Below are 68,923 nucleotides of genomic sequence, written 5' to 3' on the forward strand. Positions count from 1 at the left end.
GTCGAGTCCATCCAACAAGGACGTACGCTCAACTTCATAATCACCAAGATCACTGATGAAGTGCAGAAGGTGAAGATCGAGAGGATAGAGGCTCTCAGAGGTACGTTGTGTGTGTGTGTGTTCAAGTGTTGTTTCCTATTCTTTTTTTGGTGACATCTAATGGAGGGGGTTCGGTGAACCACACTTGAGTGACAAGTAATCTTGCCTGAGACCTGACGATGTGTGTTAGCTCCCCGAGCTAATAGGCTTTGCTCAGTGGTCTAACACTGTCTTAGTACCATTATCATGACCATCTCCCATTGGCCCTCTACAGCAGGGGCATCCAGTTCCTCCTCGGGCTTCCTGCCAACTCAGGACACATCCGGGGCCAATAAAGACCTCTCCAGGACACTGTCATATGAGTCCAACCTGGCATCCACCATGTCGTACCACGGAGAGGGGAGCCCATCCACCTCTGATACCCTAAGTTCCCTCAACCTGCCCGCTGCCCCCAGCCAAGGGAAGGAGGTGTTGTCATCCATGGGAGGTGGTAGCATGGCTGTGTCTTCATCCCAGGTCTCTTCCACACTGCCCAGGCCTGGAGACCCAGGGGCTCCCCCCCTACCGCAGGGAGTGCTGCTACTGCCAGAGGCCTCATCTAACATGAACGCTGGACCACACAGGAGCACGGCGATCAGCGGAGGGGACACCAACTTCCAGCCCCTGAGGTCACGCTCCACCCTCACTTCCATGTCATACAGGGACCTCTCACCTCAGCCCCCACCAAAATCTTACTGAAATATCTCATTTACATAAGTATTCACACACCTGAGTCAATACTTCGTAGAAGCATCTTTGGCAGCGATTATAGCTGTGAGTCTTTCTGGGTAAGTCTCTAAGAGCTTTCCACACCTGGATGGTGCAACATTAGCCCATTATTGTTTTCAGAATTCTTCAAGCTCTGTCAAATTGGTTGTTGATCAGTGCTAGACATACCATTTTCAAGTCTAGCCCTAGCTTTTCAAGTAGATTTAAGTCCAAACTGTAACTCTGCCAGTCAGGAACATTCACTGTCTTCTTGGTAAGCAACTCCAGTGTAGAATTGGCCTTGTGTTTTAGGTTATTGTCCTGGTGAAAGGTGAATACATCTCGCAGTGTCTGGTGGAAAGCAGACTGAACCAGGTTTTACTATAGGATTTTCCTGTGCTTAGCTCCATTCTGTTTATTTTTTAGCCTGAAAAACTCCACAGTCCTTAACAATTACAAGCATACCCATGACATGCAGCCACCACTATGTTTGAAAATATGGAGAGTGGCACTCAGTAATGTGTTGTATTGGATTTGACCCAAACATAACACTTTGTATTCAGGACAAAATGTTAATTGCTTTGCAACTTTGTTTTTGCTGTATTTAGTGCCTTGTTGCAAACAGGATGCATGTTTTGGAATATTTGTATTCTGTACAGGCTTCCTTCTTTTCACTCTGTCAATTAAGTTATTGTGGAGTAACTACAAAGTTGATCCATCCTCAGTTTTCTCCTATCACAGCCATTAAACTCTTGTCACCATTGGCCTCATGGTGAAATCCCTGAGCAGTTTCTTTAATCTCTTTCATCAACTGAGTTTGGAAGTATGCCTGTATCTTTGTAGTGACTGGGTATATTGATACACCATACAAAGTGTAATTAATAACTTCACCATGCTCAAAGGGATATTCAATGTCTGTTTTTTTTTTTACCCATCTATCAATAGGTGGCCTTCTTTGCGAGGCTTTGGAAAACCTCCCTGGTGTTTGTGGTTTACATTTTTAAATTTTAGTAATTTAACAGAAGCTCTTAGCCAGAGCGACTTGACTTACAGTAGTTTGTGCATACATTTTTGTAACAAAGGGGTTGAATACTTATTGACTCAAAACATTTCATATTTTCAATTTTAATACATTTTTAAACATTTCAAAAACACTTTGACATTATGGGGTATTGTGTGTATGCCAGTGACAAAAAAATCTAAATGTAATCCATTTTAAATGCAGGCTGTAACACAACAAAATGTGGAAAAAGTAAAGGGGTGTGAATACTTTCTGAAGGCACTGTAGGTACACTTTATTCTGGACTTGGACTAAGGTCGTAGGTCGTCATTCTCCAACACCGCTGCTCATCTCCTTTCCGGTGAATTATGGGTGTGTGAGTTCTTCATGAGAGACTGGCATCCATATTTATAAAACAATGATATACCTATGCTAGCATCAACATGCCACACCATGCCAGCTACAGTTGGGAATTGTCAAACTGTGGTAAGCCTATGTAGCCGGCGCGGTCTGCTCGTTGCCGACTACTGCGTTGTGTTCCGGTGCACTGAAGACAAGACACTGGGGTACTTGAAGTCACTTTATTGTGTACAACTCTCTCAATCTGTTCAACATCAAGGAGAGAAAATGTTCAAAACTCTACCCTCGACCAGAATCCGCCTCTCTCAGTCGAGTAGAATGCAGACTCAGTATAATCACATTCAAAAATCCAAGGAATAAAATACAACATAATTGGAAAATACACATCGCATCTGGTGTATATCTTATGTATGTGTCATATTGCATGTTATCTCTGCCAAAAACTCTGAGCTTTTAGCCTTTACATTAATACTGTGCAACATGACATAAACCATCTTTCAAATAGGTAATACATACAGTAATATGCACGAAGCAACATGTAATCCTTCACATTTGAGCTTTTCAGTGCCATTAAACACTAATCAATACATGAAAACATTTTAAATGAACACATATTTTTAACCTGATATAGGGAATACATACCTGTTCAACATCAAGGAGAGAAAATGTTCAAAACTCTACCCTCGACCAGAATCCGCCTAACATAAAAAGAACAACGTGGGCTTCAACACAAGAGGATAGAATGACGATTGCTAATTTACAGCTAAACAAAACACGAGGTTAGCTAAGTTAGCAATTTCTCAAACTCTCAAAAATAGCTAAATTCACGACACAGCTTGATTAAATGTACGTACACTCATCATATAATATACATACAAGTTACTATGTGCACTGAAACGTTTTAGTTTTAACAGGTATATCAAGTTTATGTCACGCCGAAGTGAACACATACCTCTCTCAGTCGAGTAGAATGCAGACTGAGAAAATCATGAGACAACTCCGCATATAACCAAACCAACACTCTAGAGGGCGCACTTACACAACTAACTCTCCCAATATCTGTAAACTACACGAAATGCTGAACAATACAATATTTTGGTGAAATCAACTCACAAAATAAAATAAAAAATAGAAAATAAACGGTTGCAATAATCTGTAATTCTTTGACCTGTTACTTTCACCCCTCTTTAATTTCACCGAAATCCTTCGCACGCCGAGGGTGGAAAATAACCAAAAACATATAGAATAAAACTCTTGTCCACTTGGTCCAAGATAGCCCTGGGACTCCATTTCCCATATACAGCGTATAAAGCTACTTACAAAGTAAGTTAAAAGAAAACAGCAGTTGATCAGGCTACTGCCCCTTCTAGTGAATATGATGCCTTATACACCATATGAAATCTTGGAACACTTTCCCTCCAATATGAACATCTCATGACCCAGGTCATACTACTGGTAATAAAGAAAAATATCTTAATCTCAAAAATGTATCTAAAATAAAGAATGGAAAGACAGTGACCTTCTGACTCCTGTAACAAAACCCTTGGTGAGTGGTTTTTGCACCATGTTCTCTATCAAGCGATCGACTGCCTTAACAACCCTGCCAGTACGTGTTCTGACAACCTGACTTTCAAACCCTTGTACTTGGGAGGGTATCTGACTATCAATCAGTGTAACAGGTGAATTGACGTCCGAAGACCCTGTCTCATCTAAGTCAGGAACATCAATTGGGGCAACAGAGTCAGTGTCAATCATGTGCAAATCAGGGGGGTCACTGGAATCCGACAAGTCTCTCACAGGTGAGTATTCATTTTCCCCTTGGCCTCTGACCTCTTTAGACTGGGCTCTCGTGGGTGTCAGTTGAACAGACTTCCTGGACAGAGAGTGGGGCATCTCATTCTCCATCTCAGACTCATCAGCTTCTCCAATAGACTCAGAGTCAGAGGATGCGTTTAACCACAAACATGTACGGTCCTCAAAAGCATCTACTGCTAGGCCACTCAAAGCATCAACAGAAGGAGGCTGAAACTCACTGGCCACATCCGAGGCAGCTCCATTCATCTCTTCATCGCTTAGTTCTGGCATGGGCAAGAAGCTCACGTCCAACATCAAATTCCGATGAACAACTTTTGTTTTCCCACTTTCGTCTCTGACTTTGTAAACGTGAGTCTGAGGGTTCCGGTCTATGATGGTATACATAGTGGCTTCCCACTTATCCGCTAACTTCCTCTTCCCTCTCTCTGCTTTATTAGCTAACAAAACTCGGTCGCCAGCGTTCAAGTGGGTTCCACGAACTCTCTTGTTGTAGCCATCAGCTTGATGTTGCTGTCCTTTCCTCGCATGCTGCTGAGCTATGTCGGCAGCCACATGGAGGTTCGCCATCAGTTTCTCTGCATAGGTCTTATAATTCACCACGACTGGATCCCTCAAGACTTGTTTGAAGACCATGTCTACTGGGAGTCTGGGGACTCGACCATACATCAAATAGAATGGAGGATATCCAGTTGTTTCATGAGTGGTGGCATTACACGCAAAAGTCAAAGTCTGTATCTGTTGGACCCAGTGTTGCTTAGCTGTCAGGGGTAGGGCACGCAACATACTGCCAAGTGTCCTATTGAACCTTTCGGTTTGCCCATTTCCCATGGGATGGTATGCTGTTGTGTGTGTTTTCATAATCCCTGTGAGGTTGAGGAGTTCAGCTATGAGTTTGCTTTCAAAATTGGCCCCTTGATCAGAATGTATTCGCTCTGGGAAACCGTAGATGCAGAATACGTTATCCCATAACTTCTTTGCTATTTGTTTTGCAGTTTGGTTTATGCAGGGAAAGGCATGAGCCAATTTTGTAAAGTGGTCTGTTATGACTAACACATCGACAGATCTTTGCTTACAGTCCTCAGCACTCCAAAAATCAATGCACACCAGCTCCATGGGTGCCGAAGTGCGAATGCTCTCCAAGGGAGCTCGGGCAGCTGGTTCAGGGGTCTTTGCAAGGATACAGCGTTGGCAGCATTTCACATATTCCTTGATGTCTCTTCCCATTTGCGGCCAGAAGAAACGCTGTCGGGCGAGGTGTGCTGTTCTAGCCTGCCCTTGATGCCCAGCGAAGTCATGCACACCAGCGAGAGCTTTGGCCTTCAAGCTAGCAGGCAGCACAAACTGATACCTCTTCTCTCTGCTTAATGGGTCTTTGGTTACCCTATATAGGACTCCGTCCTGGACTTTTAGATGATGCCACTGCTTGCACAGTGTCTGGGTCGTAAGAGCTAACCTCCTCCTCCCTCGCCTAGGTGGTGGCTCACCCCTCTGAATGAGTGGCAGGACTTCCCTGATAACTGGATCTATTTTCTGGCTGTGCCTCAGCTTGCTGATGGAGAGGGCTGGAAGTGTGTCTTGTTCTGAGGGCACCGCCTGGGGAAGAGCATTGAGAAACTGTGTTGCTCTTATCTCTGCTCCCCTTTCCCACTCTACATGAGCTTCACAAGCAGATTTCACATGAGAGGGTTCTTGACTGCCGGCCAGCCTGTCTTGAGTGGGGTCCATAGTTACACAGCACCCTGCATCATGTGCCTGGAGACACTGGGTCTTACTCCGGAAGAGATCTTGGACTTTCTCCTCTTTGGTTCCCTCCGCTTCGGCCAAAAGACTTCCATAGGGCTCACTGATCAACCTTTGGCTCACTGATTTAGCAAACGGATCTCTACTCAGGGCATCTGCCACAATGTTCTTTACCCCAGGAATGTGTTTGATACTGAAGGTGTAGGGGGAAAGCTTTGCCACCCACCTCTGTTCGCAAGCGTCAAGTTTTGGTTTGGTCATTATATAGGTCAAAGGATTATTGTCGGTCCATACAATTTTTCACAAACACTCAATTTGAGCGCCAAGAACTCCAGTCGGTGAGCAGGATACCTCTTTTGTGAGCCAGTGAGGGTCTTGCTGGCAAAGGCGATCGGGCGTGCCTTCGTTTCTCCTTCTGGTATCTGGGACAGAATTGCCCCAAGGCCATCAAGAGACGCATCAATGGACAGAACCAAGGGCTTAGAAAAGTCTGGATGGCTAAGGACCACACAATTCAGGAGCTTCCCCTTAAGGCCGGCGAAAGCGGAATCGCAGTCAAGGGTCCAATCCGCATTCTGACTGTACTTCCCGGCCTTTCCTCTCCGTTTCTGGCCAGCTGTGAGAGCAAACAGGGGTTTTGCGATGGAGGAGCAATTTGGTATGTAGTGTTGGTAATAAAATACCATCCCCAGGAACGACTTCACTCTGCGAACTGAAGGAGTGCAGCCATCATCTTCCATCAAGTCCCTCTTTGACCTTCTCTGGGTAAACAGCAACACCGTCACTGTCAACGATGTGTCCGAGAAACTTCACAGATCTCCGCAACAGATGGCATTTTTTTGGACTCAACTTTAGATTGTGCTCCCGTAGCCTCTGGAAAACAACCTCTAATCTGCTGAGGGCCTGCTGTTCATTGGGGGCAAATATCAAGAGATCATCTACAGTGGGGAAAATTTAGTCAGCCACCAATTGTGCAAGTTCTCCCACATAAAAAGATGAGAGAGGCCTGTAATTTTCATCATAGGTACACGTCAACTATGACAGACAAAATGAGAGAGAAAAATCCAGAAAATCACATTGTAGGATTTTTAATGAATTTATTTGCAAATTATGGTGGAAAATAAGTATTTGGTCAATAACAAAAGTTTCTCAATACTTTGTTATATACCCTTTGTTGGCAATGACACAGGTCAAACGTTTTCTGTAAGTCTTCACAAGGTTTTCACACACTGTTGCTGGTATTTTGGCCCATTCCTCCATGCAGATCTCCTTTAGAGCAGTGATGTTTTGGGGCTGTCGCTGGGCAACACAGACTTTCAACTCCCTCCAAAGATTTTCTATGGGGTTGAGATCTGGAGACTGGCTAGGCCACTCCAGGACCTTGAAATGCTTCTTACGAAGCCACTCCTTCGTTGCCCGGGCAGTGTGTTTGGGATCATTGTCATGCTGAAAGACCCAGCCACGTTTAATCTTCAATGCCCTTGCTGATGGAAGGAGGTTTTCACTCAAAATCTCACGATACATGGCCCCATTCATTCTTTCCTTTACACGGATCAGTCGTCCTGGTCCCTTTGCAGAAAAACAGCCCCAAAGCATGATGTTTCCACCCCCATGCTTCACAGTAGGTATGGTGTTCTTTGGATGCAACTCAGCATTCTTTGTCCTCCAAACACGACGAGTTGAGTTTTTACCAAAAAGTTCTATTTTGGTTTCATCTGACCATATGACATTCTCCCAATCCTCTTCTGGATCATCCAAATGCACTCTAGCAAACTTCAGACGGGCCTGGACATGTACTGGGGGACACGTCTGGCACTGCAGGATTTGAGTCCCTGGCGGCGTAGTGTGTTACTGATGGTAGGCTTTGTTACTTTGGTCCCAGCTCTCTGCAGGTCATTCACTAGGTCCCCCCGTGTGGTTCTGGGATTTTTGCTCACCGTTCTTGTGATCATTTTGACCCCACGGGGTGAGATCTTGCGTGGAGCCCCAGATCGAGGGAGATTATCAGTGGTCTTGTATGTCTTCCATTTCCTAATAATTGCTCCCACAGTTGATTTCTTCAAACCAAGCTGCTTACCTATTGCAGATTCAGTCTTCCCAGCCTGGTGCAGGTCTACAATTTTGTTTCTGGTGTCCTTTGACAGCTCTTTGGTCTTGGCCATAGTGGAGTTTGGAGTGTGACTGTTTGAGGTTGTGGACAGGTGTCTTTTATACTGATAACAAGTTCAAACAGGTGCCATTAATACAGGTAACGAGTGGAGGACAGAGGAGCCTCTTAAAGAAGAAGTTACAGGTCTGTGAGAGCCAGAAATCTTGCTTGTTTGTAGGTGACCAAATACTTATTTTCCACCATAATTTGCAAATAAATTCATTAAAAATCCTACAATGTGATTTTCTGGTTTTTCTTTTCTCAATTTGTCTGTCATAGTTGACGTGTACCTATGATGAAAATTACAGGCCTCTCTCATCTTTTTAAGTGGGAGAACTTGCACAATTGGTGGCTGACTAAATACTTTTTTTCCCCACTGTAGGTAGCACAAGAGACTGCTGAAGTTAAGATCGCCAAAGATACTCAGCATCATCCTCATGAAGGACGCTGGACTGTTGCTAAGCCCCTGTGGCATTCTGTTATACTCGTGCAGGCCTAATGGTGTTGTGAAGGCGGTATACTTTTTGTCCTCCTCATGCATGGGCAAGTTATAAAATCCAGACGTGAGGTCCATGGTGCTGAAGACAGCATTACCGCCAAGGGCAGCCAAGCAGTCCGATTGATGGGGCAAAGGATGAGCATCCTTGATAGTTCTTGCATTCAGCCATCGAAAGTCTGTGCATATCCGGAGGTCGCCATTTTTCTTCCAAACCATCACGAGTGGAGAAGCATATTCACTCATTGATTTCCGTATGATTTCCTGTTCCTCCATCTCGGTGAGAACTTGGCGCAGCTTTTGATAGTGGGCTGGCGGCACTCTGCGATATGGAAGACGGAAGGGACGGTCGTCAGTGAGGCGGATCCTATGGGCAAAGCCCTTGGCTTCTCCACAGTCAAGATGATGCTTTGAAAATATATCCTGATATTTCTCCAGCAATGTCACAAGTTGGAGCTTGGTGGAGGGGCTCGCTTCACAATGATCAATGTCGACATTTCCTAGACCAGACTTCTGCAGTCTGTCTTTCAGGTCACCGTTGTCGTCCTGTTTCACATGAGTCACTCTAACAGAGCCAGCATCACTCTGACAGGAGCCCTGGAACAGTGTGAGATCTTCAGCTGCAACACAAGTAGAGACGTCCGCAAGCTTGCTGTTCCTTTTCATTGTGAGTGGTTTGTCTGAGATATTAGTGATTTTCATGGGAGTCCAGCCATCTCCCCATAGCGGTGTTACCACTCTCCCCACCATAATGCCCCGAGGCACACACCTGGAGGTTGTAGGCTCCACCATAACTGTACTCCCAGGTGACTTGGGCATATTACTTGGCAGTCTTCCCCACAGCAGGTACTCTTGTTTGGGAAGGAGAGTCACCGCCTGAGTTAGCTTCACTGTCCCTACTTTTCCTGGGACATCTTCACCCCTCCATCTTGTGAGACTGGTCATCATTTCTAGAAACTGTTCGCCATCTGGAGACCCTTTTGTGTTGCTCGAGATAAGTGTCCAATAACTGTTCTCGTTTTTCAGCTGATGCAGTACACGTTTCAACATGTTGGTGCCTACTATTATGTCGTCTTTCTGACCAGTGATCACCAGAACTGGGACCATGCACTTTACCCCATACAGACTTAGTTCCATGTCATACATGCACTTGGGGCGCACTTGTACTCCTCCACAGCCAACAAGGATGATATGCTGTGAGAGTTCTTGATGTGGGGTCAAGACGCTATCCGATAGTTGTCTCTGCTCTGCCTCTTCACTTATCGTGCAGGCCATTGAGCCTGTATCGAGGAGCCCTTGCAACTGAGCACAGCCTTTAACTGTCACCGGTGCGTGAAATAACTCACTGAACGTCTCAACTCTGTGAATATTCTGAACAATTACCGTGCAATTATCAGACATTGCTTTACAGACATTGACATACATCTCCTTCAATTCTTCACTTTCTTCAAGGGTTGAATCTTCAACGCTCACACATCCCCTTTCCGTATGTGAGCTATCTAGTTTAAACTGGCTCCACCTTGCTCAGAGTTAGGTGGTGTGTGCGCTAACTGTGGCTGAGCGTTAATTCTTGGCCGGCGCTGTTGGCATTCTCTCTTCCAGTGGCCGGGCTTGTAACAGCCCATACAGAGGTTCGCCTGTCTACAGTGTGCAGTAGTTGAATGTTCGGCAGACTGACAGACTTTACATCTACTCTGAACAATGGCTGCTGGCCCCCTGCTTGGTGGCACGACTGCTGTTGTGTGTGCCGTCTGTTCTAGCACACGGTTCAGCAAGCCAATGAGAGACTGCATGCAGATGCTCTCTGTCTGAGGAGAGGATGGAAGCCCCATTGCCTTTGGGTAACCAGTAAGGTCTGTTGGGTTTTCAGCAGCGACTGTCTCTGTGGTTAATGCCTGAGCATGTGCACCAATGTTCTTTGGCCGATAAGATTTGGCTTGACACATTGTTCTAGCCTCTCTCTGATGTTCAACGAGGTGTTCCTGAATCTCATTTGCTGTCCACTTTTCAGCTGTTTTGCACTTTAGGACACTTGCAAGAGCGGGGTCGGGACAGTGTTTCACCAGCATCATTGTGACTTGGTGAGAGGGGTCCTCAATGTTTCGCCCCTGCCTTCTCAGACACTCATCTGCGACATCCACAGCCTTGTTCAAGCGTATCCAATAGTCCATGGGACTTTCTCCGGCCAGAGGAAGTGTGTTATAGAAATCTGCTAGAGGCATAGAGGAGTAGGTTAACTCACTGAAATGTTGTTTCAGATTATCAAAGACGAGCTTGGAGTTCTCAGCTGGCTGCAGCGATGGCATACTGCGCAGGGTAACTTTAACAATGTCTCTAGCCTTTCCCATTAGTCTTGACATTATCTCCTGGGAGTGCTCTTGCGGGTGTACACCCCTCTTATTCAGGTAAACGCTCATAATCTCTTCCCACTCATGCACTGTGTTGTCTGTTCCATCACCCCTGAAGTACGGCGGCTCTTTGACATCTGTCTTCATGACTAACTTTACTCCTGTCATGTTCAAATCAGACTGTCCATATCCTAAGTTCAGGCTAGGCGTAGGAGTGGTTTGGTTATCTGCACTACCAACAGATCTCTGTAATTGGCTAGCAATGTTCTCTCCTATTTCATGAGCTAACTGTGTGATAAGACTCCCTAGGTCTGCAGAACTCACATGTGAACTAGACACTGGCTGACGTGGAGAATGTTCATCTGTTTGGGTGTGAGTGTATGAAAATGCAGGACGGCCCACTGAACTAACGCTGCTTGCAATGTCTGGAGCATCTCTTAAGCTACGCATGTGTGGTGCGGGGGAATATTCATCAGTGCGTAAGCGTGTGGACGAGAGTACAGGTCTGCCTAGTATACCAGCACCCCTAACCGGCGTGCTCTCCACCCTACTCATAAACCTGCCCCTCCCCAGGCTTACCCCTGCAGCATCTCCAACACTAAATGGTGTCTGCGCATCCTTACCATCAGTCTTTTTTTTTTTTAAATAGAAAGTTGTAATAGACTATGGTAATGATATGTGAATCACCAGAACATGTGAATATGAAAAAAATAATTGTAAAATGATAGAAGTAGCTGAGGTAAGCAATTAAGAGCTACAATTTACACATTAATGTTTGCCCTTATACTTGTCAACGTTCCGAAGAGGTTCCTACTCGTCACAGCAACCACCGGCGATCACCCTGGCGATGATCTGAAGCGAAGATATCCGGGTCACGGCACCAATGTAGCCGGCGCGGTCTGCTCGTTGCCGACTACTGCGTTGTGTTCCGGTGCACTGAAGACAAGACACTGGCGTACTTGAAGGCACTTTATTGTGTACAACTCTCTCAATCTGTTCAACATCAAGGAGAGAAAATGTTCAAAACTCTACCCTCGACCAGAATCCGCCTCTCTCAGTCGAGTAGAATGCAGACTCAGTATAATCACATTCAAAAATCCAAGGAATAAAATACAACATTAATTGGAAAATAAACATCGCATCTGGTGTATATCTTATGTATGTGTCATATTGCATGTTATCTCTGCCAAAAACTCTGAGCTTTTAGCCTTTACATTAATACTGTGCAACACGACATAAACCATCTTTCAAATAGGTAATACATACAGTAATATGCACGAAGCAACATGTAATCCTTCACATTTGAGCTTTTCAGTGCCATTAAACACTAATCAATACATGAAAACATTTTAAATGAACACATATTTTTAACCTGATATAGGGAATACATACCTGTTCAACATCAAGGAGAGAAAATGTTCAAAACTCTACCCTCGACCAGAATCCGCCTAACATAAAAAGAACAACGTGGGCTTCAACACAAGAGGATAGAATGACGATTGCTAACTTACAGCTAAACAAAACACGAGGTTAGCTAAGTTAGCAATTTCTCAAACTCTCAAAAATAGCTAAATTCACGACACAGCTTGATTAAATGTACGTACACTCATCATATAATATACATACAAGTTACTATGTGCACTGAAACGTTTTAGTTTTAACAGGTATATCAAGTTTATGTCACGCCGAAGTGAACACATACCTCTCTCAGTCGAGTAGAATGCAGACTGAGAAAATCATGAGACAACTCCGCATATAACCAAACCAACACTCTAGAGGGCGCACTTACACAACTAACTCTCCCAATATCTGTAAACTACACGAAATGCTGAACAATACAATATTTTGGTGAAATCAACTCACAAAATAAAATAAAAAATAGAAAATGAACGGTTGCAATAATCTGTAATTCTTTGACCTGTTACTTTCACCCCTCTTTAATTTCACCGAAATCCTTCGCACGCCGAGGGTGGAAAATAACCAAAAACATATAGAATAAAACTCTTGTCCACTTGGTCCAAGATAGCCCTGGGACTCCATTTCCCATATACAGCGTATAAAGCTACTTACAAAGTAAGTTAAAAGAAAACAGCAGTTGATCAGGCTACTGCCCCTTCTAGTGAATATGATGCCTTATACACCATATGAAATCTTGGAACACTTTCCCTCCAATATGAACATCTCATGACCCAGGTCATACTACTGGTAATAAAGAAAAATATCTTAATCTCAAAAATGTATCTAAAATAAAGAATGGAAAGACAGTGACCTTCTGACTCCTGTAACAAAACCCTTGGTGAGTGGTTTTTGCACCATGTTCTCTATCAAGCGATCGACTGCCTTAACAACCCTGCCAGTACGTGTTCTGACAACCTGACTTTCAAACCCTTGTACTTGGGAGGGTATCTGACTATCAATCAGTGTAACAGGTGAATTGACGTCCGAAGACCCTGTCTCATCTAAGTCAGGAACATCAATTGGGGCAACAGAGTCAGTGTCAATCATGTGCAAATCAGGGGGGTCACTGGAATCCGACAAGTCTCTCACAGGTGAGTATTCATTTTCCCCTTGGCCTCTGACCTCTTTAGACTGGGCTCTCGTGGGTGTCAGTTGAACAGACTTCCTGGACAGAGAGTGGGGCATCTCATTCTCCATCTCAGACTCATCAGCTTCTCCAATAGACTCAGAGTCAGAGGATGCGTTTAACCACAAACATGTACGGTCCTCAAAAGCATCTACTGCTAGGCCACTCAAAGCATCAACAGAAGGAGGCTGAAACTCACTGGCCACATCCGAGGCAGCTCCATTCATCTCTTCATCGCTTAGTTCTGGCATGGGCAAGAAGCTCACGTCCAACATCAAATTCCGATGAACAACTTTTGTTTTCCCACTTTCGTCTCTGACTTTGTAAACGTGAGTCTGAGGGTTCCGGTCTATGATGGTATACATAGTGGCTTCCCACTTATCCGCTAACTTCCTCTTCCCTCTCTCTGCTTTATTAGCTAACAAAACTCGGTCGCCAGCGTTCAAGTGGGTTCCACGAACTCTCTTGTTGTAGCCATCAGCTTGATGTTGCTGTCCTTTCCTCGCATGCTGCTGAGCTATGTCGGCAGCCACATGGAGGTTCGCCATCAGTTTCTCTGCATAGGTCTTATAATTCACCACGACTGGATCCCTCAAGACTTGTTTGAAGACCATGTCTACTGGGAGTCTGGGGACTCGACCATACATCAAATAGAATGGAGGATATCCAGTTGTTTCATGAGTGGTGGCATTACACGCAAAAGTCAAAGTCTGTATCTGTTGGACCCAGTGTTGCTTAGCTGTCAGGGGTAGGGCACGCAACATACTGCCAAGTGTCCTATTGAACCTTTCGGTTTGCCCATTTCCCATGGGATGGTATGCTGTTGTGTGTGTTTTCATAATCCCTGTGAGGTTGAGGAGTTCAGCTATGAGTTTGCTTTCAAAATTGGCCCCTTGATCAGAATGTATTCGCTCTGGGAAACCGTAGATGCAGAATACGTTATCCCATAACTTCTTTGCTATTTGTTTTGCAGTTTGGTTTATGCAGGGAAAGGCATGAGCCAATTTTGTAAAGTGGTCTGTTATGACTAACACATCGACAGATCTTTGCTTACAGTCCTCAGCACTCCAAAAATCAATGCACACCAGCTCCATGGGTGCCGAAGTGCGAATGCTCTCCAAGGGAGCTCGGGCAGCTGGTTCAGGGGTCTTTGCAAGGATACAGCGTTGGCAGCATTTCACATATTCCTTGATGTCTCTTCCCATTTGCGGCCAGAAGAAACGCTGTCGGGCGAGGTGTGCTGTTCTAGCCTGCCCTTGATGCCCAGCGAAGTCATGCACACCAGCGAGAGCTTTGGCCTTCAAGCTAGCAGGCAGCACAAACTGATACCTCTTCTCTCTGCTTAATGGGTCTTTGGTTACCCTATATAGGACTCCGTCCTGGACTTTTAGATGATGCCACTGCTTGCACAGTGTCTGGGTCGTAAGAGCTAACCTCCTCCTCCCTCGCCTAGGTGGTGGCTCACCCCTCTGAATGAGTGGCAGGACTTCCCTGATAACTGGATCTATTTTCTGGCTGTGCCTCAGCTTGCTGATGGAGAGGGCTGGAAGTGTGTCTTGTTCTGAGGGCACCGCCTGGGGAAGAGCATTGAGAAACTGTGTTGCTCTTATCTCTGCTCCCCTTTCCCACTCTACATGAGCTTCACAAGCAGATTTCACATGAGAGGGTTCTTGACTGCCGGCCAGCCTGTCTTGAGTGGGGTCCATAGTTACACAGCACCCTGCATCATGTGCCTGGAGACACTGGGTCTTACTCCGGAAGAGATCTTGGACTTTCTCCTCTTTGGTTCCCTCCGCTTCGGCCAAAAGACTTCCATAGGGCTCACTGATCAACCTTTGGCTCACTGATTTAGCAAACGGATCTCTACTCAGGGCATCTGCCACAATGTTCTTTACCCCAGGAATGTGTTTGATACTGAAGGTGTAGGGGGAAAGCTTTGCCACCCACCTCTGTTCGCAAGCGTCAAGTTTTGGTTTGGTCATTATATAGGTCAAAGGATTATTGTCGGTCCATACAATTTTTCACAAACACTCAATTTGAGCGCCAAGAACTCCAGTCGGTGAGCAGGATACCTCTTTTGTGAGCCAGTGAGGGTCTTGCTGGCAAAGGCGATCGGGCGTGCCTTCGTTTCTCCTTCTGGTATCTGGGACAGAATTGCCCCAAGGCCATCAAGAGACGCATCAATGGACAGAACCAAGGGCTTAGAAAAGTCTGGATGGCTAAGGACCACACAATTCAGGAGCTTCCCCTTAAGGCCGGCGAAAGCGGAATCGCAGTCAAGGGTCCAATCCGCATTCTGACTGTACTTCCCGGCCTTTCCTCTCCGTTTCTGGCCAGCTGTGAGAGCAAACAGGGGTTTTGCGATGGAGGAGCAATTTGGTATGTAGTGTTGGTAATAAAATACCATCCCCAGGAACGACTTCACTCTGCGAACTGAAGGAGTGCAGCCATCATCTTCCATCAAGTCCCTCTTTGACCTTCTCTGGGTAAACAGCAACACCGTCACTGTCAACGATGTGTCCGAGAAACTTCACAGATCTCCGCAACAGATGGCATTTTTTTGGACTCAACTTTAGATTGTGCTCCCGTAGCCTCTGGAAAACAACCTCTAATCTGCTGAGGGCCTGCTGTTCATTGGGGGCAAATATCAAGAGATCATCTACAGTGGGGAAAATTTAGTCAGCCACCAATTGTGCAAGTTCTCCCACATAAAAAGATGAGAGAGGCCTGTAATTTTCATCATAGGTACACGTCAACTATGACAGACAAAATGAGAGAGAAAAATCCAGAAAATCACATTGTAGGATTTTTAATGAATTTATTTGCAAATTATGGTGGAAAATAAGTATTTGGTCAATAACAAAAGTTTCTCAATACTTTGTTATATACCCTTTGTTGGCAATGACACAGGTCAAACGTTTTCTGTAAGTCTTCACAAGGTTTTCACACACTGTTGCTGGTATTTTGGCCCATTCCTCCATGCAGATCTCCTTTAGAGCAGTGATGTTTTGGGGCTGTCGCTGGGCAACACAGACTTTCAACTCCCTCCAAAGATTTTCTATGGGGTTGAGATCTGGAGACTGGCTAGGCCACTCCAGGACCTTGAAATGCTTCTTACGAAGCCACTCCTTCGTTGCCCGGGCAGTGTGTTTGGGATCATTGTCATGCTGAAAGACCCAGCCACGTTTAATCTTCAATGCCCTTGCTGATGGAAGGAGGTTTTCACTCAAAATCTCACGATACATGGCCCCATTCATTCTTTCCTTTACACGGATCAGTCGTCCTGGTCCCTTTGCAGAAAAACAGCCCCAAAGCATGATGTTTCCACCCCCATGCTTCACAGTAGGTATGGTGTTCTTTGGATGCAACTCAGCATTCTTTGTCCTCCAAACACGACGAGTTGAGTTTTTACCAAAAAGTTCTATTTTGGTTTCATCTGACCATATGACATTCTCCCAATCCTCTTCTGGATCATCCAAATGCACTCTAGCAAACTTCAGACGGGCCTGGACATGTACTGGGGGACACGTCTGGCACTGCAGGATTTGAGTCCCTGGCGGCGTAGTGTGTTACTGATGGTAGGCTTTGTTACTTTGGTCCCAGCTCTCTGCAGGTCATTCACTAGGTCCCCCCGTGTGGTTCTGGGATTTTTGCTCACCGTTCTTGTGATCATTTTGACCCCACGGGGTGAGATCTTGCGTGGAGCCCCAGATCGAGGGAGATTATCAGTGGTCTTGTATGTCTTCCATTTCCTAATAATTGCTCCCACAGTTGATTTCTTCAAACCAAGCTGCTTACCTATTGCAGATTCAGTCTTCCCAGCCTGGTGCAGGTCTACAATTTTGTTTCTGGTGTCCTTTGACAGCTCTTTGGTCTTGGCCATAGTGGAGTTTGGAGTGTGACTGTTTGAGGTTGTGGACAGGTGTCTTTTATACTGATAACAAGTTCAAACAGGTGCCATTAATACAGGTAACGAGTGGAGGACAGAGGAGCCTCTTAAAGAAGAAGTTACAGGTCTGTGAGAGCCAGAAATCTTGCTTGTTTGTAGGTGACCAAATACTTATTTTCCACCATAATTTGCAAATAAATTCATTAAAAATCCTACAATGTGATTTTCTGGTTTTTCTTTTCTCAATTTGTCTGTCATAGTTGACGTGTACCTATGATGAAAATTACAGGCCTCTCTCATCTTTTTAAGTGGGAGAACTTGCACAATTGGTGGCTGACTAAATACTTTTTTTCCCCACTGTAGGTAGCACAAGAGACTGCTGAAGTTAAGATCGCCAAAGATACTCAGCATCATCCTCATGAAGGACGCTGGACTGTTGCTAAGCCCCTGTGGCATTCTGTTATACTCGTGCAGGCCTAATGGTGTTGTGAAGGCGGTATACTTTTTGTCCTCCTCATGCATGGGCAAGTTATAAAATCCAGACGTGAGGTCCATGGTGCTGAAGACAGCATTACCGCCAAGGGCAGCCAAGCAGTCCGATTGATGGGGCAAAGGATGAGCATCCTTGATAGTTCTTGCATTCAGCCATCGAAAGTCTGTGCATATCCGGAGGTCGCCATTTTTCTTCCAAACCATCACGAGTGGAGAAGCATATTCACTCATTGATTTCCGTATGATTTCCTGTTCCTCCATCTCGGTGAGAACTTGGCGCAGCTTTTGATAGTGGGCTGGCGGCACTCTGCGATATGGAAGACGGAAGGGACGGTCGTCAGTGAGGCGGATCCTATGGGCAAAGCCCTTGGCTTCTCCACAGTCAAGATGATGCTTTGAAAATATATCCTGATATTTCTCCAGCAATGTCACAAGTTGGAGCTTGGTGGAGGGGCTCGCTTCACAATGATCAATGTCGACATTTCCTAGACCAGACTTCTGCAGTCTGTCTTTCAGGTCACCGTTGTCGTCCTGTTTCACATGAGTCACTCTAACAGAGCCAGCATCACTCTGACAGGAGCCCTGGAACAGTGTGAGATCTTCAGCTGCAACACAAGTAGAGACGTCCGCAAGCTTGCTGTTCCTTTTCATTGTGAGTGGTTTGTCTGAGATATTAGTGATTTTCATGGGAGTCCAGCCATCTCCCCATAGCGGTGTTACCACTCTCCCCACCATAATGCCCCGAGGCACACACCTGGAGGTTGTAGGCTCCACCATAACTGTACTCCCAGGTGACTTGGGCATATTACTTGGCAGTCTTCCCCACAGCAGGTACTCTTGTTTGGGAAGGAGAGTCACCGCCTGAGTTAGCTTCACTGTCCCTACTTTTCCTGGGACATCTTCACCCCTCCATCTTGTGAGACTGGTCATCATTTCTAGAAACTGTTCGCCATCTGGAGACCCTTTTGTGTTGCTCGAGATAAGTGTCCAATAACTGTTCTCGTTTTTCAGCTGATGCAGTACACGTTTCAACATGTTGGTGCCTACTATTATGTCGTCTTTCTGACCAGTGATCACCAGAACTGGGACCATGCACTTTACCCCATACAGACTTAGTTCCATGTCATACATGCACTTGGGGCGCACTTGTACTCCTCCACAGCCAACAAGGATGATATGCTGTGAGAGTTCTTGATGTGGGGTCAAGACGCTATCCGATAGTTGTCTCTGCTCTGCCTCTTCACTTATCGTGCAGGCCATTGAGCCTGTATCGAGGAGCCCTTGCAACTGAGCACAGCCTTTAACTGTCACCGGTGCGTGAAATAACTCACTGAACGTCTCAACTCTGTGAATATTCTGAACAATTACCGTGCAATTATCAGACATTGCTTTACAGACATTGACATACATCTCCTTCAATTCTTCACTTTCTTCAAGGGTTGAATCTTCAACGCTCACACATCCCCTTTCCGTATGTGAGCTATCTAGTTTAAACTGGCTCCACCTTGCTCAGAGTTAGGTGGTGTGTGCGCTAACTGTGGCTGAGCGTTAATTCTTGGCCGGCGCTGTTGGCATTCTCTCTTCCAGTGGCCGGGCTTGTAACAGCCCATACAGAGGTTCGCCTGTCTACAGTGTGCAGTAGTTGAATGTTCGGCAGACTGACAGACTTTACATCTACTCTGAACAATGGCTGCTGGCCCCCTGCTTGGTGGCACGACTGCTGTTGTGTGTGCCGTCTGTTCTAGCACACGGTTCAGCAAGCCAATGAGAGACTGCATGCAGATGCTCTCTGTCTGAGGAGAGGATGGAAGCCCCATTGCCTTTGGGTAACCAGTAAGGTCTGTTGGGTTTTCAGCAGCGACTGTCTCTGTGGTTAATGCCTGAGCATGTGCACCAATGTTCTTTGGCCGATAAGATTTGGCTTGACACATTGTTCTAGCCTCTCTCTGATGTTCAACGAGGTGTTCCTGAATCTCATTTGCTGTCCACTTTTCAGCTGTTTTGCACTTTAGGACACTTGCAAGAGCGGGGTCGGGACAGTGTTTCACCAGCATCATTGTGACTTGGTGAGAGGGGTCCTCAATGTTTCGCCCCTGCCTTCTCAGACACTCATCTGCGACATCCACAGCCTTGTTCAAGCGTATCCAATAGTCCATGGGACTTTCTCCGGCCAGAGGAAGTGTGTTATAGAAATCTGCTAGAGGCATAGAGGAGTAGGTTAACTCACTGAAATGTTGTTTCAGATTATCAAAGACGAGCTTGGAGTTCTCAGCTGGCTGCAGCGATGGCATACTGCGCAGGGTAACTTTAACAATGTCTCTAGCCTTTCCCATTAGTCTTGACATTATCTCCTGGGAGTGCTCTTGCGGGTGTACACCCCTCTTATTCAGGTAAACGCTCATAATCTCTTCCCACTCATGCACTGTGTTGTCTGTTCCATCACCCCTGAAGTACGGCGGCTCTTTGACATCTGTCTTCATGACTAACTTTACTCCTGTCATGTTCAAATCAGACTGTCCATATCCTAAGTTCAGGCTAGGCGTAGGAGTGGTTTGGTTATCTGCACTACCAACAGATCTCTGTAATTGGCTAGCAATGTTCTCTCCTATTTCATGAGCTAACTGTGTGATAAGACTCCCTAGGTCTGCAGAACTCACATGTGAACTAGACACTGGCTGACGTGGAGAATGTTCATCTGTTTGGGTGTGAGTGTATGAAAATGCAGGACGGCCCACTGAACTAACGCTGCTTGCAATGTCTGGAGCATCTCTTAAGCTACGCATGTGTGGTGCGGGGGAATATTCATCAGTGCGTAAGCGTGTGGACGAGAGTACAGGTCTGCCTAGTATACCAGCACCCCTAACCGGCGTGCTCTCCACCCTACTCATAAACCTGCCCCTCCCCAGGCTTACCCCTGCAGCATCTCCAACACTAAATGGTGTCTGCGCATCCTTACCATCAGTCTTTTTTTTTTTTAAATAGAAAGTTGTAATAGACTATGGTAATGATATGTGAATCACCAGAACATGTGAATATGAAAAAAATAATTGTAAAATGATAGAAGTAGCTGAGGTAAGCAATTAAGAGCTACAATTTACACATTAATGTTTGCCCTTATACTTGTCAACGTTCCGAAGAGGTTCCTACTCGTCACAGCAACCACCGGCGATCACCCTGGCGATGATCTGAAGCGAAGATATCCGGGTCACGGCACCAATGTAGCCGGCGCGGTCTGCTCGTTGCCGACTACTGCGTTGTGTTCCGGTGCACTGAAGACAAGACACTGGCGTACTTGAAGGCACTTTATTGTGTACAACTCTCTCAATCTGTTCAACATCAAGGAGAGAAAATGTTCAAAACTCTACCCTCGACCAGAATCCGCCTCTCTCAGTCGAGTAGAATGCAGACTCAGTATAATCACATTCAAAAATCCAAGGAATAAAATACAACATTAATTGGAAAATAAACATCGCATCTGGTGTATATCTTATGTATGTGTCATATTGCATGTTATCTCTGCCAAAAACTCTGAGCTTTTAGCCTTTACATTAATACTGTGCAACACGACATAAACCATCTTTCAAATAGGTAATACATACAGTAATATGCACGAAGCAACATGTAATCCTTCACATTTGAGCTTTTCAGTGCCATTAAACACTAATCAATACATGAAAACATTTTAAATGAACACATATTTTTAACCTGATATAGGGAATACATACCTGTTCAACATCAAGGAGAGAAAATGTTCAAAACTCTACCCTCGACCAGAATCCGCCTAACATAAAAAGAACAACGTGGGCTTCAACACAAGAGGATAGAATGACGATTGCTAACTTACAGCTAAACAAAACACGAGGTTAGCTAAGTTAGCAATTTCTCAAACTCTCAAAAATAGCTAAATTCACGACACAGCTTGATTAAATGTACGTACACTCATCATATAATATACATACAAGTTACTATGTGCACTGAAACGTTTTAGTTTTAACAGGTATATCAAGTTTATGTCACGCCGAAGTGAACACATACCTCTCTCAGTCGAGTAGAATGCAGACTGAGAAAATCATGAGACAACTCCGCATATAACCAAACCAACACTCTAGAGGGCGCACTTACACAACTAACTCTCCCAATATCTGTAAACTACACGAAATGCTGAACAATACAATATTTTGGTGAAATCAACTCACAAAATAAAATAAAAAATAGAAAATGAACGGTTGCAAAAATCTGTAATTCTTTGACCTGTTACACCTACACTTAAATGGTTTATGTTTTTACTCTTGACTAGAGTATTGTTGTACAACTTAAGATCAATTTTCTTATTGTGATAGGGCATGAATGAGTCATGGTACAATGGTGTTACTTATTATCAAAAAGAAGAATGATTATTTCATTTTAATACCTGCTATTTTGATAATTGTTGTATCTGTACTTTTTATGTTGGAGATCTTGATAATGTAGACCTATAAATAAATCAAAGGAATATGAGACACAGGAGACATTCCTAATTTCCGGTAAAATATGTTAATGTTTATTAAAGATCTGAATACATTCTATTCTTATTTTCTGTTTGCCCAAGTTTCATTATGATTGTATGATACTAAGACGTAAATTAGGCAATTACATGCAAATTGCACTGGGCCTTTACTAGTCCTGTATTAGTGACCAATATAGCCATCTGTAGCATGGGCAAAAATGTTTTTAGTTAGACAATTAAATATTTTCACAAAAGTGGTGCACTGGTCCTTTACTAGTTCTGTATTAGCGGACACAAAAGTAGTGCACTGGGCCTTTATTAGTCCTTTATTAGCGGACCTATAGCTGTCTGTATCACGGGGATTTTGTTTTTTATTCCCCACCCCAAATATCTTCCCGCTACTATGGAAAAACAGGAAAACCGTCGAATGACGCGCTAGAATGACAGTCACAGTGATTGAGTGTCTCTGTGTCTGTTCTGTCCGATGTTGACAGAAAAAATGTGCTTGTTCACGCGCTAAACAAGCTGCTCAGTAGATCGCGGCAGGTGCAGCTCTGGATTACAGGTAAATGTTCTACGTATGTGCAAACATTTAGTAGGAATGACCTAGCAAAGTGTTATGATGATAAAGCTGAAGACATTTAAATACAAAGAGCAATTAACGAGGTTATAACCTGATTTATATTTGGTAATTTGGGACAGTAAATGTTTGTCTTTTTTGCCACCTGTGTTAGACAGACAGTATAAATTATAGTTGAACAGGAACTTTATGTGGACCACATTACATTTTTTAAAGGTATTTACTAAAGTATTTTTTAAAGTTGTTTATGTGTTTGCTCTGCTGTAGGCCTACATTTTCATGCTAATGAGTACTGAAAAATAAGTAGGCTAACAGATGCTTAGAGGTAATGACACTTTATTATCATTATCACAGGCTAGTGTAATTTGTCATGTTTTAGTGTAATTCATGCAGCTCATGGGAGCCCATGGGAGCAGAAAACGTGACAGTGACAAAAGTCATTGAATGCAGTCAAACCTGTTTAGATGAAGATCAGAATGAAAGGAATGGTTGAACACTATCTCTTTCATCACATTGAATTGTAAATAATCATTCTGCACTTTCAGAAACATGTCTGATTGACTCTGCCTGACTCTCTCTATATTAGTTTCAGTAGCCTAGTACTAGTTCATAATTCCAAGATGGTGAAATCCTGTGTTTCACTAAACACCAGCTGAAATGACAATCAGAATGCTGATTCGTTTTAACCACTGCCACTTCTTCCCTTGACCGTGGCTGTCATGTAAATCTGTGTGTGACTAATCGAGTGGTACCTACAGTATAGAAGGATCGCCTTGCACAGATGGATGATGTGGAGCCCATTGTGCCCCAGGGGCCAGCAGAGGGGAGGAGCCCAAACGGCCACTGCACCCTGTGCCCCATCTCCAAACAGAGCCCCAGTGATTCCAAAGTGGTGGAAGACTTCAGGAGGAGGCTCAAGTACTTCTTTATGAACCCCTGTGAAAAATATAGAGCCAGGGGCCGGAAACCATGGAAACTGATGTTACAGATTCTGAAAATTGCCATCATCACGTTCCAGGTAAGCTACTGTAGAATACAGTGTAGGAGGAGACTTAGGCTACTACTGTTGGTCATGTAAAATATAGGTACAATATACACACTTAGAGAGAAGTGAAATACCCAAAGATTTAACCATTTCCCCATTAAACCATGACTGTGCGCCAAAGTGGGATTTCACAATTATGGAAGTCCCTAGAAAGAGAATGTCTAAAATCAAAAATATTTTATTCACTTAATACAAGGAAAAAATCTGAAATGCTTTGTGTTATGCAGAATTGATGTATGTATCTATTACATGTTTGTTTTCCTCAGTTAGTGTCTTTTGGATTGAGTAACGAGATGATGGTGACCTTTAAAGAGGAAAACCTGATGGTGTTTAAACACCTCTTCCTGAAAGAATATAAGGACCAACATGTGGACAGATACGCAGTGTACACCAAAACAGATGTGTACGACCACATCTATTACATCATCGATACGGTAATGTAGTCTTCAATTTACATAAAAACAGTGAAGTCTTTCTCACTGTTTGTTGGCTGCCGGTGTAGATTAATTGTCTTCTGTAGATTACAGCACAGTATTTAAAGCATACAGTAGCTGATTCACCGATGTGTCATCTAAAATTGTTACACAGAGTCATATGAGACTTTTCAAACAGTGGAGTTTATAGTGAAATTATAGCTACCCTAAAAATTTTGACGACAAAACAATATTGTGCGTTTCCTCATTTGTGCCACCTGTGGCAAATCTGGCCAAGAACATGGTTGTATATCATGTCTCACTATATTTTCCTATTTTTAGTTTATAAACCTGCAGAACCTGACGGTAGGGAACCATGCCTATGAGAAGATAGAGGGGGAGTACACCCCTCTGACCCTCTGTCAGGAGTTCTACAGGAAAGGCAGCATCTCCCCTGGCAACGACACCTTTGACATAGACCCACATGTCGACAAAGGTATAAGAGCACACCATTTCATTATGTATTTATTTTTAGTGATAGCCTCAAGTGTTCTATACGAGAGGATAATAACATGGTTTAGATATGTTAAAAAATATATACGATAAGGGAGAATAATTTTTAGTTTTAATATACACTACCAGTCAAACGTTTTAGAACACCTAAAAGGTTTTTCTTTATTTGTACTATTTTCTACATTGTAGAATAATAGTGAAGACATCAAAACTATGAAATAACACATATGGAATCATGTAGTAACCAAAAAAGTGTTAAACAAATCAAAATATATTTTATATTTGAGATTCTTCAAATAGCCCCCCTTTGCCTTGATGACAGCTTTGCACACTCTTGAAAACATGACACTTTTTTGGTTACTACATGATTCCATATGTGTTATTTCATAGTTTTGATGTCTTCACTATTTTTCTACAATGTAGAAAATAGTAAAACTATAGAAAAACCCTTGAATGAGTAGGTGTTCTAAAACTTTTGACCGGTAGTGTATGCGCCCACATTGACTGGAAATAAACAGTACAGTGAGGGAAAAAAGTATTTGATCCCCTGCTGATTGTGTACGTCTGCCCAATGACAAAGAAATGATCCATTTTAATGGTAGGTTTATTTGAACAGTGAGAGACAGAATAATAACCAAAAAAAACGTCAAAAATGTTATAAATTGATTTGCATTTTAATGAGGGAAATAAGTATTTGACCCCCTCTCAATCAGAAAGATTTCTGGCTCCCAGGTATCTTTTAAACAGGTAACGAGCTGAGATCAGGAGCACACTCTTAAAGAGAGTGCTCCTAATCTCAGCTTGTTACCTGTATAAAAGACACCGGTCCACAGAAGCAATCAATCAATCAGATTCCAAACTCTCCACCATGGCCAAGACCAAAGAGCTCTCCAAGGATGTCATGGACAAGATTGTAGACCTACACAAGGCTGGAATGGGCTACAAGACCATCGCCAAGCAGCTTGGTGAGAAGGTGACAACAGTTGGTGCGATTATTCGCAAATGGAAGAAACACAAAAGAACTGTCAATCTCCCTTGGCCTGGGGCTCCATGCAAGATCTCACCTTGTGGAGTTGCAATGATCATGAGAACGTTGAGGAATCAGCCCAGAACTACACGGGAGGATCTTGTCAATGATCTCAAGGCAGCTGGGACCATAGTCACCAAGAAAACAATTGGTAACACACTACGCTGTGAAGGACTGAAATCCTGCAGCACCCGCAAGGTCCCCCTGCTCAAGAAAGTACATATACAGTGAGGGAAAAAATTATTTGATCCCCTGCTGATTTTGTACGTTTGCCCACTGACAAAGACATGATCAGTCTATAATTTCAATGGTAGGTTTATTTGAACAGTGAGAGACAGAATAACAACAAAAAAATCCAAAAAAACGCATGTCAAAAATGTTATAAATTGATTTGCATTTTAATGAGGGAAATAAGTATTTGACCCCTCTGCAAAACATGACTTAGTACTTGGTGGCAAAACCCTTGTTGGCAATCACAGAGGTCAGACGTTTCTTGTAGTTGGCCACCAGGTTTGCACACATCTCAGGAGGGATTTTGTCCCACTCCTCTTTGCAGATCTTCTCCAAGTCATTACGGTTTGGCAACTCGAACCTTCAGCTCCCTCCACAGATTTTCTATGGGATTAAGGTCTGGAGACTGGCTAGGCCACTCCAGGACCTTAATGTGCTTCTTCTTGAGACACTCCTTTGTTGCCTTGGCCGTGTGTTTTGGGTCATTGTCATGCTGGAATACCCATCCACGACCCATTTTCAATGCCCTGGCTGAGGGAAGGAGGTTCTCACCCAAGATTTGACGGTACATGGCCCCGTCCATCGTCCCTTTGATGCGGTGAAGTTGTCCTGTCCCCTTAGCAAAAAAACACCCCCAACGCATAATGTTTCCATGTTTGACGGTGGGGATGGTTTTCTTGGGGTCATAGGCAGCATTCCTCCTCCTCCAAACACGGCGAGTTGAGTTGATGCCAAAGAGCTCGATTTTGGTCTCATCTGACCACAACACTTTCACCCAGTTCTCCTCTGAATCATTCAGATGTTCATTGGCAAACTTCAGATGGGCCTGTATATGTGCTTTCTTGAGCAGGAGGATCTTGCGGGCACTGCAGGATTTCAGTCCTTCACGGCGTAGTGTGTTACCAATTGTTTTCTTGGTGACTATGGTCCCAGCTGCCTTGAGATCATTGACAAGATCCTCCCGTGTAGTTCTGGGCTGATTCCTCACCGTTCTCATGATCATTGCAACTCCACGAGGTGAGATCTTGCATGAAGCCCCAGGCCGAGGGAGATTGACAGTTCTTTTGTGTTTCTTCCATTTGCGAATAATCGCACCAACTGTTGTCACCTTCTCACCAAGCTGCTTGGCGATGGTCTTGTAGCCCATTCCAGCCTTGTGTAGGTCTACAATCTTGTCCCTGACATCCTTGGAGAGCTCTTTGGTCTTGGCTATGGTGAAGAGTTTGGAATCTGATTGATTGCTTCTGTGGACAGGTGTCTTTTATACAGGTAACAAACTGAGATTAGGAGCACTCCCTTTAAGAGTGTGGTCCTAATCTCAGCTCGTTACCTTTATAAAAGACACCTGGGAGCCAGAAATCTTTCTGATTGAGACGGGGTCAAATACTTATTTCCCTCATTAAAATGCGAATCAATTTATCAATCAATCAATCAATCAATTTTATTTTATATAGCCCTTCATACATTAGCTAATATCTCGAAGTGCTGTACAGACACCCAGCCTAAAACCCCAAACAGCTAGTAATGCAGGTGTAGAAGCACGGTGGCTAGGAAAAACTCCCTAGAAAGGCCAAAACCTAGGAAGAAACCTAGAGAGGAACCAGGCTATGAGGGGTGGCCAGTCCTCTTCTGGCTGTGCCGGGTGGAGATTATAACAGAACCATGCCAAGATGTTCAAAAATGTTCATAAGTGACAAGCATGGTCAAATAATAATCAGGAATAAATCTCAGTTGGCTTTTCATAGCCGATCATTAAGAGTTGAAAACAGCAGGTCTGGGACAGGTAGGGGTTCCATAACCGCAGGCAGAACAGTTAAAACTGGAATAGCAGCAAGGCCAGGCGGACTGGGGACAGCAAGGAGTCACCACGGCCGGTGGTCCCGACGTATGGTCCTAGGGCTCAGGTCTCTCAGTTGGCTTTTCATAGCCGATCATTAAGAGTTGAAAACAGCAGGTCTGGGACAGGTAGGGGTTTCGTAACCGCAGGCAGAACAGTTGAAACTGGAATAGCAGCAAGGCCAGGCGGACTGGGGACAGCAAGGTGTCAGCATGCCCGGTAGTCCTGACGTATGGTCCTAGGGCTCAGGTTCTCAGAGAGAAAGAGAGAACGAGAGAATTAGAGAGAGCATACTTAAATTCACACAGGACACTGGATAAGACAGGAGAAGTACTCCAGGTATAACCAACTAACCCCAGCCCCCCGACACATAAACTACTGCAGCATAAATACTGGAGGCTGAGACAGGAGCGGTCCGGAGACACTGTGGCCCCATCCGAAGACTCCTGGGCCAGACTACACTCAATCATATGACCTACTGAAGAGATAAGTCTTCAGTAAAGACTTAAAGGTTGAGACCGAGTCTGCGTCTCTCACATGGGTAGGCAAACTGTTCCATAAAAATGGAGATCTATAGGAGAAAGCCCTGCCTCCCGCTGTTTGCTTAGAAATTCTAGGGACAATTAGGAGGCCTGCGTCTTGTGACCGTAGCGTACGTATTGGTATGTACGGCAGGACCAACTCGGAAAGATAGGTAGGAACAAGCCCATGTAACGCTTTATAGGTTAACAGTAAAACCTTGAAATCAGCCCTTGCCTTAACAGGAAGCCAGTGTAGGGAAGCTAGCACTGGAGTAATATGATCAAATTTCTTGGTTCTAGTCAGGATTCTAGCAGCCGTATTTAGCACTAACTGAAGTTTATTTAGTGCTTTATCCGGGTAGCCGGAAAGTAGAGCATTGCAGTAGTCTAACCTAGAAGTAACAAATGCATGGATTAATTTTTCTGCATCATTTTTGGACAGAAAATTTCTGATTTTTGCAATGTTACGTAGATGGAAAAAAGCTGTCCTTGAAACAGTCTTGATATGTTCGTCAAAAGAGAGATCAGGGTCAAGAGTAACGCCGAGGTCCTTCACAGTTTTATTTGAGACGACTTTACAACCATCAAGATGAATTGTCAGATTTAACAGAAGATCTCTTTGTTTCTTGGGACCTAGAACAAGCATCTCTGTTTTGTCCGAGTTTAAAAGTAGAACGTTTTCAGCCATCCACTTCCTTATGTCTGAAACACAGGCTTCTAGCGAGGGCAATTTTGGGGCTTCACCATGTTTCATTGAAATGTACAGCTGTGTGTCATCCGCATAGCAGTGAAAGTTAACATTATGTTTTCGAATAACATCCCCAAGAGGTAAAATATATAGTGAAAACAATAGTGGTCCTAAAACGGAACCTTGAGGAACACCGAAATGTACAGTTGATTTGTCGGAGGACAGACCATTCACAGAGACAAACTGATATCTTTCCGACAGGTAAGATCTAAACCAGGCCAGAACTTGTCCGTGTAGACCAATTTGGGTTTCCAGTCTCTCCAAAAGAATGTGGTGATCGATGGTGTCAAAGGCAGCACTAAGGTCTAGTAGCACGAGGACAGATGCAGAGCCTCGGTCTGACGCCATTAAAAGGTCATTTACCACCTTCACAAGTGCAGTCTCAGTGCTATGATGGGGTCTAAAACCAGACTGAAGCATTTCGTATACATTGTTTGTCTTCAGAAAGGCAGTGAGTTGCTGCGCAACAGCTTTTTCTAAATTTTTTGAGAGGAATGGAAGATTCGATATAGGCCGATAGTTTTTTATATTTTCCGGGTCAAGGTTTGGCTTTTTCAAGAGAGGCTTTATCACTGCCACTTTTAGTGAGTTTGGTACACATCCGGTGGATAGAGAGCTGTTTATTATGTTCAACATAGGAGGGCCAAGCACAGGAAGCAGCTCCTTCAGCAGTTTAGTAGGAATAGGATCCAGTATGCAGCTTGAAGGTTTAGAGGCCATGATTATTTTCATCATTGTGTCAAGAGATATAGTATTAAAACACTTAAGTGTCTCTCCTGATCCCAGGCCCTCGCAGAGCTGTGCAGATCCAGGACAGCTAAGCCCTGGATTCAAAGAGGAGTCCGTAATTTGCTTTCTAATGGTCATGATCTTTTCCTCAAAGAAGTTCATGAATTTATTACTGCTGAAGTGAAAGCCATCCTCTCTTGGGGAATGCTGCTTTTTAGTTAGCTTTGCAACAGTATCAAAAAGAAATTTTGGATTGTTCTTATTTTCCTCGATTAAGTTGGAAAAGTAGGATGATCGAGCAGCAGTGAGGGCTCTTCGGTACTGCACGGTACTGTCTTTCCAAGCTAGTCGGAAGACTTCCAGTTTGGTGTGGCGCCATTTCCGTTCCAATTTCCTGGAAGCTTGCTTCAAAGCTCGGGTATTTTCTGTATACCAGGGAGCTAGTTTCTTATGACAAATGTTTTTCGTTTTTAGGGGTGCAACTGCATCTAGGGTATTGCGCAAGGTTAAATTGAGTTCCTCAGTTAAGTGGTTAACTGATTTTTGTCCTCTGACGTCCTTGGGTAGGCAGAAGGAGTCTGGAAGGGCATCAAGGAATTTTTGTGTTGTCTGAGAATTTATAGCACGACTTTTATAACATTTTTGACATGCGTTTTTCTGGATTTTTTTGTTGTTATTCTGTCTCTCACTGTTCAAATAAACCTACCATTAAATGTATAGACTGATCATGTCTTTGTCAGTGGGCAAACGTACAAAATCAGCAGGGGATCAAATACTTTTTTCCCTCACTGTACATGCCCGTCTGAAGTTTGCCAATGAACATCTGAATGATTCAGAGGAGAACTGGGTGAAAGTGTTGTGGTCAGATGAGACCAAAATCGACGTGTTTGGAGGAGGAGGAATGCTGCCTATGACCCCAAGAACACCATCCCCACCGTCAAACATGGAGGTGGAAACATTATGCTTTGGGGGTGTTTTTCTGCTAAGGGGACAGGACAACTTCACTGCATCAAAGGGACGATGGACGGGGCCATGTACCGTCAAATCTTGGGTGAGAACCTCCTTCCCTCAGCCAGGGCATTGAAAATGTGTCGTGGATGGGTATTCCAGCATGACAATGACCCAAAACACACGGCCAAGGCAACAAAGGAGTGGCTCAAGAAGAAGCACATTAAAGTGCTGGAGTGCCCTAGCCAGTCTCCAGACCTTAATCCCATAGAAAATCTGTGGAGGGAGCTGAAGGTTAGAGTTGCCAAACGTCAGGCTCGAAACCTTAATGACTTGGAGAAGATCTGCAAAGAGGAGTGGGACAAAATCCCTCCTGAGATGTGTGCAAACCTGGTGGCCAACTACAAGAAACGTCTGACCTCTGTGATTGCCAACAAAGGTTTTGCCACCAAGTACTAAGTCATGTTTTGCAGAGGGGTCGAATACTTATTTCCCTCATTTAAAATGCAAATCAATTTATAACATTTTTGACATGTGTTTTTCTGGATTTTTTTGTTTTTATTCTGTCTCTCACTGTTCAAATAAACCTACCATTAAAAGTATAGACTGATCATGTCTTTGTCAGTGGGCAAACGTACAAAATCAGCAGGGGATCAAATACTTTTTTCCCTCACTGTATGTAAGTTATTTTGTTGGGTTAATCTATTCCAGCTGTTAGATATCTGCTTGGATGCTCAACCAAACACTGACTGTGGACTGTTCCTAATGTTTTGTACACTCAGTGTAAATATATCACAACAACAACAAACAATCTGGTTACTGACAGCTGTGGGAAGCCAGGGATCTGTAAATAGGTATAGATCCCTGGCTTCCCACAGCTGTCATTGCCCAGATTGTTTGTTGTTGTTGTGATAGATTTACACTGAGTGTACAAAACATTAGGAACACCTTCCTAATTTTGAGTTGCACACCCTTATGCCCTCAGAACAGCCTCAATTCGTCGGGACATGGACTCTACAAGGTGTCGAAAGCGTTCCACAGGGATGCTGGCCCATGTTGACTCCAGTGTAACCCACCGTTGTTGTCAAGTTGCTGGATGTCCTTTGGGTGGTGGACCATTCTTGATACACAAGGAAAACTTTTGAGCGTGAAAAACCCAGCAGCATTGCAGTTCTTGACACCCTCAAACTGGTGCGCCTGGCACCTACTACCATTCAAAGGCACTTAAATATTTTGTCTTGCCCATTCACCCTCTGAATGGCACACATACACAATCCATGTCTCAATTTTCTCAAGGCTTAGAAATACTTTTTTTTACCTGTCTCCTCCCCTTCATCTACACTGATTGAAGTGGATTTGACAGGTGACATCAATAAGGGATCATAGCTTTCACCTGGATTCACCTGGTCAATCTATGTCATGGAAAGAGCAGGTGTTCCTAATGTTTTATACACTCACTGTATAGTATTTGGGAAAAGGATCTCGTTGTCAGTTCATTTGTGTGACTGCAGAAACAGGAAGTTTGGGAATTGTTTGTAACCATTACAAGTGTTTCCACTGAATCTTAAGCGTAGAGACCTAAATGTGTCATGTCATTAAAGTGATTTAAAGTATATTATGAAGACCTTTGTGTTTTTTCTAACAGAATGTATTTCCATATTTCCTCTGGAGCCATTGGAGGATAAAACTTTGTCAAGAGACATGAACTTTTCTCTGGATTTTAAAAGGTGACTGACCAGACCAACAGTCAAACTACAGTTTGTCCCCTATATTAGGTTTATTTTGTTGTACTCAATAATCATAAATGTTTCTCTGTCTCTCACTCAGGCTGTTGTCAGTAAACATCTACCTCACGTTGAAAGCCATCAACCTGCAGACAGTGCGCCACCATGAGCTCCCAGACTGTTATGACTTTAGTATAATGGTAGGTGGTGGGTTGTATGACTCAGGAAACCACTTCCTCAAGCTCTTTTAGGCATTTAAGTGTAGGCTTTTAAGTGTGTGGCAGCTGTCCTCTGTGTCAATGGAGAAGACAAATGGAAACCAGTAGCGAGTCCCCAAAGTTTAATGATTAATTTGTGTCATGGAATAACTAGTCAATTCTCTGTTTTCTAGTAATAGTGCATTTAAAATGTTACTTAAACCAGCAGAAATCCAGCTGTTGAAGCCTGGATACAGTCATCCTTGCTAGAACTCACTAACAATTGATGTCTCTGTCTGACTTTATTTTTGGCAGATAATGTTTGACAACCGTGCACACAGTGGGAGGATAAAGATTAACTTAGAAAATAATGTTGGAATCAATGAATGTAAAGACTGGAATGTTGCAAGCACTTGTAAGTATTTTATAAGACCATCCCAGTATGGTAAAAAATATATAAAAAATGCTTTGCTTGACTAACTGTATTAGTCAGCATACGATATGACTGAGTAATAGCTATATTCTTTGTGACCTCAGTAGTCAAGATTTAAAATGTTTAGTGAGCTGAGCCAGACAGTCTCGTCTCCTTATTTGTAACATACTGTAGTTCTAACAAGTGCTGTGCCTCTCAAAGCCAGAAAGGGGCACAATTTAAAACATTTAGGAAATGTTCATGATCTGTTGTTCAGCATGTTCATCCTCCAAGTTTCTACAGTCCATATTTCATAAATTTACTGTAGAGATCCTACCATATTCAGTGGCAGTAATCTGTCAGCCTCCATCCCATATGAATGAGGAAAAGTGCCACTAGCTAATTTACTGTTTGATTGAATTTGCAGCTGGGAAGAACAACCACCTCCTCTTGCTGTTCGATTCCCTCGTCATCCTCGCCTGCTTTACCTCACTCATCTTGTGCACACGCTCAGTCTGCAATGGATCTCAGCTCCAATTTGTAAGTTAAGAAGACCATTCTATAGGTTTTATAGGTTAAATATTAGGGTTGTACATACCATGAATACGGTCAGGTATTCATACAATATACAAGTAGAAGCATACCCAGCTCATGATAGCATGTAGGCCTACTCACTATAGCAATAGCGTTAATATTGATGTGTTTTTGCTTATGGTGTGATTTCTCTCATTCAGCATTACACTGCATTCTTCCACACCTACTTTGGTAAAACTGTGTCCTGGTCTGAGCGCATGGAGTTTGTGAATGGCTGGTATATTCTGATCATCGTCAGCGATACACTCACCATCGCTGGATCCGCCCTCAAAATAGGAATACAGACTAAGGTGTAGTGGCTTCACCTGAGCACATACATTTTGATCATGTGTCTGTATGTCCAATATGACATTCATATTTCTGTATTTTTCAGGACCTTACAAACTATGATGTCTGCAGTATTTTGCTTGGGACATCCACAATGCTTGTCTGGGTTGGAGTTATCCGCTACCTGGGTTTCTTTAAGAAATATAACGTAAGGACTAACATAAGGAATTAACTAAATTGAACAGCAATGTTCCATCAGCACCACCGCAATGATTTGTTCTTTGAATAGGAACATTACAGTACATAGAGTTCATAAAGGACAGTACATATTCAAATAGTGAAACATAGATGGGTAAGGTTCCTTGTTCCTCCTAGATCCTAATTCTGACCCTGAGGGCAGCGTTTCCAAATGTGATCCGCTTCTCCTGCTGCGTTGGCTTGATCTACCTGGGCTACTGTTTCTGTGGCTGGATCGTTCTGGGGCCGTATCATGAGAAGGTAAGTAGGTACACTAAAAACCAAAAAGGTAATACAGTACCTGTATATGTGGGCCCAAGATCTTTTAGAATCCACATATATAAGGTCAGTCCAGTATATGAAGGGCTAAAATGTTAAACAATGTGTTACCATGGTTTATTACATATAACTAATAACAGTTTATAAACTACTTATAAACCCTTTAAAAATCCTTTATAACACAACATACCTTAATGCAAAGTGTTACCAATTGATTTTCTACCAGTTCCGGACCTTGGACAAGGTGACGGAGTGCCTGTTCTCTCTGATCAACGGTGATGACTTGTACTCCACGTTCCATAAGATGAGAGGGAAGAGAAACATGGTGTGGCTGTTCAGCAGGCTCTACCTCTACTCCTTCATCTTTCTCTTCATTTACCTGGTGCTCAGTCTGTTCATTGCCCTCATCACAGACACATACGAAACCATCAAGGTCAGCTTTGGACTTGAATTAACATGGCATGACATAATCAAAAGTAACCGTCCCTGTTTATCTTGTGTATGCCTGTTCAATGAGAAAAGATGCTACTTGAATGATCTGGTATAATGTTGCTTCTCCTTCCAGGTATATGTAAGGTTACAGCACACAATACAACATGGTAATAGTATAGTACTGTATGTAGATGTTCAGAAAGTTAACTGCCATACTGTTTCTTTTCAGCAACACCAGAAGGACAGAGTCCTGGTGTCCCAGCTGCAGGCCTTTATGGCTGAGTGTAGAGACCAGTACAAGATAGACAAGGAACCCACCTGCTGCTGCTTTGGATAGACCCTATAAAGTAGCCGTGTGTGTGTGTGTGTGTGTGTGTGTGTGTGTGTGTGTGTGTGTGTGTGTGTGTGTGTGTGTGTGTGTGTGTGTGTGTGTGTGTGTGTGTGTGTGTGTGTGTGTGTGTGTGTGTGTGTGTGTGTGTGTGTGTGTGTGTGTGTGTGTGTGTGTGTGTGTGTGTGTGTGTGTGTGTGTGTGTGTGTGTGTGTGTGTGTGACATATCTTAGTAGGCATTAAAGCTCTATTCATGTGTTGGGAAATGTATTTAGAAAATTGTTTAGGGTTTCTATATGGTGATCAATAAGGAATATATTACTTTTTATATTTGATTGTATTATGTATGAAGGTTATGTAATTATGTATGAACAATTAAATTGTGCTATGGGTGGTATTTTAATGTAACATGACATTGTATTTGTGCTTGCATTTACTAGGTAACATACAGTGGGAAAAAAAAGTATTTAGTCAGCCACCAATTGTGCAAGTTCTCCCACTTAAAAAGATGAGAGAGGCCTGTAATTTTCATCATAGGTACACGTCAACTATGAAAGACAAAATGAGGAAAAAAAATTCAGAAAATCACATTGTAGGATTTTGTATGAATTTATTTGCAAATTATGGTGGAAAATAAGTATTTGGTCAATAACAAAAGTTTCTCAATACTTTGTTATATACCCTTTGTTTGCAATGACACAGGTCAAACGTTTTCTGTAAGTCTTCACAAGGTTTTCACACACTATTGCTGGTATTTTGGCCCATTCCTCCATGCAGATCTCCTCTAGAGCAGTGATGTTTTGGGGCTGTCACTGGGCAACACAGACTTTCAACTCCCTCCAAAGATTTTCTATGGGGTTGAGATCTGGAGACTGGCTAGGCCAGTCCAGGACCTTGAAATGCTTCTTACGAAGCCACTCCTTCGTTGCCCGGGCGGTGTGTTTGGGATCATTGTCATGCTGAAAGACCCAGCCACTTTTAATCTTCAATGCCCTTGCTGATGGAAGGATGTTTTCACTCAAAATCTCACGATACATGGCCCCATTCATTCTTTCCTTTACACGGATCAGTCGTCCTGGTCCCTTTGCAGAAAAACAGCCCCAAAGCATGATGTTTCCACCCCCATGCTTCACAGTAGGTATGGTGTTCTTTGGATGCAACTCAGCATTCTTTGTCCTCCAAACACGACGAGTTGAGTTTTTACCAAAAAGTTATATTTTGGTTTCATCTGACCATATGACATTCTCCCAATCCTCTTCTGGATCATCCAAATGCACTCTAGCAAACTTCAGACGGGCCTGGACATGTACTGGCTTAAGCAGGGGGACACATCTGGCACTGCAGGATTTGAGTCCCTGGCGGCGTAGTGTGTTACTGATGGTAGGCTTTGTTACTTTGGTCCCAGCTCTCTGCAGGTCATTCACTAGGTCCCCCCGTGTGGTTCTGGGATTTTTGCTCACCGTTCTTGTGATCATTTTGACCCCATGGGGTGAGATCTTGCGTGGAGCCCCAGATCGAGGGAGATTATCAGTGGTCTTGTATGTCTTCCATTTCCTAATAATTGCTCCCACAGTTGATTTCTTCAAACCAAGCTGCTTACCTATTGCAGATTCAGTCTTCCCAGCCTGGTGCAGGTCTACAATTTAGTTTCTGGTGTCCTTTGACAGCTCTTTGGTCTTGGCCATAGTGGAGTTTGGAGTGTGACTGTTTGAGGTTGTGGACAGGTGTCTTTTATACTGATAACAAGTTCAAACAGGTGCCATTAATACAGGTAACGAGTGGAGGACAGAGGAGCCTCTTAAAGAAGAAGTTACAGGTCTGTGAGAGCCAGAAATCTTGCTTGTTTGTAGGTGACCAAATACTTATTTTCCACCATAATTTGCAAATAAATTCATTAAAAATCCTACAATGTGATTTTCTGGATTTTTTTTCTCAATTTGTCTGTCATAGTTGACGTGTACCTATGATGAAAATTACAGGCCTCTCTCATCTTTTTAAGTGGGAGAACTTGCACAATTGGTGGCTGACTAAATACTTGTTTCCCCACTGTAGTAGAGGAAATGCGTGCATTCACTCATATCACTCATAGGTAGGCTAAATCAGTGGGCTAATGGCGAGTTTCCAGTTAGGATTTATCCTGGTGTTTTACCCAAAAAACAGATTTTTCTGTTTCCATCTATGTGGGCCGGCACCCGTGTCTCACTGGGCCATGGCTCCGGCAGACATGCCCAGACTTGGGTACTTTTCAGATTGCATTTACATAACCATGGCTAACTGTGAACTTCAAAACCTTATCACAAAGCAACTGTCTTGAATGATGCAGAGGTTGTTGATTGTGCTCGCCCCAAGTCTTTAGTGTCACACTCCAGATGGAAACACAATTACACTAGAGCAGGTCTTCTCAAACTTTTGGGCTTGGTGTGCCAAAATATAATCTGAGTGGTGGGCCGCGGGCCAAACAAATAGACATTATGTATTTAGAAATCGTGACCTTGGGACAATAAGGTTCTGAATACGCAATGCAAAGTTCTGAGATAATGATTATCAACATTTTCACATCCCAGATCTCAGAACTGTTTTGTAGTGAATTCTTCTTTCATAACCCATTAAGGTCCTCACCTTAAAGGTACCTAAATGGCAGAGTATCAAAATCCTGAGACATTTGTAAATCCGTTTTTTTAAGGGGGAGCAATCTCAGATACAGTATAACCTTATGGCTCTGAAATGTCAATCTGGGTTCAGCAATAAGGTTCTATCTAACACTTCTGAATTCGTTTTTAAGAAAACTGTAGCTATTTGAATACATCAATTATAGAATAATACTATTTTACCAAGATTGAGTCTGAACACATCAAATACATGTATTATGATCATCAGACAAATTACTATAATAAATGATGTGACATCTTTTTTTTTTTTGTGGTGTATGGGTGGTCCCGGGGATCGAACCCACTACCTTGGCGTTACAAGTGCTGTGCTCTACCAGCTGAGCTACAGAGGACCACGATTTAAGATGTCTGATAGTGTTGTTTTTTTGCTTGCGTGGTATTATTGCTCTCTAGACTAGCCTAGACCATACTACACCTTCTAGCGCCAAGTTCAAATAGGTTTATGCAGTTCGAACTTTCTAGTTTCTTTCACTTTTCATTTTTTTCACTTAACATTTACTTTTTGAATATGTTTCAAATCACTTGACTATGGGAAAGGTTTAACAATTTGTCTTTGCAGCAGTAAGTCACTAAAATGCATTGGAAAGTTGAGAAAAACATCAGAGCTCATCAGGCATAAGCGCCTCTAGCCTTTATGCGGCCCTAAGCGACATTTGGTTTGGTGTCCCCCCCTCCTCTTGGCAGTGGATACTTTTTAAAATAATAATAATAATAATATGCCATTTAGCAGACGCTTTTATCCAAAGCGACTTACAGTCATGCGTGCATACATTTTTTTTTTTGTGTATGGGTGGTCCCGGGGATCGAACCCACTACCTTGGCGTTACAAGCGCCGTGCTCTACCAGCACTACCAGTTAAAGTACATTTTCTGCAATCCTACACATTTTGCCATGTGGTATAGAGAAAATGTTGCGGTTTTAAAACGAATTTCATGCAATTCTACTCATTCTGCCATGAGGTTCATATTTTTTTGGCAGTTTTAAAGCTAATTTCCTGCCATTTTACACATTTTGCTATGGGGTGGTGAGAAACTTCTGCAGTTTTAAAGCTAATTTCCTGCAATTCATATATGTTCATATTAGATAGAGTGACTAACAACATCAATGGGGGCCCCTGGGCACATGCCCTGCATGCCTGGTCAGTAATTTGGTGATGATTAGCCTACTACAAGGTTTAGAGAGCTGGCTAGACTCTTACCTAGTGATCTAAATAATGTTAGCTGACATGGGCTCATTGAGTGGCAATCAGTGACTGACATAAGAAGTGGAAAACTGCAGATGCACTACCAAATTTCGAAAGTGCACCTTGTGTATTCTAATTTTCTAAATCTCAACAGTAAATTGACACCCAGACTAAGTTCCTAAAAATTAAAATGATATTTTTTGGGAAACTGGCGGCCAAACTGAACCGCGGGCCCGAGTTTGGTCGGCCCTGCACTAGAGCCTACATTAACATAAAACACTAGCGACCCACTTGTGTGGGTGTAAATCACATTAGAAAAGAACTACAATGCACCTGACTTCTTTATTTTGCATAAATAGTCCGTCAATGGTCAGCGCATGATCCAATACAGCGGACTGATACTGATTGCTTGACAACGCATTCGCCAATGACCGTGGTGTTTATTTTGAAGCCAGAAAGAGGTCCACTTTTTAAAAAAAAACGTTTTAAAAAAAACTTTGTGAATGTGGGATCAACTGGGCCACAGTGAGTCAATGTGAGCAGAATCATTCAAGTGGCTTGGCATTCACTGTCAAGAACTAGACAGAGACGACATTGTATGCTACGCTAGCATTCTCGGATTCGCATAGAGTTGCCTGTGCAGGCACTAAGGCAGGCTAATCAAGTCAAGTGAGTATCCACTATTCAGCCATGGCCTTGCTAGCTTCGTTAGCTAGTTAACTTTATACACACATAGCTATTATACAACCAACGTTTCATCAAAACGGAGTTAGCTAGCTACTGCAGGAGCTAGCAGCTTTCTATCTGGCTAGGTAAAGTAACTGTAGGTAAACCAGTTCAAGAACAGATTAATAGTAGCTAAAAATAGTGACTAGTTAACGTTAGACAGCTGACGTTTGCTAGCTAACTTTAACTTGGCTTGTAACTACATTTGTGACTACGTTTTCAAATGAGCCCCATTTGTTTATTTGACTCAGTTGCAGATGATAAGAAGAAGCAAACAGTAGGAATGTTATAGCTACTGCTTTTCGACTGTAATACCAGTGTTATACTTGTATATACACACCCTTATGTTATACTAGGGAAATTATTTCTTCATAGCTAGGGCTGACAGTGAGGACTTACAGTCATGTGTGCATACATTTTTACATATGGGTGGTCCCGTGTATCGAACCCACTACCCTGGTGTTACAAGCGCCATGCTCTACCAATTGAGCTACAGAGGACCAATCAGAATCAATAATCTATGCATAATCAAAGCAGTCGCTTTGTGAGAAGGTGTTAAAGTTCACAGTTAGCCAGTGTTATGTAAATGCCATCTGAAAAGTACCATTGGCCTGGCTTTGTCCCCATAGATGGAAACAGAAAAGTCTGAGCCTTTTGGGTAAAACACTGCGTTAAATACTGTATGAAAATGTGCCTAAGTGTGTTGACTGTGTATTCACCCAATGATAATGTCAACACTAGCTAAAATGTTTGCTTCTTGTTAGCTAGCTAGTTGGTTGCTCTTCTTGGATTTAGATGGAGGCACAGTGGATGTGGTAACTTTGCCTCCAGTGTGACATAGGGCAAAGTTAAATCAGACAAAAGAGGAAACCAGTATCTTTGGTTAAATGGGAGTGAGTATCAGTGTACATAAGATGCAGCCTGGGTCAGTGGATAAGGGCGCCTTAGAAGGTGTTTTCCCACTGCTTTCTTACATGGCTGTTGCCACTGTGGCTCGACTTACCTTCTTCTGTGGTGGTATCACGTGTTGCCCAAGGCAATTGAGACACTCAGGTCTAGATTTACATTTACATTTTCGTCATTTAGCAGACGCTCTTATCCAGAGCGACTTACAAATTGGTGCATTCACCTTATGATAGCCAGAGGGACAACCACTTTACAATATATCCCATTTTTTCTATATCAGTTTTATTTGTATTATTTTTGGGGGTGGGGTAGGGGGAGGGTAGAAGGATTACTTTTATCTTATCCCAGGTATTCCTTAAAGAGGTGGGGTTTCAAGTGTCTCCGGAAGGTGTTAAGTGACTCCGCTGTCCTGGCGTCGTGAGGCAGCTTGTTCCACCATTGGGGTGCCAGAGCAGTGAACAGTTTTGACTGGGCTGAGCGGGAACTGTGCTTCTGCAGAGGTAGGGGGACCAGCAGGCCAGAGGTGGATGAACGCAATGCCCTCGTTTGGGTGTAGGGACTGATCAGAGCCTGAAGGTACGGAGGTGCCGTTCCCCTCACAGCTCCGTAGGCAAGCACCATGGTCTTGTAGCAGATGCGGGCTTCAACTGGAAGCCAGTGGAGTGTGCGGAGGAGCGGGGTGACGTGAGAGAACTTGGGAAGGTTGAACACCAGACAGGCTGCAGCGTTCTGGATGAGTTGTAGGGGTTTAATGGCACAGGCAGGGAGCCCAGCCAACAGCGAGTTGCAGTAATCCAGACGGGAGATGACAAGTGCCTGGATTAGGACCTTTGCCGCTTCCTGTGTAAGGTAGGGTCGTACTCTGCAAATGTTGTAGAGCATGAACCTACAGGATCGGGTCACCGCTTTGATGTTAGTGGAGAACGACAGGGTGTTGTCCAGGGTCACGCCAAGGTTCTTTGCACTCTGGGAGGAGGACACAACGGAGTTGTCAACCGTGATGGCGAGATCATGGAGCGGGCAGTCCTTCCCCGGGAGGAAGAGCAGCTCCGTCTTGCCGAGGTTCAGCTTGAGGTGGTGATCCGTCATCCACACTGATATGTCTGCCAGACATGCAGAGATGCGATTCGCCACCTGGTTATCAGAACGGGAAAGGAGAAGATTAATTGTGTGTCGTCTGCGTAGCAATGATAGGAGAGACCATGTGAGGATATGACAGAGCCAAGTGACTTGGTGTATAGAGAGAATAGGAGAGGGCCTAGAACTGGGGTACACCAGTGGTGAGAGCATGTGGTGCAGAGACAGATTCTCGCCACGCCACTTGGTAGGACACAATCCAAGAGTGAGCCGCGCCGGAGATGCCCAACTCGGAGAGGGTGGAGAGGATCTGATGGTTCACAGTATCAAAGGCAGCAGATAGGTCTAGAAGAATGAGAGCAGAGGAGAGAGAGTTAGCTTTAGCAGTGCGGCGAGCCTCCGTGACACAGAGAAGAGCAGTCTCAGTTGAATGACCAGTCTTGAAACCTGACTGGTTTGGATCAAGAAGGTCATTCTGAGAGAGATAACAAGAGAGTTGGCTAAAGACGGTACGCTCAAGCGTTTTGGAGAGAAAAGAAAGAAGGGATACTGGTCTGTAGTTGTTGACATCGGAGGGATCGAGTGTAGGTTTTTTGAGAAGGGGTGCAACTCTCGCTCTCTTGAAGACAGAAGGGACATAGCCAGTGGTCAAGGATGAGTTGATGAGCGAGGTGAGGTAAGGGAGAAGGTCTCCGGAAATGGTCTGGAGAAGAGAGGAGGGGATAGGGTCAAGCGGGCAGGTTGTTGGGCGGCCGGCCGTCACAAGTCGATACTACTATACTTAAGTCTACAATGCACAATGTATGTTTAAACAGAGTTTGTCGAGAACTGTACTGTTACCTATTTAAAGGGGAGTGGCGAGAGTGTAGAATGTGGTTGAGCTTGTTTCACCAGGAAAATCTTAAGGATCATATTATAGAGTCAAAGGGAACAATTAAGTGCGAGTCTGCAGTTGCCTCTGTTAAAGCCATTTTTCTCAAACTAAGCATTTTGAATTCAATGCCACTGACATTGTTAATTAAACCTTTCACACACCGCAGTCAGTGGCCTCTCTGTGTGGGTGTCTAAAAGCCATCCTCTGGCATACAGCCACAGACAGCCTAGTTAAAGTTAACATGCAAACTATCTTTACTCAAGCTCAAAGTATCACTCTACAACAATCCAGTGTAACAGCCAAGGCCTGAAAGCCCTACCCACCCCCAACCCGTCCCATGATGGCACAACACACAGATTGCGTTTAATTCCGCATGGCGTTAGTGAAGAATCGACCCAGATTATCCTGCATTGGAGTCTTATGTCACTGACTTGATGCTCTATTTCAGGATTCTGTTCCAGTGAGTGCAGCCTCCGGTCGGTCTGTCTGTCATCTCGCGGATGACCTCCCAAGTGTCCTGACGCTGTGTTGACATGGGAGACTGGTGGACGACAGCAACCATAGAGCCATCAATAGGTAATTTAATTCAAATGGGGACCCGGGGACAAAATAGACAATTTTTTGTTTTTAAATGGATTTTTGTTAGATGGTGTGGGATCTAGCCCTATTTTTGTGCACTTTTTAATTTTTTTGCCTCATAGCTGCCTGTCAACTTGTGATTTATCAATTGGTTGTTATCTCTATTTCCCTGCTGTGTTTAGGAAACCATGAGATCTCCAGCATATCAAGAATGACGATGTCCCCCTCGAGGCATCATAACAACCTTCCTACAATGCACTCCTCCACCATGACACTGTCCAAGAGTTCTTACAATGTGTTAAGTGCCTTCTGCACTGAGGAGAATGTTCCCCAGTGTACCTCATACATCAATCAGGTACTGAAATTAATATTACTTAGGCTACATTTGGAAAAATCCATACTCTTTCAATACTCTGAGTGGCTTTGTGTAATGTGCTACTTGTTTATGTACTTGATGCTTATTTTACTGCTTGATTTGTGGTTTTGTGTATCTGAAGTTGCTCAATGATTATTCATTGATCTAGTTTAATTTTCACTGTATGCTGCTAACCCATTTGTCTGCCCTCTTTTGGGGCTTGTACAGGAGATGGAGTCTCTGGGGTTCTCCTCTGCCTGTATTGAGTCCAGTTCACCAGAGGGAAGCGGGGGGCTGAACACGGTGCCAGCCCTGAACGTCATGTATGAGCTGCTCCAGATGCACCACCGAAGCCAGCGCAGCCTGCAGGAGCAGGAGACCGAGCAGCTGAAGTGCTCCAGCGCCCTGGAACACCTGCAGATTACCAACTCCAGACTCAAGGTCAGTGAGGCAGTCTTCCCCATAGATCGTTTTCCAGGCAGGGTGCAAAATGTCAGTAAATACTAGCTTGGGGAGCTAAGTTGAGGTTTGAGGGTGTCCTGAAAGGTGCTTACTGCTTAGAATACAACATGCTATTGTTATGACCTTGTCGTCAAGGTGAGCACATATTGCGTATGCAAAACTGTGTTGATGTAACATGTACAGAAAGTATGTAATTGTCCAAAGGATCAGCTGGAGCTCTACAAAAGAGAGAAGTCAATACTGCACGAGGCAGAAAGGCAGCTGCAACTCAAAAACAAGACTCTGCAGAACTGCCTGAAAACAGAAAAAGATGAGGTAAAATTGTTAATCATTGAGTGATGTGCTTACGTAGCTGCAAGCATCCATGGGAAATGTAGTTTTGAGTGTGTGAGTCTTAACCAGCATCTTGCTCAGTAGTGCACACCATAGCAAAACATTTTGTAAGCGAAAACAAAACTCTTGTGTTCTTATTGGATAGATTCAGGTAGGACATCCCAGTTTCAAAACGTTTTCTCCCTACTGAACACACCCCAGGTGCAGAAGCTCCAGAGCATCATCGCCAGCAGAGCCTCTCAGTACAGCCATGACGCCAAGAGGAAGGAGAGGGAGAGCGCCAAGCTCAAAGAACGCCTCAACCAGCTACTGGTGGACAAGAGGGATAAGAAACTAGGTAGGGGTGCTGGAGCATGATCTCAAGACAATTGTTTCCTCCTCCTTATTCCAAAGGTTGTTGGAAATGTGAATATGTTTGCAACCAAGTGTCCTCTTTTATTATTTTTTACTGAGAACACTGAAAATGATGTAGGCCTATATAGCATGTCCCTCATTCCCATTTTTCCTCCCTTTATCTCTACTAGCGATTGATGTATTGAACTACTTGGGACGGGCTGATGGGAAGAGAAGCCAATGGAAGACTGGAAAGGTGGAGGCCAGGTAGCAATACTCATCTAACTGAACCATGTCTGTTTTGGGTGCTTTCATCAACTCTTGATGCAACAAATCCTACATAGCTTTGGAGATCCCACTTTGACGAGTATGTGTTTATTTGCCATGATTGTAGACATGAGGGGGAGATGTACAAATCCCTGCTGAGTGACTACGAGGGTCGTCAGAGGGCCCTGATGCTGGAGAACGCTGAGCTAAAGAAGGTGCTGCAGCAGATGAAGAAGGAGATGGTGTCCATTCTGAGTCCTAGTCCTAGGAAATCCTGCTCCAGCTCCAGAGGAGACCGTGTGGAAGACAGCCTGGAACGGGTAAATTGATGGATTGTCCTATCTGAGACACCGTAGCAATAGTCTACATAGTTATTTTTACGTGGTAATAGATGGATTAGATAAATGTATTTTAAAAAATACTCCTGCAAATGTTAATCATGAATCATGTCTATGCAGAGCCATTCACAAAATCTCAAAGCGTTTGACATAGTATGGAATTGACATTTCGCTATAAACATAGTGGAGAGTAGAGGAGTGATCATGCCTATCGTTGTGCTTTCAGGCCAGCCCAGACAGGGAGGAGGAGGTTGGTGACTGCAGTAGGGAGACCCTGGATCAGTCATGTGATCATGCTAGGGACCAGTCCTGTGAGCACGCCCGGGAGAAGCTGACCAATAGCATCCGACAGCAGTGGAGGAGACTAAAGAGCCACATGGAGAGACTGGACAGCCAGGGTACCAACACATATCATGCATATTATCATGGAAGTAGACAATCTGTAACTCCCCTAGTAGTCATCACTGGCTTTCTCTGGTCATCAACTGGTGTTACATGAAGGCAAATGAAATAATCCATTTATGGCTGACTGCCATAAAATCACTACCAGTACAACTGCATTTTAAACTACTCTGCTACCAAGACATTCTATATGTCACAGGGAGCTTTCTTCTCCACCATTGATCATAATGTGTTGTATCATCCACCTCCCAGCCTCCCTGGTGCAGCAGAGCCAGCAGTGTGCTGGTAAAGAGCTGGTCCCCAGACAGATCCAAGAGGAGGAGATGGAGAGGATGAGACTGGAGGTCCAGCAGTGTAAAGACTTTATCCAGACCCAACAGCAACTCCTACAGGTTAGTTAGACCCACAACGCAACACAAGACTCTCTTTTCAAACCGAGCTACAAGTATCTGCCTTCATGTACATATCTACCTCAAATACATCTTACCTCTGCACATTGATCTGGTACTGGTACTCCCTGTATGTAGCTCCATTCTTGTGTATTTTATTTTATTCCTTTTGTGTTACTATTTTATTTTTATTATGGTAAAGTATACACCAGTTGTATTTGGCGCATGTGACATTTGATTTGATCTACAGTACATCTGTTGTTATTGCCTTGAATTTGACCCTTACAGGAGTTACTCAGTCAAGTGTTATATCCGTTTCCCTTTCCTTGTGTGCGTAGCAGCAGCTCAACTCTCCCTGCTATGATGACGAGACTGCCGCTCTGCTGAATGACTGCTACACTCTGGAGGAGAAGGAGCGTCTTAAAGAGGAGTGGAGGCTCTTTGACGAGCAGAGGAGGAACTTTGAGAGGGAGAGAAAGAACTTTACTGACGCTGCCATTCGCCTCGGTCATGAGGTATCCATTTTGTTTTTGGCAAGTTCTCGAGTTGGAACTGTTATATTTTGTTAAGTTGTCACTTAACTGCGTCTTACCCCTTTTTCCTTTGTGTTTTGACAGAAAAGGGCTTTTGAGGAAGACCGTGCCTCGTGGCTCAAGAATCAGTTCTTGAACATGACTCCGTTCGTGGACCGTAAAAGACATTCCACGTCAGAAACTCCTCGTGCCTTATCAATCAGTAAGTCATGATGATTGCCATAGCAACAATTCGTATTGCTAATCCAGATCGGGATTAATGGAAAATGAATATTGCTGATTCTGTTTGGAAATTTGTGTAGAAAATATTGCATTGGAAGATGGGCAGCAGACTGTTTAATACGGCATCGCCACAAAAAACCCACACGAATGATCTTTTGTGAATCATATGGTGTTTTGAGTGGTTGGTCACAGTCCCTGTTCCCCTCTAGGTAGTGAACCAGAGATGAGTATCCCCTCCACCCCTGCCATGCTGACCAAATCCCGGACGCACACTGCGTTCTCGACTCCTAAATCTGCATCTGACGCTGGCATGCCCTCCACAGCTGATCTCTACCGCACATTATGCCTCATACCAGACAGGAGGTACAGTTTACTAGTTACTTCGCTCTATACCAGCTTACTGTAGTAGTCATCAGTCAGGGTGATATTTGGTAGTCATTATGGTTTTGTGAGATAAATCCCTTTTTTAATTTTGATTCCTACATTAGATAATAGTCTCAAATCCAATCAAATCGGTATCATTGATCCTCACTAACTTAAGTTCTCTCAAACAAACTGTGGTTAACGCTTGTTTGTTCTCTATCAATCCCTAAGCTCCTCTTCCGTAGGCAGTTCAAAATGAGGGAGCTGGCAGGAGTCCAACACCATCCACAGTAGAGAAGACACTCCGGTCAGGTCAAAGCACAGACAGGGAGGTGGAGAATGTTGCAGTATCTTCTCGTTAGGGTCAGAGGAAAACAGCCTCACCTGAAGACGCACTCCAGTACCATTATATTACTGTGGACTCAACCGACAACTCAGATGACAATCCATGGCGTTGTTAATTAGGCACCAAACAGAAGACAATGGACTGAAACAGGGAAAGAATATCTGGATTTGTCCAATAAGATGCACTCATTTTTTTTCTTCCTGTTGCAAAACATTTTCTGTTGCGTGCCCTAATGAACATGACCCATGTTTCAACACCACCACTGCCTCAGGATGCCACGGAGACCTATTTTTGTGCAACTCATGTTGCTTGATCACGGACTAATAATACTGAACAGTGGCACATTGTCATTCACCAAAACTTGATTCAATCAGAGAGCACTTTATTGGACATGCCAATGTTTTTTATTTCTCTTCTATATAGATTTTTATTAAGCAAAGCATCTCCAAGTCTCTAAGCTTTAGCCAAGTGGCAGCCAAACCTGAAATTGGGGTTCCATATCACTACAGATATTTTCCAATTTGGGAAAAGCTATCAATAGGCTACTGACTATCCATGGGAATGTTTCACGCCAGATAGAACATGAATATTTTAATGAGAACTTTATTATAAATGTTTAACATTTTAAGTGCTATCATAAATGCTGCTCTGAAATTGCAATAAACGTATTGTTTTTGTTTCTATCAATTTTCCAACATTTTGTGCTTGGCGCCCCCTAGCGGTTTATAACAGGAGGTGCGGTCGCTTACTGTGCCACGCTGCGACTGCGCAAAAGAGTCACAACCGGATGTGTGATCATCGGTGCTTTGTCTGCGCGTTCGTCGAGCTAACAGCCCATCGCTTCATTTCTAGAAAATAGTAAAGATGTCTGGGCCATCAAACCTCGTTGCGATGAAGAAAGTTGTCCAGCAGCTACGTTTGGAAGCGAGCATAAACAGAGTGAAGGTAATAATATATTTCACACGTAAATCTATTTGGTAAACATGCCCAGGAAACTGGTCCGCTAGCATCAGTAGCTTGCTAGCGCTAAGGGCGTGGAGTCTAGGCACACAAATGGAGATATAGCCATGAAAACCTAATCTGCTAAATTATCTCCAATTAAATTGTTAGTTAATGGGTCTAGAGGCTAATGGCCGAGATTGAGTGTGCCTGTGTGGCATAACGCCCCAGGATAATTATTCCCAACAGTCATTGAACAGCAGGAAAAGCCTAACGTTAATTCAAGGATCTGTTTTTTTTAATTTAACCTTTATTCTTATTTACAATGACGGCCTACACACCATACTGTGTTCACACCATATTATTGTATGTTTGTACCATGTCTTGTGCTGCTACCATGCTGTGCTGCTGCCATGCTATGTTGTCTTACAGTGCCTTGCGAAAGTATTCACCCCCCTTGAAATTTTTCCTATTTTGTTGCCTTACAACCTGGAATTAAAATTGATTTTTTGGGGGTTTGTATCATTTGATTTACACATGTCTACCACTTTGAAGATGCAAAATATTTTTTGTGTGTGAAACAAACAAGAAATAAGACAAAAAAATAGAAACTTGAGCGTGCATAACTATTGACCCCCCCCCCCCCCCCCCCCCCAAAGTCTATACTTTGTAGAGCCACCGTTTGCAGCAAGTATATTGGGGTATGTCTCTATAAGGTTGGCACATCTGCTGGTGTACAGCAATCTTTAAATCATACCACATATTCTCAATTGGATTGAGGTCTGGCTTTGTCTAGGCCATTGCAAGATATTTAAATGTTTCCCCTTAAACCACTTGAGTGTTGCTTTAGCAGTATGCATAGGGTCATTGTCCTGCTGGAAGGTGAACCTCCATCCCAGTCTCAAATCTTTGGAAGACTGAAACAGGTTTCCCTCAAGAATTTCCCTGTATTTAGCGCCATCATCATTCCTTCAATTCTGACCAGTTTCCCAGTCCCTGCCGATGGGGAAAAACATCCCCACAGCATGATGCTGCCACCACCATGCTTCACTGTGGGGATGGTGTTCTTGGGGTGATGAGAGGTGTTGGGTTTGCGCCAGACATAGCATTTTCCTTGATGGCCATAAAGCTCAATTTTAGTCTCATCTGACCAGAGTACCTTCTTCCATTTGTTTGGGGAATCTCCCACATGCCTTTTGGGGAACACCAAACGTGTTTGCTTATTTTTTTCTTTAAGCAATGGCTTTTTCTGCTGACTCTTTGGAGTGTACGGCTTAAAGTGGTGCTATGGACAGATATTCCAATCTCCGCTGTGGAGCTTTGCAGCTCCTTCAGGGTTAACTTTGGTCTCGTTGTTGCCTCTCTGATTAATGCCCTCCTTGCCTGGTCTGTGAATTTTGGTGGGCGGCCCTCTCTTGGCAGGTTTGTTGTGGTGCCATATTCTTTCCATTTTTTAATAATGGATTTAATAGTGCTCAGAACAGGTGTACAGTGGGGAGAACAAGTATTTGATACACTGGCGATTTTGCAGGTTTTCCTACTTACAAAGCATGTAGAGGTCTGTAATTTTTATCATAGGTACACTTCAACTGTGAGAGACGGAATCTAAAACAAAAATCCAGAAAATCCCATTGTATGATTAAGTAATGAATTTACATTTAATTGCATGACATAAGTATTTGATACATCAGAAAAGCAGAACTTAATATTTGGTACAGAAACCTTTGTTTGCAATTACAGAGATCATACGTTTCCTGTAGGTCTTGACCAGGTTTGCACACACTGCAGCAGGGATTTTGGCCCACTCCTCCATACAGACCTTCTCCAGATCCTTCAGGTTTCGGGGCTGTAGCTGGGAAATACGGACTTTCGGCTCCCTCCAAAGATTTTCTATTGGGTTCAGGTCTGGAGACTGGCTAGGCCACTCCAGGACCTTGAGACGCTTCTTACGGAGCCACTCCTTAGTTGCCCTGGCTGTGTGTTTCGGGTCATTGTCATGCTGGAAGACCCAGCCACGACCCATCTTCAATGCTCTTACTGAGGGAAGGAGGTTGTTGGCCAAGATCTCGCGATACATGGCCCCATCCATCCTCCCCTCAATACAGTGCAGTCGTCCTGTCCCCTTTGCAGAAAAGAATCCCCAAAGAATGATGTTTCCACCTCCATGCTTCACGGTTGGGATGGTGTTCTTGGGGTTGTACTCATCCTTCTTCTTCCTCCAAACACAGCGAGTGGAGTTTAGACCAAAAAGCTCTATTTTTGTCTCATCAGACCACATGACCTTCTCCCATTCCTCATCTGGATCATCCAGATGGTCATTGGCAAACTTCAGACGGGCCTGGACATGCGCTGGCTTGAGCAGGGGGACCTTGCGTGCGCTGCAGGATTTTAATCCATGATGGCGTGGTGTGTTACTAATTGTTTTCTTTGAGACTGTGGTCCCAGCTCTCTTCAGGTCATTGACCAGGTCCTGCTGTGTAGTTCTGGGCTGATCCCTCACCTTCCTCATGATCATTGATGCCCCACGAGGTGAGATCTTGCATGGAGCCCCAGACCGAGGGTGATTGACCGTCATCTTGAACTTCTTCCATTTTCTAATAATTGCGCCAACAGTTGTTGCCTTCTCACCAAGCTGCTTGCCTATTGTCCTGTAGCCCATCCCAGCCTTGTGCAGGTCTACAATTTTATCCCTGATGTCCTTACACAGCTCTCTGGTCTTGGACATTGTGGAGAGGTTGGAGTCTGTTTGATTGTGTGTGGACAGGTGTCTTTTATACAGGTAACGAGTTCAAACAGGTGCAGTTAATACAGGTAATGAGTGGAGAACAGGAGGGCTTCTTAAAGAAAAACTAACAGGTCTGTGAGAGCCGGAATTCTTACTGGTTGGTAGGTGATCAAATACTTATGTCATGCAATAAAATGCAAATTAATTACTTAAAAATCATACAATGTGATTTTCTGGATTTTTATTTTAGATTCCGTCTCTCACAGTTTAAGTGTACCTATGATAACAATTACAGACCTCTACATGCTTTGTAAGTAGGAAAACCTGCAAAATCGGCAGTGTATCAAATACTTGTTCTCCCCACTGTATATATACTGAGATAATGTGGCACTTAGATTGCACACAGGTGTACTTTATTTAACTAATTATGTGACTTCTGAATTTAAATGGTTGCGCCAGATCTTATTTAGGAGCTTCATAGCAAAGGGGGTGAATACATAAGCACGCACCACTTTTCATTTATTTATTTTTTGAATTTTTTGAAACAAGTAATTTTTTTTCATTTCACCAATTTGGACTATTTTGTGTATGTCCATTACATGAAATCCAAATAAAAATCCATTTAAATTACAGGTTGTAATGCAACAAAATAGGAAAAACGCCAAGGGGGTGAATACTTTTGCAAGGCACTGTAGGTCTCTCTTTATGTAGTGTTGTTGTCTCTTGTTGTGATGTGTGTTTGGTCATATATACGTTTTTGTCCCTTTTTGGTAGGCTGTCATTGTAAATAAGAATTTGTTCTTAACTGACTTGCCTAGTTAAATAAAGGTAAAAAATATTGACAACACCCATTTGAGGATATTTACAGACTTGTAGGAGTCTAGCTAGTTAGGAGTGCAATAAGTTGCAACCGCTAGAGCTTCCTTTTCACAGCTATAATACTGGATTGTCTTTTCAGGTATCCCAGGCAGCTGCAGACCTTCAGCAGTTCTGCATGCAGAATGCCCTCCATGACCCCCTGCTCACCGGGGTCTCCTCCAGCACAAACCCCTTCAGACCACAGAAGGTGTGCTCCTTCTTGTGAGAACGACCCATAGGACAGACAGACCGCAGCATTCTTTGGTGAGTACCTCTTCTCTTGTCAAAACCTCCATGGGTTTGGTGTATGTAGTCCTTGGGAGAATATAAATTGCATACTCCTCGTGTCCTCTCTCCTCACCTTCTCAAAACCCATTGAAGGCGATTGTTGGAGGTAGCCTGACGACTTACACAATTTTTCTGCTCTGTCGTCGTTTGCTACATACTTTAGTCTGAGACTGCCATCATTTAAGTCATTTATGGTGACGAAGGGCATTGTACGAAAGTAATTAGCGATTGAATTGTCTCTAACCAATCAAAGTATCAAAGACTATTATGAAAATGTATGCACTCACTAACTGTATGTCGCTCTGGATAAGAGTGTCCGCGAAATGACAAAAAAAAAGATTTTTCAAACCACCGCTTTACCCACATGTGTTCTGGCTCTGGCCTAACCCATCGGTTTCTGGACCAATCAGACAGCCCCGAATGTGTTTGCATTCGGTGAAAGGTCAGGGAGGTACTCAGATCCAGATTCATTGCGGAGAATTAACTAACGTCCATGGGTGGAGCGTTTGGGTGGAGCAAGGAGTCTGGGTAGCAAGGTCAGAGGGTAAGACCTCTTGCTTTCTCAGCCAATGGGTTTTGAGAAGGAGGACGCGGGGCGTATGCAATTGAGATTCTTGCCTTGATTGGCCTGTAAGCCACACTAAAGTGAAAGATTCTCTATGCCATGCTAGTCTTTGATTGCATTACAGATAAATACCTGTTTCTTTAATGTGCAAGTATCGCAGTGTCTCTGTACCTCTGTATTTTCCTGTCTCGCAGGCCTTCGTTTTGATGCTACAGGGAAAAAGTTGACCTCAACACTGCTCCTCATTGCCAACGGCAATCCACTGCCACCGAATCTTATGAAGTGTAGAACATGTCAGGAAGACTTGCCATCTATTTTCAGCCAACCACCTTAGAGGATACGATGAGACGGGTTTATTTTTCATGGCACAGTGTGGTTTTCAAGTAAATTATTGTGCCTTTTCTATGATTCTATTTTATTCATCATTGTTCTTGACTTTTTGTATTTAGAAATTAACACTTCTTTCTCTACATGATTGTGTTTTGCTAATCGTTCTTGGGTAAGACTGACAGTGGTACATCTCAAATCATTACTTAAGATGCAAGTAGTTTTATAACAGCAAAATGCGAACAGAGCACCTTTACAATACAAAAGGAAGCAGCATGCCACTGTTGATATGCATGATAAAAACATCCACATCAAACACAAAAGTAAAATGCCATTTTAAGATAAAATAATTAAGGAAATCAAAGAACACATTCATCAACCTATATCCCCCGTGCTTAAATTGACCATTGACGTGCATAGTTCTCATATATACAGCTTTGATCAAGTGAAATAGTGTCTTATTAGGAAAAGAAAATGGCAGTAATGGAGGAACAGGAAGTATAGTTCAAACGTACATTTCCTCCAACTAATTACCATCCAGCCTTAGCTGGCATCAAACTGTTCGATAGTTTGGTATATACTGATCATATCAATGGGACAAGGGTAGAAGATGGATCAATCAGACATCTAGTGCACCTTTGCATCCATCTGAAAAGGATCGTCCACTATTAAATAACCCATTCAGTTGAATCTGCTTCAGGTGCTTGATTTGCTTTGAGACTAACTCTTAGAAAGAAAATATGAAACCTGTACTTTTTAAGACCTGTAAAATGTTCTTATGATGTCCAAGACCTCAAAGAATTAAAGTATTTGTTTCATTTCATAAACTGATACCACTCAAGTTAAATACCAAGAAACTGATCACCGTCTTTGTAAAAGGACGGAAAGGCTCAAATCATTTGGCATCTGTTAACGGTTTAAGTAAAATAAACATTTCATTTTCATAAGGATGCAAGATGCAACCACGCAAGAGTTTTCTAAGCTATGTCATCCTCCACTGTCCTCTAGGGTCTATAAATGTCTTCGGACTGCTCTGGCCGTCCTGCCTCATGATTATCTTGTTACACATTGAGGAGTATGCAGTGATGCTATGATGCATTAGCATTACTCTTCAGGTGCTGAGTTTGAAGTGGTTTCACGTGGTACTCGTAGATCTTCAGTGCTGGCCCCAGTTTGATAGACAGGCCAGTCAGGACATCATTCCGAGTCATCAGAAGCAGAGACTTGCCATCGATTTCCTACGAGAATAACAAGTAGAAGGGATTGGGAAGCGCTTACCCACGAGAACGAGAGGGAAGAACAAAGCGCAACTTGCAAGGTTAGTAAATGACTCTGTTCCTTTACCTGGTCCTGGAAAGCAGTAGCCTGCTCTTCAAAACCTGCAGCTTTGAAATAGTTGACGACATCAGTGAATGCCCAGTCTGCAGGGTCCGGCAGCTGGCCATTCTCCACCACACTAGAAAAAGTGGACAGAACATGAAAATGGGTATAGGAGGACGGCACAATCTTATCCCTCATCTACAGCCTCACAAGAACAACCCCTAGACTCTAGACTTACAGTTTGGCTTCCACTGATCCATTTGTTTTGTTCTCCATTCCAGCTAGAGGAAAAAGAAAATGGTGAGATGGAGACATGGATAAGGAAAAATACAATAATCAAATAAAAGAGTTTAGGTTTATGAAGAAATCTGAGGTCTGTCATGAAGTGAACACATTCACTACTTGCATGAAGTGTGTGTTCATTTGTATTTATTATGAATCCCCATACTCTTCCTGGGGTCCAGGTAAATTAAGGCAGTTATACATTTAAAAAACATTACAATACATTCCTAACAGATTTCACAACATTAAGTAGGATGTATCAAGAGGTTATCTGGAAACTGGCAATTGTATTTCTGAAACCAACTACTGAGCGTCTGACATACTGAGTGTTGAATAGAGAAGGCAAAGGTGTTTTGGAACAAATTTATTTCAAATGTTGACATGCATGAGTAGAGTACTCAGTTGCTAAGCAACATGGATGTGGAGCGCTTGATACTGTGGAAATACTATGGTACAAATGCATAGAACATTAATCGCATTCAATAATGCTAAAAAGCAAACAGTCTTCAATGGATGATGGGCAATAGGGTTCACATAACATGGAGGATATAATCATCACAGTAATGGGCATACTGTGGTCTGTGGATTCTGCCCTGATTCAAAGCCATGGAATGCCTTGCACTCAGATTTGAGTCCAAATTTCAGAGACAGGATCAATTTAAAGCTCCCTGATCTGCATTCTTAAAACTTCCTTATTCAGTCAACATCGTCTACATGACCATGTGGTTTTATCATGAGCCGAATACTTGTGAAGTATTGTATAGCTACTGTACCTACGAGACTACCAGTCTTGGATTTTCAGTAGTTAATCTTTGGAGGGATAATTTCCACCAGAAGCATTACTCCCATAGTTTTGACTTTAGACACTGCATTTCATTCAGGGCTATACACGTCCGTGGACAGAAAGATAGCTGATGGTGATGATGACATTGTGGACTGTTGAGTGTAATATTACAATGTGTAACAGAAGTCTGATGCAGTATGACATATGTAGTAATTGAAGAATGGGTATACATTACGAACTTGGAATAATGAGTCATTTAGAATACTTTATTCCAATATTACTATAGCTTACTACTGAAATTCAATAATTGATACGTTTTGCCAATATGTCTTGCTAACGTGCTGGTTCAGTCTATTAGACACTTACCTTTTTATTGCTAAGTAGCGAGCTAGTTCCTCTGACAGCGTGAATAAATATCCGGTTTATTCACGGTCGTGTGCTTGGCGCTGCGTATTTCATCTATAAACTACCTGAATTGCTCATTAAATTACTCTGTTCTTATGTTAAAGGATCTGCGAGTCGGCATGCGCCACCTAGACAAGAAGCTCATGAACAGGCGCGCACACCATTCTCGAACCTGACCTGCCAGTTCGCAGCCAATGGGGCAGGGTTCCGGTCTAGAAGCACGGTTTCTACTGATCCTACAGTTTTGCTTCTGTACTGCAGTTTTGCTTCTGTACTTCTGATTGCCGGCCCAGAAAGACAATTTCAATACATGGACACATAGAGAAGTCAGATTTGAAAATTCCTAATAAGACACTTTAGTCATCACAGTTTGAGCACTTAACAACCATTGAATTAATGAAATAATTGTCGCTGAGGACGATTTTTTTTTCACCATCACTCAGCCGAAGATGTTAACATTTTATATTCATCCAATGTCTGCCATTTTTTTGGATAAGGTGAAAATGTATTTGCTGCTCCCTGTGCACACTGAGTGGTGGTGCACATGTGATGTTGGTATAAACAGTGAGGAAGATATTTCTGAGCTCTATCATACTATCAAGGTCTGTGCCCAAACAGTTCTAAAAATCCACCTTTCCAGAAATAAGTCTCTCACTGTTGCCACTTGTTACAGCCCCCCCTCAGCCCCCAGCTGTGCCCTGGACACCATATGTGAATTGATTGCCCCCCATCTATCCTCAGAGTTCGTATTGCTTGGTGACCTAAACTGGGTTATGCTTAACACCCCGGCCGTCCTACAATCTAAACTAGATGCCCTCAATCTCACATCAAGGAACCTACCAGGTACAACCCTAAAGCCGTTAACATGGGCAACCTCATAGATATCATCCTGACTAATTTACCCTCTAAATACACCTCCGCTGTCTTCAACCAGGATCTCAGCGATCACTGCCTCATTGCCTGCATATGTAATGGGTCCGCGGTCAAACAACCACCCCTCATCACCGTCAAACGCTCCCTAAAACACTTCAGCGAGCAGGCCTTTCTAATTAACCTGGCCCGGGTATCCTGGATGGATATTGACCTCATTCCGTCAGTAGAGGATGCCTGGTTGTTCTTTAAAAGTGCTTTCCTCTCCATCTTAAATAAGCATGCCCCATAAAACAATTCAGAACTAAGAATAGATATAGCCCCTGGTTCACCCCAGACTTGACTGCCCTTGACCAGCACAAAAACATCCTGTGGCGTACTGCATTAGCATCGGACAGCCCCCGCGATATGCAACTTTTCAGGCAAGTCAGGAACCAATATACACAATCAGTTAGGAAGGCAAAGGCTAGCTTTTTCAAACAGAAATGTGCATCCTGTAGCACTAACTCCAAAACGTTTTGGGACACTGTAAAGTCCATGGAGAATAAGAGCACCTCCTCCCAGCTGCCCACTGCACTGAGGCTAGGAAACACTGTCACTACCGATAAATCTACGGTAATCGAAAATTTCAACAAGCATTTTGCTACGGCTGGCCATGCTTTCCACCTGGCTACCCCTACCCCGGCCACAAGCTCTGCACCCTCCGCTGCAACTTGCCCATGCCCCCCCCCCCCCCCCCCCCGCTTCTCCTTCACCCACATTCAGATAGCTGATGTTCTGAAAGAGCTGCAAAATCTGGACCCCTACAAATCAGCTGGGCTAGACAATCTGGACCCTTTCTAAAATTAGCCGCCGAAATTGTCGCAACCCCTATTACTAGCCTGTTCAACCTCTCTTTCGTATCGTCTGAGATCCCCAGAGATTGGAAAGCTGCCGCGGTCATCCCCCTCTTCAAAGGGGGTGACACTCTAGATCCAAACTGTTACAGACCTATATCCATCCTGCCCTGCCTTTCGAAAGCATTTGAAAGCCAAGTTAACAAACAGATCACCGACCATTTCGAATCCCACCATACCTTCTCTGCTATGCAATCTGGTTTCCGAGCTGGTCATGGGTGCACCTCAGCCACGCTCAAGGTCCTAAATGATATTATAACCGCGATCGATAAAAGACAGTACTGTGCAGCCGTCTTCATCGACCTGGCCAAGGCTTTTGACTCTGTCAATCACCGCATTCTTATTGGTAGACTAAATAGCCTTGGTTTCTCAAATGACTGCCTCGCCTGGTTCACCAACTACTTCTCAGATAGAGTTCAATGTGTCAAATCGGAGGGCCTGTTGTCTGGACCTCTGGCAGTCTCTATGGTGGTGCCACAGGGTTCAATTCTCGGGCCGACTCTATTCTCTGTGTATATCAATGATGTAGCTCTTGCTGCTGGTGACTCTCAGATCCACCTCTACGCAGACGACACCATTTTGTATACATCTGGCCCTTCATTGGACACTGTGTTAACAAACCTCCAAACAAGCTTCAATGTCATACAGCACTGCTTCCGTAGCCTCTAACTGCTCTTAAATGCTAGTAAAACTAAATGCATGCTCTTCAATCGAACGCTGCTTGCACCCGCCCGCCTGACTAGAATCACTACTCTCAGCGGGTCTGACTTAGAATATGTGGACAACTACAAATACCTAGGTGTCTGGTTAGACCGTAAACTCTCCTTCCAGACTCACATTAAGCATCTCCAATCGGCTTCCTATTTCGCAACAAAGCCTCCTTCACTCATGCTGCCAAACATGCCCTCGTAAAACTGACTATCCTACCGATCCTTGACTTCGGCGATGTCATTTACAAAATAGTCTCCAACACTCTACTCAGCAAATTGGATGTAGTCTATCACAGTGCCATCCGTTTTGTCACCAAAGCCCCATATACTACCCACCATTGTGACCTGTACACTCTCGTTGGCTGGCCCTCACTACATATTCGTCGCCAATCCCACTGGCTCCAGGTCATCTATAAATCACTGCTAGGCAAATCCCCGCCTTATCTTAGCTCATTGGTCACCTGCGCTCCAGCAGGTATATCTCACTGGTCAACCCCAAAGCCAACACCTCCTTTGGCCACCATTCCTTCCAGTTCTCTGCTGCCAATGACTGGAACGAACTGCAAAAATCTCTGAAGCTGGAGACTCTTATCTCCCTCACTAACTTTAAGCGTCAGATGTCCGAGCAGCTTACCGATCACTGCATCTGTACACAGCCCACCCAATTACCTCATCCCCATATTGTTATTTATTTTGCTCATTTGCACCTCAGTATCTCTATTTGCACATCATCTTCTGCACATCTATCATCCCAGTGTTAATACTAAATTGTAATTATTTTGCACTATGGCCTATTTATTGCCTTACCTCCATAACTTACTACATTTGCACACACTGTATATAGATTTTCTATTATGTTATGGGATAAACACAACGTACAGTCAATATGTAACTCTGTGTTGTTGTTGTTTTTATCGCACTGCTTTGCTTTATCTTGGCCAGGTCAGGTAAATGAGAACTTGTTCTCAACTGGCTTACCTGGTTAAATAAAGGTGAAATAAAAAATATATATCTGAAAAGGGCAGAAACAAACAAAAATATGTGATGTTGGTCCATATAAACCACATGTCAAACTCATTCCAGAGTGGAGTGTATGGGGGTAGACGCTCCTCCGTTGTACTTGACTGATGAATTAAGGTCACTAATTAGTAAAGAACTCCCCTCACCTGGTTGTCTGTCATTGAAAGGAAAAACCAAAAACCCACAGTCACAAGGCCCTCCATGGAATGAGTTTAGCACCCCTGGTGTTTACAGAGAGGAAGTCGAAGAGATATCTAAAAAGGGCGGAAACAACCAAAAGGGGGAAGAGACCAGTAAATTACACAAGACCAATCGGTCCTATAGATGGACTAAGAATAGCATGGAAAACTACCAGAAAGTAATTGTCAATCCTAAATTAAATCCCTCCTAGATACATTTATGGCCCACACATATCATAACAATAAGGAAGTTGTAAATTTGTCTGTACAAAACATAAACAACATTTTGACAAATTGGCATCCTTATCCAATTTCAAAGAGACCAAAAAACAATCAAAAAAAGACATGATAAAATGGTTTGATAATGATTGCAAATCAATAAGAAAAAAACATAGGACTCTATCCAGCCAAAAACATAGAGAACCAGAATCTGCGCCTTCAGTATTGGGCAACCCTAAAATAATACAGACTCTCAGAACAAAAAAAGAACAACACATCAGACACAAACTCAATCATCAAGTTTGCAGACGACACAACAATAGTAGGCCTGATTACCAACAATGACGAGACAGCCTACAGGGAGGAGGTGAGGGCCCTGGGAGTGTGGTGACAGGAAAATAACCTCTCACTCAACGTCAACGAAACAAAGGAGCTGATCGTGGACTTCAGGAAACAGCAGATGGAGCACGCCCCTATCCACATCGACGGGACCACAGTGGAGAAGGTAGAAAGCTTCAAGTTCCTCGGCATACACATCACTGACGATCTGAAATGGTCCACCCACACAGACAGTGTGGTGAAGAAGGCGCAACAGCGCCTCTTCAACCTCAGGAGGCTGAAGAAATTTGGCTTGGCACTTAAAACCCTCATAAACTTTTACAGATGCACAATTGAGAGCATCCTGTCGTGCTGTATCACCGCCTGGTACGGCAACTGCACCGCCCGCAACCGCAGGGCTCTCCAGAGGGTGGTGCGGTCTGCCCAACGCAACACCGGGGGCAAACTACCTGCCCCCCAGGACACCTACAGTCATGGTCAAAAGTTTTGAGAATGACACAAATACTAATTTTCACAAAGTCTGCTGCCTCAGTTTTTATGATGGCAATTTGCATATACTCCAGAATGTCATTAAGAGTGACCAGATGAATTGCAATTCATTGCAAAGTCCCTCTTTGCCATGAAAATGAACTTAATCCCCCAAAAACATTTCCACTGCATTTCAGCCCTGCCACAAAAGGACCAGCTGCCATCATGTCAGTGATTATCTCGTTAACACAGGTGAGAGTGTTGACGAGGACAAGGCTGGATATCACTCTGTCATACTGATTTGAGTTAGAATAACAGACTGGAAGCTTTAAAATGAGGGTGGTGCTTGAAATCATTGTTCTTCCTCTGTTAACCATGGTTACCTGCAAGGAAACACATGCAGTCATCATTGCTTTGCACAAAACGGGCTTCACAAGCAAGGATATTGCTGCTAGTAAGATTGCACCTAAATCAACCATTTTATCGGCTCATCAAGAACTTCAAGGAGAGAGGTTAAATTGTTGTGAAGAAGGCATCAGGGCGCCCAAGAAAGTCCAGCAAGCGCCAGGACCGTCTCCTAAAGTTGATTCAGCTGCGGGATCGGGGCACCACCAGTGCAGAGCTTGCTCAGGAATGGCAGCAGGCAGGTGTGAGTGCATCTGCATGCACAGTAAGGCGAAGACTTTTGGAGGATGGCCTGGTGTCAAGAAGGGTTTTTTCTCTCCAGGAAAAACATCAGGGACAGACTGATATTCTGCAAAAGGTACAGGGATTGGACTGCTGAGGACTGGGGTAAAGTCATTTTCTCTGATGAATCCCCTTTCCGATTGTTTGGGGCATCTGGAAAACACCTTGTCCGGAGAAGACAAGGTGATCTCTATCATCAGTCCTGTGTCATGCCAACAGTAAAGCATCCTGAGACCATTCATGTGTGGGGTTGCTTCTTAGCCAAGGGAGTGGGCTCACTCACAATTTTGCCTAAGAACACAGCCATGAATAAAGAATCGTACCAACACATCCTCCGAGAGCAACTTCTCCCAACCGTCCAAGAACAGTTTGGTGATGACCAATGCCTTTTCCAGCATGATGGAGCACCTTGCCACAAGGCAAAAGTGATAACTAAGTGGCTCGGGGAACAAAACATCGAAATTCTGGGTCCATGGCCAGGAAACTCCCCAGACCTTAATCCCATTGAGAACTTGTGGTCGATCCTCAAGAGGCGGGTGGACAAACAAAAACCCACAAATTCTAACTAACTCCAAGCATTGATTATGCAAGAATGGGCTGCCATCAGTCAGGATGTGGCCCAGAAGTTAATTGACAGCATGCCAGGGCGGATTGCAGAGGTCTTGAAAAAGAAGGGTCAACACTGCATAAACTTAATGTAATTGTCATTAAAAGCCTTTGACTCTTATGGAATGCTTGTAATTATATTTCAGTATACCATAGTAACATCTGACAAAAATATCTCATAACACTGAAGCAGCGAACTTTGTGAAGACCAATACTTGTGTCATTCTCAAAACTTTTGACCACGACTATACAGCACCCGATGTCACAGGAAGGCCAAAAAGATAATCAAGGACAACAACCACCCAAGCCACTGCCTGTTCACCCCGCTATCATCCAGAAGGCGAGGTCAGTACAGGTGCATCAAAGCTGGGACCAAGAGACTGAAAAACAGCTTCTATCTCAATGCCATCAGACTGTTTAATAGCCATCATTTAAAAACATTTTTTAGTCATTTTAGCAGACGCTCTTATCCAGAGCGACTTACAGTTAGTGAGTGCATACATTTGTCATACTGGCCCCCCATGGGAAACGAACCCACAACCCTGGCGTTGCAAGCGCCATGCTCTACCAACTGAGCTACAGGAGGGCCATCACTAGGCGGCTTCCACCCGGTTACGTAACCCTACACCTTAGAGGCTGCTGCCCTATATACATATACTTGAAATCACTGGCCACTTTAATAATGGAACATTAGTCACTTTAATAATGTTTACATATTTTTGCTTTACTCATCTCATATGTATATACTGTATTCTATTCTACTGTATTTTAGTCTATGCCACTCTGACATTGCTCGTTATTTATATATTTATTTTACTTTTAGATTTGTGTGTATTGTTGTGAATTGTTAGATATTACTGCACTGTTGGAGCTAGAAACACAAGCATTTCACTACAATTTGATTTGATCTTAATGAAATTGAGGAATCCATTGATTCAAACAACTTTTGGGAAAATTATAACTCCCTAAACAAATAACACAGAGGAAAAATTTGGGGATTTATTGAATGCTCACTTTGAAGAACTATATAGACATATTCAAATGAATTTGGAACAAAAAAAAATCTATGAAAAACTGTGAGTTCGTGAATCAGTCATTAAAGACAACTAGAACCCGTTGGATTCCCCAATAACACAAAAATAACTATCGTAGAAAAATACAGGCCCTGTAACCCAGAAAAGCTTGTGGTCATGATGGATTTTTTAACGAAATGATAAAATACACAGACCACAAATTTAGCACTGCCATACTCAAACTATTTAAAGTTTTGAGTGTAGGCTATTTCCCTGACATCTGCAACCAAGGACTAATAACAATCTTTTTACAAAAATGGAGACACTTTTTTTCCAAACAATTACCGTGGCATTTATGTGAACAGCAACCTTGGGAAAATATTCAGTGCCATCATGAACAACAGATTACTGCACTTTCTCAGTGAACACAATGTCCTGAGCAAAAGTCAAATTGGATTCCTACCATATTATCGACCATCAGATCACATTTATACCCTACACACCCTAATTGATAAATGTGAATCAAAACAAAACTTTTCTCCTGTTTTGTCGATTTCCAAAAAGCCTTTGATTCAATTTGTCATGAAGGCATTTTTAATTGAAAGTGGTGTGGGTGGAAAAACAAATGTAATCAAATCAGTATATAAATAATGCAGTCATAATTGGAAGTAAACACACACATTTATTTTACCCAGGGGCGCAGAGTGAAACAGGGGAACAACTTGAGCGCAAGTCTATTTAACAAATACATGAATGAATTGGCAAAAACACTAGAACAATCAATAGCCCCCGGTCTCACTCTTAACGACACATAAATAAAATGCCTCCTGTATGCAGATGGCCTGGTGCTGCTGTTCCCCACAAAAGAGGGGTTACAGCAACAAATAGATGATCTGCAACAGTTCTGTCAGACCTGGGCCCTGACAGTCAATCTCAAAAATACAATTTTACTGGGCTTCACGCCTATAGAACATACCTACACATACTTGGGACAAAAAAATCAGCTCTACAGGGAACTTCAACCTGGCCGTGAATGAACTGAAAGACAAAGCAAGGAGGGCTTTCGATGCCATTAAAATATCAAATATCAAATTAGACATACCAATTAGGATCTGTCTCAAACTATTCAAATCAATAATCGAACCAATTGCACTATGGCAGCGAAGTGTGTGGTCCGCTTACAAAACAAGAATTTGACCAAAGGGACAAACACCCAATTGAAACCCTGCATACGGAATTCTGTAAGCGCATCCTCAGAGTACAGGCAAATTCCCTCTTCTGATTAATTAATATCCAAAAAAGAGCAACCAAATGTTAGAATCATTTAAAAACAAGTGACCCCCACTCCTACCATTACAAAACCCTCAACTGCCAAGAGGTGACCTTAGATAAGAGTCCCCTCAGCCAGCTGGTCCTGAGGCTCAAATCACTGACCACTACCAACCCAACAAAACCTCAGGACAGCACATAGAAAATCTGGCCCAACCAAATTATCACAAAGTAAAACGAAAAATATATCACCTATTGGAAAGAAATCACAAAAAATCAAGGTAAACTTCAATGCTATTTGGCTCTAAACAGACAGTATACGGAGGCAAACTATCTGACCACTGTGACTGATAGAAAACTGAGGAAAACACTATGTACAGACTGTGAGCACAGCCTGGCCATAGAAACCAGTTGTCACAGGGAAACCTGGCTGCCCCCAGGAAGAGAGAGACAGTGCTGCGTTTTCTGTCAAACTGTGACAGATATACTGACATAAGAAATACATTCTTCCCCAAATTTATAAAACAGTAAGAAGAATTTGAAAACCTAAATACTTGGTGAAAAACCAAAATGCTGTGTTTTAGCAGCTACATTTGTGGCCTCCTGCCACAACCTGAAGTATTGTGTGATTATTCATATTTGCCTATTCTTTTAATTGCTGTTCCAAATCAAATCAAAACAAATCAAATTGTATTTGCCACATGCGCCGAATACAACAGGTGTAGACATTACATTGAAATGCCTACTTACAAGCCCTTAACCAACAATGCAGTTTAAGAAAAAAATAAAAATAGCAAATATTTAAAGAGCAGCAGTAAAATAAAATAACAGTAGGGAGGTTATATACAGGGGGTACCTATACAGAGTCAATGTGCTGGGGCACTGGTTAGTCAAGGTAATTGAGATAATATGTACATGTGGGTAGAGTTAAAGTGACTATGCATAAATAATAAACAGAGTAGCAGCAGCATAAAATAGGGGGTTGGGGTGGGGTGGTGGCAATGCAAATAGTCCGGGTATCCATGATTAGCTGTTCAGGAGTCTTATGGCTTGGGGGTAGAAGCTGTTAAGAATCCTTTTGGACCTAGACTTGGCACTCCGGTACCGCTTGCCGTGCGGTAGCAGAGAGAACAGTCTATGACTAGGGTGGCTGGAATCGTTGATCATTTTTTGGGCCTTCCTCTGACACCGCCTGGTATAGAGGTCCTGGGTGGCAGGAAGCTTGGCCCCAGTAATGTACTGGGCCGTACGCACTACCCTCTGTAGTGCCTTGCGGTCGGGGGCCAAGCAGTTGCCATACCAGGCAGTGATGCAACCAGTCAGGATGCTCTCGATGGTGCAGCTGTATAACTTTTTGAAGATCTGAGGACCCATGCCAAATCTTTTCAGTCTCCTAAGGGGGAATAGGCTTTGTCGTGCTCTCACGACTGTCTTGGTGTGTTTGGACCATGATAGTTTATTGGAGATGTGGACACCAAGGTACTTGAAGCTCTCAACTAGTTCCACTACAGCCCCGTCGATGAGAATGGGGGCGTGCTCAGTCCTCTTTTCTTTCCTGTAGTCCACAATCATCTCCTTTGTCTTGATCACGTTGAGGGAGAGGTTGTTATCCTGGCACCACACGGCCAGGTCTCTGACCTCCTCCCTATAGGCTGTCTCATCATTGTCGGTGATCAGGCCTACCACTGTTGTGTCATCGGCAAACTTAATGATGGTGTTTGAGTCGTGCCTGGCCATAGAGTCATGGGTGAACAGGGAGTACAGGAGGGGACTGAGCATGCACCCCTGAGGGGCCCCTGTGTTGAGGATCAGTGTGGCAGATGTGTTGTTACCTACCGTTACCACCTGGGGGCGGCCCGTCAGGAAGTCCAGGATCCAGTTGCAGAGGGAGGTGTTTAGTCCCAGGGTCCTTAGCTTAGTGATGAGCTTTGAGGGCACTATGGTGTTGAACGCTGAGCTGTAGTCAATGAATAGCATTCTCACGTAGGTGTTCCTCTTGTCCAGGTGGGAAAGGGCACTGTGGAGTGCAATAGAGATTGCATCATCTGTGGATCTGTTGGGGTGGTATGCAAATTAGAGTGGGTCTAGGGTTTCTGGGATAATGGTGTTGATGTGAGCCATGACCAGACTTTCAAAGCACTTCATGGCTACAGATGTGCTACGGGTCGGTAGTCATTTAGGCAGGTTATCTTAGTGTTCTTGGGCACAGGGACTATGGTGGTCTGCTTGAAACATGTTGGTATTACAGACTCAATCAGGGACATGTTGAAAATGTCAGTGAAGACACTTGCCAGTTGGTCAGCGCATGCTCGGAGTACACGTCCTGGTAATCTATCTGGCCCTGCGGCCTTGTGAATGTTGACCTGCTTAAAAGTCTCATCCACATCGGCTACAGAGAGCTTGATCACATAGTCATCCGGAACAGCTGATGCTCTCATGCATGCTTCAGTGTTGCTTGCCTCGAAGCGAGCATAGAAGTGATTTAGCTTGTGTCACTGGGCAGCTCGCGGCTGTGCTTCCCTTTGTAGTCTGTAATAGTTTTCAAGCCCTGCCACCTCCGAAGAGCGTCAGAGCCGGTGTAGTACGATTCAATCTTAGTCCTGTATTGACTCTTTGCCTGTTTGATGGTTCATCTGAGGGCATAGTGGGATTTCTTATAAGCGTCCGTGTTCCGCTCCTTGAAAGCGGCAGCTCTACCCTTTACCTCAGTGCGGATGTTGCCTGTAATCCATGGCTTCTGGTTGGGGTATGTACGTATGGTCACTGTGGGGACGACGTCATCGATGCACTTATTGATGAAGCCAGTGACTGATGTGGTGAGCTATTTTAGAATTGGACAAATAAACATTATTTGGAAATCTGAATGTCTAACATCAGTTTGATGCTACAGAGCCCTGTACAGCTTATATAAATATGTTCTGTGAATCCATAAAGGCAGACAAGTTTTGAAGATTGATAGAAAATATCCATATTTGTTTTATGGTGGTTCTACATGGTCTTATGCTGAACCACACTGTCCTTTATCCGGCTTCGGCACACTGGCAATGGTGTTTGGCATGATGGGCTGGGGAAGCTGAGACTGCTTGTGCTTGTGACGAATGCTCTTGCCCTGTATGCGATGTACGGCCAGCTGGATAGGACTCTGCCCGAAGTAGTGGCTTGTATTGTGTGAGGGCGGCCAGTTGCTGTGGAAATGTGAGTGGAGTCAACTTTGTTCACTTTAGCTAGCTAGATAGATAGCTAGCTAGTTTCCAGCCACACATTCACATTGCTACATCTTTTGGTAGAATAGCCAGCTTGCTAACATTACCAAGTTTAATTTGAGCATATCGTCAGAGTTTCTAAACAATCTTTGATATCGTTCTGTTTATAGTGAAAAGTTTACCACTAGCTTGCTGCTAGCTTTAGCTGACCTGCAAACAGTGAAAGAAATTGCTAATATTTTGCTTGTTTGCTTAGCTAGCTAGCTATGTATAGTAGCTAGTAACCGATTAAACTCAACTCCATGATTTACGTTGGAGTTGAGCAGTGGGGAAAAAAAACATTTTACGTGACGTCGGAGCTCCAGTCCGCCCACACTAGTCGCCGCTCAACGCCATCGTAAATCGTGGCGTTGAGTTTAGTTAGCTAAGTAGGTACAGTTGAAGTCGGAAGTTTACATACACCTTAGCCAAATACCTTTAAACTCAGTTTTTCACAATTCGTGACTTTTAATACTAGTAAATCTTCCCTGTCTTAGAACAGTTAGGATCACCACTTTATTTTAAGAATGTGAAATGTCAGAATAATAGTAGAGAGAATGATTTATTTCAGCTTTTATTTCTTTCATCACATTCCCAGTGGGTCAGAAGTTTACATACACTCAATTCGTATTTGGTAGCATTGCCTTTAAATTGTTTAACTTCCACAAGCTCCGACAATAACTTGGGTGAATTTTGGCCCATTCCTCCTGACAGAGCTGGTGTAACTGAGCAGGTTTGTAGGCCTCCTTGCTCGCACACGCTTTTTCAGTACTGCCCACACATTTTCTATAGGATTGAGGTCAGGGCTTTGTGATGGCCACTCCAATACCTTGACTTTGTTGTCCTTAAGCCATTTTGCCACAACTTTGGAAGAATGCTTGGGGTCATTGTCCATTTGGAAGACCCATTTGCGACCAAGCTTTAACTTCCTGACTGATGTCTTGAGATGTTGCTTCAATATATCCACATAATTTTCCTTCCTCATGATGCCATCTATTTTGCGAAGTGCACCAGTCCCTCCTGCAGCAAAGCACCCCCACAGCATGATGCTGCCACCCCCGTGCTTCACGGTTGGGATGGTGTTCTTCGGCTTGCAACCATTCCTCTTTTTCCTCCAAACATAACGATGGTCATTATGGCCAAACAGTTCTATTTTTGTTTCATCAGACCAGAGGACATTTCTCCAAAAAGTACAATCTTTGTCCCCATGTGCAGTTGCAAACCGTAGTCTGGCTTTTTAATGGCGGTTTTGGAGCAGTGACTTCTTCCTTGCTGAGCGGCCTTTCAGGTTATGTCGATATAGGACTTGTTTTACTGTGGATATAGATATTTTTGTACCTGTTTCCTC

The 68,923-nt window shown here is 43.5% G+C and overlaps 5 protein-coding genes across 6 annotated transcripts in view; 4 read left to right on the forward strand and 1 right to left on the reverse strand.

Moving 5' to 3' along the window:
* The window catches only part of LOC311146172 (B-cell lymphoma/leukemia 10-like), a 4,057-nt gene extending 1,535 nt beyond the window's left edge, over positions 1-2,522 (forward strand). The window contains exons 2-3 of the mRNA XM_084182664.1: positions 1-100; positions 314-2,522. The exon at positions 1-100 is cut by the window's left edge and continues 189 nt beyond it. Coding sequence (XP_084038790.1) covers positions 1-100; positions 314-777 — 564 coding nt within the window. The 3' untranslated portion in view covers positions 778-2,522. The remainder of the gene's footprint in view (positions 101-313) is intronic.
* Positions 2,523-23,506: 20,984 nt separating this feature from the next.
* Positions 23,507-35,216, forward strand: mcoln3a (mucolipin TRP cation channel 3a; the record flags this gene model as incomplete). The annotated part of the gene is made up of 12 exons (XM_084182659.1): positions 23,507-23,743; positions 24,037-24,204; positions 24,526-24,679; positions 32,383-32,464; positions 32,565-32,661; positions 32,974-33,073; positions 33,498-33,610; positions 33,805-33,954; positions 34,038-34,139; positions 34,307-34,429; positions 34,674-34,880; positions 35,109-35,216. 12 exons carry the CDS (start codon positions 23,507-23,509, stop codon positions 35,214-35,216), a joined length of 1,641 nt encoding a protein of 546 aa, XP_084038785.1.
* A 4,235-nt stretch (positions 35,217-39,451) lies between these two features.
* On the forward strand, positions 39,452-48,249 carry LOC311146164 (afadin- and alpha-actinin-binding protein-like). 2 transcript variants are annotated; one of them, XM_084182654.1, is made up of 14 exons: positions 39,452-39,728; positions 43,091-43,218; positions 43,404-43,576; positions 43,805-44,017; positions 44,222-44,353; positions 44,573-44,708; positions 44,896-44,971; positions 45,099-45,291; positions 45,536-45,707; positions 45,964-46,103; positions 46,439-46,615; positions 46,718-46,835; positions 47,065-47,218; positions 47,450-48,246. In XM_084182654.1, the coding sequence occupies exons 2-14, from the start codon at positions 43,176-43,178 to the stop codon at positions 47,475-47,477; spliced, it is 1,755 nt and encodes a 584-aa protein (XP_084038780.1). In that variant the 5' UTR covers positions 39,452-39,728; positions 43,091-43,175; the 3' UTR covers positions 47,478-48,246. The 2 variants fall into 2 exon arrangements, with proteins under 2 accessions (XP_084038780.1, XP_084038781.1); XM_084182655.1 differs by having other exon boundaries at positions 39,471-39,728; positions 44,243-44,353; positions 47,450-48,249.
* Positions 48,250-48,354: 105 nt separating this feature from the next.
* LOC311146174 (guanine nucleotide-binding protein G(I)/G(S)/G(O) subunit gamma-5) lies at positions 48,355-54,236 on the forward strand. Its single transcript, XM_084182666.1, has 3 exons — positions 48,355-48,509; positions 52,187-52,350; positions 53,134-54,236. Exons 1-2 carry the CDS (start codon positions 48,429-48,431, stop codon positions 52,310-52,312), a joined length of 207 nt encoding a protein of 68 aa, XP_084038792.1. The 5' UTR covers positions 48,355-48,428; the 3' UTR covers positions 52,313-52,350; positions 53,134-54,236.
* Positions 53,473-56,239, reverse strand: LOC311146173 (sterile alpha motif domain-containing protein 13-like). The gene is made up of 4 exons (XM_084182665.1): positions 56,019-56,239; positions 54,825-54,867; positions 54,611-54,722; positions 53,473-54,504 (listed from the first exon to the last, which is right to left on the reverse strand). The coding sequence occupies exons 2-4, from the start codon at positions 54,860-54,862 to the stop codon at positions 54,355-54,357; spliced, it is 300 nt and encodes a 99-aa protein (XP_084038791.1). The 5' UTR covers positions 54,863-54,867; positions 56,019-56,239; the 3' UTR covers positions 53,473-54,354.
* Between the last annotated feature and the right edge of the window lie 12,684 nt (positions 56,240-68,923).

This window comes from Coregonus lavaretus (assembly GCF_964263955.1).
Source record: "Coregonus lavaretus genome assembly, chromosome: 19".
In the NCBI taxonomy this organism is placed as follows: domain Eukaryota; kingdom Metazoa; phylum Chordata; class Actinopteri; order Salmoniformes; family Salmonidae; genus Coregonus; species Coregonus lavaretus.

Bases quoted from the DNA above. Each gene is read 5' to 3' on its own strand.
- LOC311146173 (XM_084182665.1), bottom strand. From the start codon at position 54,862: ATGGAGAACAAAACAAATGGATCAGTGGAAGCCAAACT. The intron at 54,723-54,824 runs GTAAGTCTAGAG...CACTTTTTCTAG, and splicing joins GGATCAGTGGAAGCCAAACT to TGTGGTGGAGAATGGCCAGC. The intron at 54,505-54,610 runs GTAAAGGAACAG...TTATTCTCGTAG, and splicing joins CTACTGCTTTCCAGGACCAG to GAAATCGATGGCAAGTCTCT.
- LOC311146164 (XM_084182654.1), top strand. From the start codon at position 43,176: ATGGGAGACTGGTGGACGACAGCAACCATAGAGCCATCAATAG. The intron at 45,292-45,535 runs GTAAATTGATGG...TTGTGCTTTCAG, and splicing joins TGGAAGACAGCCTGGAACGG to GCCAGCCCAGACAGGGAGGA. The intron at 46,104-46,438 runs GTTAGTTAGACC...TTGTGTGCGTAG, and splicing joins CCCAACAGCAACTCCTACAG to CAGCAGCTCAACTCTCCCTG.
- LOC311146174 (XM_084182666.1), top strand. From the start codon at position 48,429: ATGTCTGGGCCATCAAACCTCGTTGCGATGAAGAAAGTTGTCCAGCAG. The intron at 48,510-52,186 runs GTAATAATATAT...TTGTCTTTTCAG, and splicing joins CGAGCATAAACAGAGTGAAG to GTATCCCAGGCAGCTGCAGA.